Source organism: Lates calcarifer, linkage group LG17 (assembly GCF_001640805.2).
Source record: "Lates calcarifer isolate ASB-BC8 linkage group LG17, TLL_Latcal_v3, whole genome shotgun sequence".
Lineage (NCBI taxonomy): Eukaryota > Metazoa > Chordata > Actinopteri > Centropomidae > Lates > Lates calcarifer.
Window position 1 is genome coordinate 24329738 of NC_066849.1, and position 72089 is coordinate 24401826.

Genomic DNA, 72089 nt, shown 5'->3' on the forward strand with positions numbered 1-72089 from the left:
AATGTGTTAAATTTTGATGAAGATTTGAATTGGACTTAAGTTATCTGGCTAAAATATAATTTAACAGTAAAAAGTAGGCTTAGCATATAAAAATACAAATCAACATTTACAGTACAATTAATATTCTGTTCACAAGCATTTAGGCTGTGTCTCAAATCACTCCCTCACCTTTCATTCAATGTGAGCAGTAAACTGAGATCTTGGACACTAACTAATCATTTTTGCAGCATCACTGTCAGCTGCTGAGCACTGAATTGTGGGATTGTACACAACTTGTTCAATTGTGGGACCTTTGAATTCTGAGTGTGTAAATGTTTCCACTATACAGTTCTTTCAGACACTCAAATAAAATAGAGGTGGGTAAATAGAGTGCACGATACAGTAAGTAGGCAGTGATTTTGGACACAGCCTTGGTTTTAGTTGAACATTCTGTTGCTAGTGGCAACTACTACAGAAATGTTCTCTGACAGGCAACTTTTATTCACTTCCCATTTGGCTTTGTTGGACCATTATCTGATAATACTTTTTTTTCTTAAAATATAACTTGTGATTGTTGGTTTGTGATTTGTTCATTTAGTTTTCTTGTAGCCAGTTCACTGCTCACCATGCTAACCAGCTGTCTGAGGCTAATGTGTTGCTAATACAACATTCAGAATAACTGTCCATTTACTGTTGGGCAATCTGTAATTGTATTTTGCTCTTATGAAATCAAAAGTCATCAGACAATTATATAATCTCATGAGCAAAATATGTCGACAAAATGTGTCGACATTGTTTTAAGATGTTAGCCATCATACTAATTCATAGGTTGCAAACGCACTCCCCTTTTGCACTTGCCCCCACAAACCAGAGCCCTCTTGATCTTTGCCTCTTCCCACAACTGAGCGAAGGTTGTGAGGTGAGGGTGACATGTACTATAACACAGACACACACACAAGGACTTTTCTCATTTCTGCTCTGAATTTGAACCCTCCTCCCACCACACTCACCTCGCCATCTCCCAGGGCTCCCAGCCTCTTGTTCTCCATCTTCCTCCCTCCCACCTCCACCCTCCCTTTGTCCATTCTTCTCCCTGGATCTGTGAGGACCTCTGCCTCTGAAGTCCCCCGAGACCCGCCCAAACGCTTGCTCATTCCTCATCTAGTTCTCCCCACCTCGTAGCAAGTCACTACTGATATCACTTGTTCTCCTAGTCATGGATCTATTTCGGCTCTCTGAGGAACAGACCAGGGGAGAGGGAGCCTTTAAAATTTGTAATTGCACTGGAAGGTGACCATTCACTGAGCAATCCTTGGGCTCCTCGGTAAAGACATGGAAATATGGTGCATGTCATTCGTGATAGTACTTGTATGGCAGCAACACGGCGCCCTCAAGAAACAGTCAAGGAGCAGAAGTGTCAGTGATTGGAGTGCTGAGAGTATTATAAAGGTGTCAGACAGTTAACATGAGGCCTGAACCTATCTGCTGCTACCGCAGATAGGGTCATATTGTCTGCTGCTCATTTGACAAGTATACAAGTCTGATGTCCTTCAGAGTAATTGCATATCCTTAAAAGAAATAAAATATTGCCAGTGACTGATTTGACAATTGTGAAATGTTGAAAGTCAAAGTGCCTTTTTCCATCAGCAGTAATAGCCTATTGTTGTTACTGCTATTGTTATGGTCTGGTGTAATCACTGTGTGACTACAAAATAAAGTCTAAAACAGTGAGGAGGAGGAGGAAGAGGGCTAAGAATTACAAAAAGAGGAAAGTCTAATCTCTGTCTCTCTCCCTCTCTCTGTCTCCCCTGTGGTTTTGTTTGTTATCACTGTGCTGATGATACAAACACCATTTGTGATAAGTACATATGAGGTTAATGTATCATGAAAAGTATTGGATTCAGCGTTTCTCATAATCCTTGATCTGATTTTATGGATGAACAGATTAATATACATTACCAAAAGGGGGAAGGATTTTCCTCTCGTCCATGCAAGAATCTAATAACTATAAATGTACCATGGTGACTTTTTGGATGTTTGCTAAGCTGAGTGCACTGGGCCATCTAATAACATTGGGGAATTCATTAAGAGGAAAACTATAAATTGTCTGGTTGTGTCATGTGAATGCTTGACATATTTCTGAACAAAATAGAATTCTGGCTCACTAGAATACAAGTGTATGCACAAACTACATTAAAATAGAATGCAGGGAATTATTCATTATGTGTAAAATCCTCCCAAAAAACAAATGTCTCTGACTTAATCCACCTTCATTTTGCCTTTCTGAAATCTTTAAGATGTGAACATAGATCAGTGAGAAATAATTGTAGTCCTTAAAGAACTGTACTGTACTGTCAGTATCTACAGTATAAAAATATACTATGCTATATATAGTACTGTATACCAATACTACTTTATACACTGTTTTGAAGGATAAAATTATACTTTTTACCTCACATTTATTTCCATACTGACTATGATGAAGGTGCACAGCAATGCAACAACTAATAAAAAATTAGCATGATTATATATTAGAGAAAATATGAGATAGAATAAGCAGTGGCTCATTGTCCTTCATGCTAGGAAGTAAAAAAAGTAATCTATCTATCAGTCCCCACAAAATTCATTTAGAAAAGTAGTTCACATGCAGTTCACAAAAGTGACAACAATAAATGTATAAAAAACTGTTCAACAAGATATCGCTAAAAAAAAAAAAAAAAAAAAAAAAAAAAAAAAAAGTGCCATATTTTCTTCGATGTTAAAACACAGCTGCTGTGGAACCGTACCAGCAGTAGTTGCTACTGGCAACAGAGTGCAGCAGATATCAGTTACTAGTCACAGTACTTACTGTTGTAATAGATTAAGACTCCATCAACACTACACTTCATGCAAGATTAGTGGCAAGATTCAATAAGCGCAAAGTCCAGTGACCCAGTTAACTTCCAGCACACTGAAAATCACCCAGGCAGTCATGGAAGTGCACCCGAGCCAGATACTCTAACCACTTACTGCACAAAAAAAGAAAGGAAAAAAAAAACAACTAAAACAAAGAAGGGTCAATGAGGACAGTTAGAGCTCAAAGCTGGCACTGAAAAGCCACACACAGAACTGTAAGTAACGCAGAAGTCAGAAATGTATGCACTGTATGTATGAATTTAGGAATAGTGTATTGTGTGTGGTATGGTGCAGCAAACCAAATAAGCAAAGGAGCCAGGAGCCCAGAGAGAGATGGCCCAGCTAGTCCTGTAGGCGCTGTAGAGCCCCACCCCAGATTTTGAAGGTTCAAGCAAACAACCTTCTTAACTCCAACCAGTAGGAGAAAAAAATACAGCAGAGCAAGACAGACAGGCAGGCAGAGCTGAGGGGTTGTCAAAGGCCTAACAGTGTTTAATTTGCTCCATCTCAACCAGCTACAGCAGTGATATACTACCTACAGTGCAGGTTTGTGTGTCACTAATAATCCAGAGTAAGGTGTTTATTATAACTCCCTTTTTTTTCCCCAAGTAATTATTCTTTATCTGGATCCCTGTTCGTGTCCACAAGGTGGCTGAAAGTCTAATAAAAAATAAAATAAATACATAAAGTAACATTTATATGGGATCAATTAGTCCAGTCAGACTATATATGTGAGTGTGTTGGCTGGTATTACTTTTGTTCAGCATGTACAGGGCAAACCTAGCTACATGTTGTGTTTATATGTAAAGATTCACTCAGTTTTTCTGCAACAATTTGGTGGTGGCAGCTGTAGCTCAGTTGGTGGAGAGCGTCAGCCATTAATCATAGGGTTGGTGGTGAAGGTTCAGTGTCTTGCTCTATCAGCTTGCTCCTTATTTATATGTACACCTAAAAATGTGAGTGGTTTTAGAAAAAAGCCTTGAGGAAAATAATGTTTTGTAAGGGAAGTGACATTTGGATTAAAGCATTGATAAATTTCATTCACAGATTGCCTCCCTGCAGGTTACATTGATGGGGCTACAGTGTCGCGACACACAGCGAGGGTAATGTCCCTGGCCTTGCTTGTACACTGCACGGTCCAATGCACAAATAGACCACCACGGCACACCTCTTAAAAGGCAGCAGGCATCCGAGTGTGTAATGATGCCAGGGGTGTGAGGCACTTTACAAACAACCCATACTTTCACCCACAACTGAGATTAATTGCACTTGATTGACTATATCAGATGTGCTTCTGTTTCCTGCCTTCTCATTTGGAACTCCCCAGAATTTATTGGAAGACCTCCGCTTACTCAATATATATCGAGCCCTTATCACAGAAAGGTCTAATTAAGCTCCATTTCTGTGTGTTTATTTGGCCCTTTTTACATCGCAGACCCACAGGTGGAGTGCGAGAAATCGGTAAATGTGTTGACATGCAGTGTGCTGCCTCTGACATCAAAACACTGCAGAAGGTAACAGAACTAAATCAGTTGTATTGGCATTCCGTACAGTCACAACATTCATAATGACAGAGGAACTGTTTGCATGCACATCATGTACTAATCATGATTGTAGCTGAGTCCCTGGATGTGTGGTAATCCTATATTTAGCTGGACCATGAACAGTCCACTGTGTTAATAATCAAGTATTGTTCTTAAATATGTAACAAATCACAGGCTAGTTAGGGTTAAAAAGTGCACTTGCACATGACAGAATAGGTCATTCCAAAAAAGGTCATCCATCAGAAAATGTAAACAGTTTAAGTGTTTGGTTGGTCTGGTGTGGACAGAATTATTTAAGCTTTGCTTTGAGGCTTGTACAAAACCTTACAATGTCCTGCACTTTCTGCAGATCACAATGAGCTATGATTGTAGTAATGCAACATTTCACATCCTACTCCAGACAAGGACTTTTAAGACTTAACTGAACTCTGGTGACTCAGTGCGATGCAATGCAAACCTGCCATTGATTGGCAAATTGAGGTTACGCATCTTTTGAATCAGGGAGCAAGTGCATGTGGTAGTTTTTGTAACTTTTGCAAACAAAACCACAACAGAAGCACACCTGTGGTACACCTGTGACACTGTGGTAAATGGGATTGAATTAGAAGAAAGAAGTGATGAATAGTGGGTAGGGTCTGGCATCAATCATTGCACAGGTCTGAATGCTTTCACCTCTGAGAGCAGATTGTCTTTGGACCTGGGAGAGAACCACATTGGACAGTGGTACCACCTCTGTTCTTTCTAACAGGGTCCAGGTCTTGTTTACCAGGACCCAGCTGCCTACTGATTATTTTGTGCTCTCCAGGCCTGGAATGTGCACAGCCTGGAGAGAGTCTCAGCTCTTGTGTGTCCTCATTCTGGTGAGATTATTTACCAGGTGCATTTTGGAGAAAAATTCAGTACCTCACAGTTTACATCCATTGCCACTGCTCAGTTTCAATGAAGGAAGTACTGTAGTGTGCTCTTTATGTAGCAAGGTTGAAAGCAAGGCTAAGGAGGTCAGGCACGTAACATATCCAACTTTCATACAGGAGCTCAGATTCACAGACCTGATGTTAACATAAAGTTAGCTGCCAAACTTTAACCATACATCAAACATAGGTTACTCACCATAGTAATAATCCTAATTCCTAAACCATGTTGTATTTCCCATGTGCAGATACTAGCAAAAGCAAGAAAAACAGTGACACTGGAGGTGAACATGTCATATTACCATTCCTGTCTGGTAATATGGTTGCACTATAGAGACTTAAAAGAAACCATTGTTGACTGTTGGTGGCAGGCAAGATGAGAACAATAGTCTCTAGAGTCATGTCACATGTTCTGAAGCATGACCATCATGCATCACCTGGTGATGACTGCAATCCAAGCATTTCTAGAAGTATTAAGTCTACTGAAGCTTTCTATAGAACATATTATTTTATATATTATAGAAACATGATGTATACAGATGACAAATGTTCTGTAAATGTGTGGAGGGCTGCAGTTAAGGATTATCAGTGCATCATGACAGATCTTTCAGTTTAGTCACTTTTTTTTAAATGTCATGGTGCCGCCCTCCCCCATTAGCAGTCATTTCTCTTTCTTCTCCGGTTCTTCCCTCCATCGCTCTGCTCTCAGGCCTGATTGACAGCCTGCTGTGTTCTCTCACCTCCCTCCAGGTGGCCGAGGAGACAGGTGACCCATCTGGCGTGAACCCCCGTATGGACCTGTGACATCTCACAGTGACAATGGGGGGAAAAATATCTGTCCCTCAGACGTAATGACAGGTGTAGAAAAGGGAATAAAAGAAAAAGAATTACAAACTCTTGAGGTCTGAGCAATCTAAGATCGACCAGTCTGATAAACCCTAAGTGATGTAAGTGACTGGCGAACTAATAAAGTCACACAGTTGGCCTTTGTGTTTTGAGAACAGCACCCCGCTGCTGTTGAAAGAATGAATCAATGAATGTGTACAAGCTCAAAATGGGAAAAATTTGATTGGCTGACAAGCTGACAAGGAGAACAAAGCAACATGCTATTACTCTTGAGTAATCAGCTCCAATTTGAAGTCTAATTTTATCCTGCACGGACACAATTTCTGCAGCTTAAATTTATTTGTCTTCTTTGACAATATGAAAAACTGACTTGGTTCTTATTTTTAAAAAATGCATATAAATATTAGGGCTGGGACTTATATATACATATATATTCACTGATTCAGTCATCTGTTTGAATTGAAAAATGTTGCTTCTTGTGTCAAATATTGATGTGATTAATTGCTATTGATTATATACAATAGTTCATTATTTTTTTAATCGAGTCCCACCACTAAAAATGATTTAACTGCCACACATGAACATATAAACAACCGTTAATTAAAAACACATTAGAACTGAGATAGAGACCATTAAAAGTTAATCTGTAATTACTGACAAAAATTACACTGGCACACCACACCTGGCAAAAGTGAAAGTGACATTATGGATTCTAATCAAAGTAATAATTATTTCATCAATTAACTCAACATCTAAGATTGATGCAAGTTAGATAACAGTGTTTCATCGGCCACTGTGTATGAATGTTATACTTCATAGCAAATCATTCGATCATCTTTTTCTGTCTTTCCATAAAAGCTTGCTTATTTGACCAATTTTCACCACAGCCACAGAGAGTACATCAGATAGAGCCATAGCTGAGATCTATTTATAGTCATATTTTATGTGCTTGCTGCACTGTCAGTCCACTCCCAAGAGGAATTGCATGGCAAGTTTCTCCTGCCCTCACACAAGACAGATGCAGGATGGAGAGATGAGTTTACTTGCAGCTGTATGCAACAGCATTTCCCACTTATACATAAGAACTGATGATGAGGTGCATTTAGAAAAAGGTGATTTTCAGTTTCAGCCTAAGATGGATGCTCAGTGTTCCCAAGCCAACACCTCCTACCCTTCGAATCCCCTCTATGATGAATCATTCAGATCTTACACACAAACCTGTATGATGAAATGCACGTGGGTGGGACTGGCCTAGGGTACTAGTGGGTGCTAGAAGGTGTGAGATTGGGGTTTGACGGGCTGACGGTGGGTGAATGTAGATTTTACTGTCTCTTTTTTCTTCGAAGCATATTTTCCAGGAAGCTGCACAATTGCTGGCATGTAGAGATGTTTCTTTTTCGTTGGTATCATCAAAAGTGATGCGGGCAGGGACAGTGACTGATGAGAGAAGAGCTTTGAAGGAATTGAGAACACACTAACAAGGCTCACATTTACCCACTATACACTGAAAGCATGCTGGTGAGTCTGAGAGGCAGAGAAGTGAAAGTGGCTCATCAGTCCATGATCCTCACATAGTCAAAGGATAAAACCTCAAAGTATTACATACAGGGACAGAATCAATACAGTGATAGTTGGAGGACACATCATTTCCTTGTCCCTAAATTTATCCATTTACAGTATACTGAGCTATTCAGCTGTAATATTATTGTCTGTGGCATAAGTGTACAGGGTGGTTACAAATGCCTCTTCTCTACTTTTATTTGATCCTCATTTTTATGTGGGTTTATTTTGTTTAATAAACATTTGTGACTGAGAAGAATTTTGACCACATTTTGACAACAGATTATATTTTGTATTGTACACCTATAGTTTTTTTTTCTTTTTAATTGCATTGTTTTAAACTTCTTTTTGATCAAAAGCATATTTTCCCTTTTAGTCCTCTTGGTGATTGAAACCAGGTGACTGGCAGTGTAATCACCTTAATGAGAAATGTTCTGCAGCTGCTGCTCACTGGACTCTACTAAGTTGGCTAAAGAATGAGGGTTAGTATAAATGTTTGAATAGCAGTTTTTATTTTAGGTTGATCTTCCATACAATACCATACCACCAGACTTTGCAAGTAAACTCAGTGATAAAAGTAATAAAAGTAAATTTGTAGAAAAGTAATTTTTCACTTACCTTTTGTTAATTAAATTTGAGACAAAGCTAATGTTAATGGTGCATTCCAAAATCATTTAAGTTCAGTGTTGAGACAACAGCAGGGTTTTGACACTGGACTGAGCATGGTCCCACTATCTTCAATCTATATCACCACCACATTTTAATACATCAGTCCACGATCTTTCATTTCAGTTACTGTCTTCTCATTTGTTTGTCCTAATTAAAAGAGGGTGTAGAAAACTAACTGGTTAAAATTGTAATTTTGTTACACAGGCCAGACTGGTTTTATGGCTGGTGTAAACTGAAAAAAGGCATGTGATGCCCCCCCACCCACACATCATCAATTCCAAAAAAGCACAAGTACTTATTTGAAGAAAAACGTGGTGTTAAAGCATCATGCTTGGTACATCATTATAAAATGTCACCTGTTAGTTATATCACCTTACTTCAGTGAAGTTTTAAGTGAACATGCTGGTCTGACTACTGACACTGAGTTTGTCATGTATTTTATGCTACTCTTGTTTTTAATAATCCTTCTAATGTTTCACTGTGCTGTACGACATATCGTAGGTTGAGTCAGTAGACAAAAAAAAAGCTCCCACTGTTTGACTTTCCAAGACGCATCTTGTTGAGGATTGTCTCCCTGCTGCAGTGTGTGGCGAGTTCAGCCAGATGAAATCCCTGTCAGCCGTGTCACCTTATTCCCGACCAACCCCAGAATCCCTCTGAATTGTACGAACACAAAGCCGTTATGAATTTGTCACCTCCTGTCATTTTATCTTGGGCTGCAGGCAGTCTTTCCTCACAAAGCAGCACACTGACTGCAAGCTGTGCTCAGACAGGTTTTCCTTTCTGTAGCCTTTCTCCAAAAACTAAAAGAGTGGTTTCAATGTTATCAGAAAATTATTCAGTACAGGACGTAAGACCTTCATATCTCCCAATGTTGAAAGCCACTTTTTCTTCCTAAGTCTGCACCATTTGGGTAAGCCCTCTTGCCCAATTAGCCATCCTTATGCCTTTGTACATGTTGGACAAAAGGAAAGATGAATGTTAAATGGGCTGATTACTTCGTGGTAATTATAGGATTTTCAAAAGCACATCTCATCTCTTCTTTTTTGGACCAAAGCGGCACAGAAAGACAGAGAGAAGACATCGAGAATGGTCATTTAAAGAGTGCAGTGTGGTGTTGGCTTGACTATGACAGCATATAGCTTTGAGAGATCAAGACATAATGAGCTGAGACCCAAAGAGGACACCTCCTAAATGCATTTCTTTTATACACCCCATTACAGTGTCCTTGTTTTTCACAGATTCAATTAAGGCTGCCACATTTTCTGCACATTTTGGCTCAGTAGAGTGGAATATCTCTTACTTGCTGTCACAGATGTTAAAGTGTGAATGGTAAACACAACAGGGAATTTACAGATTTTGGCAAGAGCAATGGTAAATATATAAAATAAACAACACTACAAAAAAGAGTAAAGAAAAAAAGTGTTTGTATAAATTGTGTGAGAATATACCTAGGTCAGCTCAACTGTGTGATAATTTGATTTAACACATTTAGGAATATATGGCATTGAATCATAAAAGCGAAATAAAGGTTATAAACCTGCACTCTTTTTTTTTCTTTTTTTTTAACTAGCCACGTTGACAGTGAAAACAAACTTAAGGCAAAACACAGACACATTATAACTTTTTTGAATATAACAAACTTGTTGGAAAACAGTTGCCTATTTACACATCAAGCAGATTAATTATCGGCTCTGTATGGAGAAATCCCTTATTATTGACACCTGTGGTCATTAATTGAACTGCAGCCTGTGTCCTGTTGCTCACGCACATACTGAAACTCTGTAAGTAGATGCATGTGAGCATCTCTAAAGTTCTTTCTGACCCTGTCAGTCTTTTTATCAGCCCTGACTGTGTGCTTGCTGGAGGTGCATGGGTTGTACTCTGACCATGGAGATAACATAACTGAACAAACTGGCAAAAGTTAGCCAGGTAGCTATAACTTTGCTACCCTGCAGGGATCTGCCGTTGGTTTGCTCGCAGATGAAGTAATTATCAAACAGCACGCTTGCTAATTTACCAGCCAGACCAGTCTCAGGAGTTTGGATGAGACATTATCCACTAAACACGGTAGTTTGCTACCAACCTGTCCACATTAGCAGGCAAGCTAACGTTTGAAAGCATTAGCCAGCTAAAACAGTATCACAGTATCACAATAAATTTCACAGACTTTGGAGTAATTTTAGCTCACCTGCCCAAGAAGAAAGCCAGGTCAGGGTCAGTTTTGATATCCAAAGCTGAGCAAAGGTCCCTCCTTAAATCAAATGCCCTGCTAATGTTGACCCTAGTTTTCTGCCTGTGTTGCTCTAATTCACATTTGGCCAAATGGGCTTTGTGCAATAACATTTTCGCTTTGTTTTTTTTTTTTTTTGTTGTTGTTGTTTTTTTTTTAGTTTTTTTTTCTTTAGCTTTTTTCATGGAGTAGGTGTTGGGGTGTTTCTTGTGCTGGAGTTTGATCATTTCATAATGGTGGCAGACACCATTCCGAAGCTAACGATACACTTCCAGTGCTGTAGGAGTGCAGAGGAGAGATTTTTATCGTGGCAAGGCACTTGGGAGGGAGCATCCTGAAAACTGAGTTCTTTACATAGAAATCAGTCTACAGTGTGTTATAGGCAATGGAGAAAGTCTTGGAATGACTCTTTTTAATGTCTTACAATCTTTTCACACATTGGTAATAATAAAGCAATTGTTACATGTAAATTGCTTTAAATTCTTCCATATAATACCTTTTTAAAATCATTGACAAATGAGATTATCCTGCCAATGGAGGCATCAAATGAGAAATGCTGATATGTGTCCTTGAAAGCAGTTGTAAACTTTTTTTGCTTGTTTGAATTGGAGTATGTGTTGAGATTTAAGTATAGTGTGGACCTGTCTAAAATTGTATCCACAGTGATACTGTTATTGTGCCATTCATTATGAATTATTTATTTTCTATTTGTTCATTTTAATAAATTGTACTAAACCTGGACCTTCAGCAGCCTGTGGAGGTCTGAGATCCTGCTCTATGACTGAAATGAGTTTTAAATGTAATGTGAAAATCAGTCCTGCTCAGTCATTTTAAATGGATAAAAACTTCACCTGCCAGTATGCACAGCTACACTTGGTGTAAATCTGGAGCTGGAGTGGCAGCTGAGATGCTGGGATGTTAGCATCTCTGTCAAAGGCTTAGCAGAACACATGGGTAAAAACTTGTGACTCTGCCAAATGTCTCTGACATACTTAATGCCAGCTGTAGGATGTTACAGTTAATAGAAACAGCTGCTCTCACACTTTTACTAAACTGTTCCATCATGAGTATGATGTGCAATATCAGCACATGTAATATTTCATTTGTAGAGTGGGTAAAAATGTAAAGTACAAACATTTCTGTTGCGACAAAGAAACATCTTAGACTAGTACAAAGCTTGTTGTTACAGATGACTGTAATTATTATTGTTATTATTTTAAAAGACAGGATGATTATATTCATTGAAAAACACTTTGCACCACCATAAGACTGAAAGTGACTTTTTGGAACACATCTGACCACTAAAATCAATTGTTATGGCACCAAAAACATAAAGTGCCACAACTAGCCTTTCAACTTACAGCAGATGTAAGTGAGGATTATGTCAAGAATTCCTCCAAATGCCCATTTAGTGAAGCATCAATCAGGAATCAATGGACATTTTAGGAGCTTAGTATCCTGTTAAAATGTCTTTTTCATTTTTCATTGGTCACAGTTTAGCGTTTCAGGTCTTCCAATGACAACTGAAACTCTGGATAGTTGGCTACTGAATGTCACTTGTGATGTCCTCACCTTCAGAGTAGTATCAGCAGAAGGTAATGTGTGCAGAGGGGACCATCTGGCCTGGCTGACTGGGAGCTGTCAACTGCAGCTCAGGCCAAGTGACCTTGGCAGATACTGGACCTGGAAGTGCCGAGATGGCACTAATGTAACACTCAGGCCCTGGAGATCAGTAACATGGGCAAGAATACTTTTTAACCAGGAGGAAAAATAGTGTTCCAGCAACATGAGAGCTGGTGCAATTACAAAAATCTCTAGAAGGACAAACTGGATATCTACCAAATATCCCCTCAATAAGAGCAGAATTTCAGTTAGAAGAAAGATTGTTTTCAGTTCAGCCATTGTGCATTTAATTAGAAAATGGGCAAACGTGTCAGGGTATTGTAGATTTACACAATATTGCTTTAATGGAGTTTTATGAATTTCAGATCGCCTTCAGTGTACTGTACTGTTTAGAATAAGGTTTGTGAAAATCAAAGACCTTGTGTCCTTCTCAAAGAACTTAACATGTGTGGTTTCATAACTCTTGAATGTCCAGAGGGCTCCCAAAGTAAATGTATTTGTGCCAAGCAGAGAGTCAAGGCCAGGGTGACTATGAAAATGAGATTATTTTAAAGACTTGCACATCAGGCTATTTTTTCTTCAAAGACCATCAGTTTTAAAATTAATGTCTCTGAGGCTTGCATCTGGCCTTCCATGTGCTGCATAATGTTCTTTGTTAGCAAACAGTCCATGACTTCAACCTACCAACTATGAATTTAGAAACTACAAGCCTTCAGCAGAGTCTCTTCTCTGTGAAGCTGTCCAATTCCACCTTCCAAAACACAGGATGCAGAGTTTCAGTGACATTTCTCTCACAGTCTAAAGCCTAAAGAACATCACTGCCCTGCTGATTCATTTCTCAGAGCAAACAATTTACTGTTGTCTGCTGAAGCCAGTCAACTTGAACGATCCTTGTGATTCCCTGAAGGAAACACTCCAGCTGAAATGGAGCATTGTGTTTCATGGACTGTGTCCTAATGACTGATGACATTTTCTCAGACACCTCCAAAGATGACCTCTAGCAAATCTAGGACGCCACTTAAATGCTAACTCTTGCCTCATCATGAATAAAGTCAGCTTGTCTCAGTGTGTCACATTAGCATGTGTCTACATGTTACAAGTTAATAAACGTCTTTCATTGCTCTAGGTTGTCAACAAATTAATTAACATCTGCTATTTTGTTTTATCCCAACTTAAAATTCATCAACTCATTTGGTCAAACGAGGATGAGAAACTTCGTACAAAGAGATATAGAGGATTGTTAGCTGAGCTGATGTGAAACTGTAGAATTTTCATATGAACATGTCCCGCATGATCTGCTCCATTTTAATAAACATGTGTCAAACTACTGATACTATAAAGTGTAGGTAGCATCAATCCGAAATAAGACAAAAGTAAACAAAAAAGAATTTGGTTTACATGAACCCATTTATGACAACTTTTATTTTTTTATTTTTTAAATAGCCATATGTGAGCTTTGTTTTTAAACCTATAATTCATGAAAGAAAATTTAACAAGGAAAAAGAAAGGCAAACACACTCATAGTTAGAGGCTGTCACATTTCCCTGGTGCCCTCACTCTGTAAGAAATAAATGAACTTCCAATTCCGGTGTTGATCACGTTGCTCAGTATGAGCTGCTGTCATGCAGAACAGGCTATATTTATGTACATAAGTGACTTTGTGTTGTAGGGGCTGCCATTTGCAGTATATTATTGTGGTATTCTCAGTGCTGCACCGTGTTTCTTAGCAGTGACCAGTGAATTTAAATGTAAAGTATTAAAAGTATTCAGCAATGAAGACAAGTACAGATAAGTTAAATTTAATTACAGTGCATGGTGCTGTATCCTCCAACACAGGCCTGACATTACATAATGGACTTGTTCATAGGAGCAGCACGGTGCTATTCACCTCTACAAGCTCAGCCTGCACCCTCATTTCACAGACATTTAAAGAGGACAAGCTCATCCATAAAGACAGCTGTCTCACCCGGCAATTAGCATATGTGCATGTCAAGGTCATTTACATATCTCTGTCAGAATACGAAACAATGATGGCCACTTTGCCTTAAAAAGTCATTAACTTCGCACAGGATGCAATTACAATGGATCAATTTTGCACTGGCCTCTGACAGCAAGTGTCTGCTGGTCCTTTGATGGCTGAAGATAGATCTGACTGGGAGGCTAATGGCTCCAGCAGCTCTCACACAGCAGTCAGAGTGTTTACAACAGGAATCCCAGAGGACCCACTAGCATTTGTTTGACTGTTTATCTTAATCAAAAGGTTAATGTAGTGATATTTAAACACAAAGGCGACAAACAGCACACACATCAAGTGTTTGAAACACTTACGTTCCACAAAGAGAAATGAATTCATCTTGGTGGTGATGCAACACAAGTGATATTTTCAATTTATTTTTCATTTGCTGCGGCAGTGAAATTTCTCTTGATGTGTCATTGCAAATCTGAGACTTGACGTGTAGGTCAACGGTCCACTAAGATGTTTTGTTTCAGGACATCCTTGAAATACTGAAATAGCACAGTGACCGTGAGGTAAAGACACTTGGTACTTTAGCACAGTACAAAATTCATCTTCATCTTTTTATAAAATGGTGATCTTCCCTTCCAAGTAATTAGTTGTAAAAATTTAACCAAGTATATAGACAGTACATCATAAAATACCTGGTTATTTTATGAGGCACAAGTTATTTACCTATTGTATTTGTCATTTGTAATAAGGACCTGTTGAACAGTAGAATAGTAATGAAGCTTTGGATGATTACTATTGACAGCTCTTTATACATCTGTCTAAACTGGGTGATTTTAAGAGAGGTCAATTCAAATGCATCATTAATAAAATATATATAATAATGTATACATAATTGTGTTTTTATTACATCAAGGCAACTCAAAAGTACCTCATCCGCTGATATAGGGAAGGTTTTAGGTTGGGCTGACTTGGACTGTCTGTTCATCTGTCACCCCCAGGCTCTGATTTTTAGAAGCTTTACTGTGTGGTTGACATCCCTGATCCCACTTGTGCAGTGTCACAAACAAACCAATATCTACCTCTTGTCCTTTACTGTCTCTTCATGGATTTGTTCTCTATTGTGTTGACAGTGTAAGGATTTCCAGCATATAGAATGATGGATTCCCTTGTAATCCCCTTACAATTACTTATTTGCATAGTTGTTGTTCCGCTTGGCAACATTAATCATTTTGTGTGTGGCGTGAATGAATGTCTCTTGTTTATCATTATTGTTGGTTAATTGCGATAAAGAGACATCTCTTAGGTTGTGTTATTAGAACTGTACTTCATCTTCACCCCAAATTATCATCACCTGGTCCTTCAGGTAAGCTCATTACAACTGCATAAAGCAGCATGAACACACAAATATACTGTGGCGTAATTCAGAGAGTGCTTTTCAAGAGGAGTCATTTCATTAGGATTTCAATTCCCTCACAGCTAAACAAATGAACTGCATTCTCAGATATTAAATTAATTGTTGGCTATGGGAGTGCCGTGCGGGGCAAGCTCTGCTGTCACAGTGAAAATGTAATTTATGCAGTGCAAATGAAGAGGAATTACCATGCCATGATTCTAACACCCAATATTGCAGAACATGTTGCGCTCACAGCAATCTCACTTTTTGAGGAATACCAAGCAACCCATTCAACATAAAATATTCTCTACTATGTGGGACATATTTTGTTGTTTAATTTTTAATGCAAGTTTGTATCCAAATGTTTGATTTCTTATTCATTCGGGGTGTTATCTGGGATCTGAATGTTTGATAGAATTGTATGAATTAGTTTTTAAAATAAAAACATGCTGCATTTATTGGGTAGATGTCACAGATAACATGAATGTATTAACATGTGTTATCATGTATTATCAAGTGTCTATGTCATTTTTTTTTCAAGTTTACCCATTTTTTTTTATGTCTGTATACTTTGTTGTTTGTGTGTTGTTTTTGTAAGATACCAGTTAGCACCCACCAATGCTTGCCTTTTAGTGGTCGATGAATCCACACAACAGTACTCTGAAGATCACTATATGCTAAAGAAAAATTGTAAAATACTGCAAAACTAAGGGAAAAAAATATTAAAATTCTGAAAACAAATAGGTTAAACCACGACTGAATTGGTGCGTATCTCAGAAGGATAATCCTTAAGTTTGCTTCAAATTGTAAGTCAGATATATTACTGATGTTACAATGTAAGTCTGTTGTGTAAGTTTTCTTTATGTCAACAAAATCCAAAGAAAAGAACAAAACCAATAATGTTTTGTGATGTGACAACAATTAAGTTAAAGCTTGGTTTAGTTTAGGCACAATATTGCTAGGTGACATGGTCCCTCATTAGGATGAGTATGGGAACTGTGAGTATTTATAGCAGTGTGTGAAACTGACGCATAATAAATCAAACAGCACACCAAATTATGGCTGAAAATAGTCCTCAACATGTGTGTGTATATATATATATATATATATATATATATATATATATATATATATATCCCCCCTCTCCCCTCAGACCCTAAAGCTTCCTTTTCTGATGACTAAGGTCCGACAGTTTACTTGGCACAGATTTGCAAAAAACTACAGTTTTAATGGAACTGAATATTTGTGACCCTTTCAGTCCTCAGAGGGAAGCACTGCACTTGCAGCTGAGTGCCACAGACCGGCAGTGAAAGTCAAAATGAATTAGGAGATGGACTAATACATTGTTGATTTTGGTCTTTCATGGGATTTGTTAACAAAATATAGAATGTTGCTAACCTTATCCTTTAATTACTTCATTTTAAATGAATGAATTGATGTCTGCCCACTGTCTTTATGTTACAAAGTGTGTCACTGGCCACCCACTTGCAAGCCAGACAGCATAGCACACATCCAGATTTTGAACACCAATTTAATCAACACCACCTGTCATCTGCCCTCACAAGAACCAACTCTTTATGACAAATTGCAGCAGTACACACAATGGCAAACACAGCCAACTTCTTATAATGGAAGCTCTTGGTCTGCAGTAACGTCCTGCCGCCCTGTTGCAGGTTTGCATCCATGCATCTCTTTGGAGAGAAAAATGAGTCCCAAGGGAGCCCACGAGGGACACAAGTGTCAAACAACACACTTAGAATGAGTAATGGAGGACCAGGCCCATAAACGCATCCACTGACCTTTAGGCATTCATACACAATGTGCATAGCAAAAAGGTGGAACAACATGCCAGCATTAATTGCTCCAAAGCAGACATTATTTTATGTGTCAGTGAAAACAGGAGAAAAATATAAAATAAGTACCAGATGATGGATATAAATTAGGGGGAATGGGTGCTTTGGTGTTGGGAGGGAGCTGAAGGGTGGCTGTAGGGGGATGAATGTTGGGCGGTGGGGGGGGGGTTAAATCTGCAGTACAGCTGTAGTTGGGAAACGGCTCCTGACTTGGTTGTTGGCATGCTTTCAGTGTGACAAGGTCAAGTTCTGTTGCCTGGCACTCCTGAAGACACATAGTCTTTGGATTTCTTTTTTTTTTCTTCTTTTCTCAGGCAATGCTGTGCAGATGAAGCAGCTTATATAAATCCTGTGTACAGCCCTTTGTTTCTGACTCAACTACAGCTTTCTTCCAGCTGTCACAGGGGAACGGATTGATTGCGCATTACCTTTGATTCTCTGGTTCTCTTGTCATTTTGATGTCAGATCAAACCCAAGATGGTACACAACAATGACAGTGATCTGCTTTGACCTATCAAAAACTTCAAAAGCCATCTCTGAAGAGGCCCAGTGCCACACACACTGTCATCCAGTTGACCCAGTTCTTCTATGCTCTGGTGGCAAACACCGTGACGGCATAATTCATTCTCAGACGAAAATCTTTTCTTGATCGATGGAGCCATCAACGGTCAAGTTCACTGTTGCAACCTCTGCTCCTGTCGTCTATAATGTTGCTGGTTTGTCCTGTGCTAATTGGCACTTTTCTGTTCATAAATCACTGAAGGAAAAAAATCTCCAAGCAGCCTCATTCTCAGAGGTTTAGCTAGCTGCATCCAGAATGACCTGAACCTTCTCATTAGAGAGGACATACGGTATTCTCCTACAGTTATCTGTGCTGAGTAAACTGTCTGACTTTAGTCATCAGAAAAGGAAGCTTAAGGGTCTTGGCCATTAAAATTGCAACAGAATGTTTTTCATTGTCATTTCCCTGGCCACTCTCTGTCACCTTATTCAGAGATCGGGTATGATCACATACAGAAAATGAAAACAAATCACTGCTCAAAAGAGGAGAATATAAAGGGGTTAATTTATTGTTATACTGATGCAGTGCATGGACATAATTCATTAAGTCAACATCATTGACATCCTCTCAGCCTGTGAACGTAAATGAGCAGTGCCTCAGCACTGAAGGGTTACAGAGAGCCTTTAGAACCAATAAGCCAATGCATGAGTGACCCCATTTTTAACTCTGACACTAGAACATCATTTCAAACTCCTAATGGAAAAAAAACATCAATGCCATATGAAAAGCCTGACACCATCATAAAACTGTAATGACTTACTTTTTTAATTAAATTTGCATTCTGTGGAGGACCTCTTTGCTCTGCAAATGATCATTTTATTTGAGCTGTACTTTGTCTTTTAATTACCATCTTCCTAGAATGACTTGAGACGATTTGCCTGGCGGGGACCTCTGAATGTTAGAGTGGGCTAAGCATTATTTCATTAGTTGTGATAATATTTCTTTAGTCATTGCAATTTATGGACACCAAGTCTCAACACAGCAGGATGGAATTAGAGTGGGTGGCAGCTCTCGCTGGTAGTGGAGGTGGGGTGGTGGTGACACGTTCCTTTTCATAGTAAATAATAAGCTCATTAAATGGCTGAAATGTTTTTAAAAGCTATTATCTGCCCCATTTCACTTTAATTAGCCAACTGTCTCCGAGACCTGCATGCACAGCTTACACAAGATTTACTTTTTTGTCAGACGACAACAGAATGTTGAGTGAAACTAATCCAACATAATGGTAATGCCAGTGGTTTGACAGGTGAAATAAACTAGGGAATTAGTCATCCTGGAGAAAACGCTTAGAGGCAGAGAGATACGACAAATTATGCCTGTGATAAACATGTTTCTGGTGAGATTTGATGCAACTGAGTTTGCTGTTACAACACATTTCCATGAGCTTGAACCGGAGAAAAATGACACAATTGCATACAGCCTTGATTTTCAGAGAGAAAATGAAAAGAAATTAAAGAAATTTAAATAAATAAAGCTGCTTCATTTGTGAAATAACAACAATTTGTCACACAGAAACTGCAGGCAGATGCATATCAAATGCACTAATCGTTCAATTAAAGGATTCAGTAGCAAACAAAGTCTATTAAACATCCTGTACAATAATGCAGTCGGAGTCTGAGCAGGAAAAAAAAACCCTCCAAGCCATTACTTTCATAAATGTCTCAGAAATAGCCTTACAGCTGTGAGCTGAATGTAATTAAGTTGGCCTAATACTTTTCATGTGGTAATTTGCCCAGTTGGAGAAAAGGTAGCCAATGCTGATTGGTTGCTCTGCTTCTCACTAGGGCTCAGGAACAGTCCTCCTAATGAGAGAGCTACAGGGCCATGAAGATTCAATCCTAAAATATTAAATTCATTAAGAATTGGAGGATTTGAAGCCAGGCCCATGCAGGTATAGTCCACCACAGGACAATAAGTCCCAGTCAAAATGTTTGCAAAGGAACAAAAACGGAACATCAGTAAGTGACAAAGTAAGAGACTTTTTCAAACAGCATTTGTGGACAATGAAAATGTCTGCGCTGTGGTTCTATAAGTAGTATCTGTAATGTTTTGTTACATTAAAATAAGCAGGACAAATAACTATGGGGCCAATAACTAATTTTAGTTCCCCCCCTAAAGTTTCAAATAGTTGTTATGCTTTCAATTTAAGATTCTGTTAGCTGAGTAAAACAGTTGGCTACACATAAGAGCTTACATAAAAATAAGTGATCATTACTTAAAGGGAAAAATGTAATTCCTTACATTTTACTTAGATGTGGTCGAGAGTCATGAAATACATTTGCTCTATCAGGTAGTGTCCTCAGATTCCTCAGTATAATAGTTGCATTTCAAGACATTTGAGTATCAGAATGCCATTTCAAATGCCAGTTCATTGTAACAAAAACACAGTACCTATAATACCCTAGAGACACAGGTGATTTTCATGTGAAGACACAAAAACTTCAGCATGAAATACAGATGCTATTAGTAGTTGCAATACAAAAATACCAGCACTGGAGTTTTATTGGTTTCTAATGAAGCCAGCTGAATTCCAAAACACAAATGTAAGCAGGTATGAATAAAACATCTTACACAGCTATACATATAATTCCAGCTGCTGTAGTCCGTATAATGAAGACATTCAATTACACACAGCCAACCACAGGAAATGATTAAAAATGGTTACTGAGGAGCAGGGACAGGGGAATTAACTAAAAGTCTTTAATTACACTTGGTGGACATTAATCACACTGAGAGATGAGGTTCATTTCCCACTCACCTTAATCTTCATCATGGAGGAGATAGTGAAAAGGACTCCTGTCTGGGCCTAGACACACACTCTACAACACATTCATACAGTACTGCCCCAGAGACCAGCTGTGAATATGTCCCAGAATAAACTTTCTTCAGGAACACTGTCTAGTGTTGTTACAGCCAAATAATTTAACACAACCCAAATTACAACTGTCCCTGACTATGATTTGATATAACACCTCAAGAAAGATGTCTTAGAAAAAAAAACCAAACAAACAAAAAAATTATCACTGGCCCCAAATTAATATTTATTGCTGGTAAGTTCTTGTATTTGGTTGCACCTTTTTAGAATAGCAAGCTATCAGACAGAAAGAGACAGTGCTGACTTTCCTTCTGTCTTTGCCTGATTAATTTAATTTTATTTTTTTCTGTTTTAATAATTAATTTGGAGCATATTTTTCACTTTCTGATTGCAAACTAATTACTGATATAAGGGAGCTCTATTTGAAAAAAAAAAAGAATCTTTTTGGGAGCAATGCTGAGCCAATATAATGCATTTGTAAGGGCTCTATGTTATTTTCCCAAAGCATAATGATTATCTCTGGCTGTTCCAGTGGAGCCAGCACACACTATGCTCTGCATGCCAGGGTCAGGTTTCATTCAGCTTAGTAAATGAAGTGAGTGTATTTCCTTTACAATTGTAAAAGAACAGGGCTGTGACAAACACAACCTCAACCCTCCCTACACCAGAAACTGCTCAACACGCACTCACTCAGCGAGTAGGCTTGTGAAAACTTGGAGGCAGGGACGGTGGCTGTGTCTTGCTCCTTCAATGTGCTTCTTTAATTTGATTGTGATATTTGATCACTGACATGCATAGGCTAATCTCACTACACTATAGTAAAACCAGTCCAGTTGGTGGTGATAATGCACCTTGGTTTGCCAACCACCAGTAAACACCAGAGAAGAAGATGATGATCAGTGACACAGTTTGAAGACAAGTAGTTCCAAGCGTGGACCTTAACTAACTTATGCACTGGGTCTACATTATTTATTTTTTGTAGAAATTGTAAATTATATAGTTATAGAGAGTTATATACATCATGCCACTGCTGTCAACACACAAAAAATCTTATGTTAGATTTAGGTTATGTGTGATTTATTTGAGTTAAGGATATTTTTCTCCAACATCATCTTCCTGGTGATTCTGCTGCCAAAAAAAGGGGTCAGAGGGTAAGGGGCAAACTGGAAACTGGGTGCTAAAAGTGTCAAAGGGGTACATGGTGAAAAAGAATTTAATATTATATTGAAATGTATTATATTGCACTCTTGCTGCTATAGTTAGGAATCTGTTAATTAGTTAGAGGAGAAGCAATTTGAGTTCCCTGTCCTTAATCTGGGCATTTTCCTAATCCTTGGGTTAGCCTATACACATACATACCTGGGTGTAGTGATCACACAACACAGAAATACTCTTAATCTATGCAGAGAAATTTTCATACAACTATTCATTGTTCCTGGAAAGCTAGTATTGAACTCAGGTTGAAACCTTCCCCCATTTGGAAAATATTGCCTCCCTAAACAGCAGTGACATCTGGGCATATGTTGAGTTCTACTCTATGGTCTAAGCATCTCATTAATTTACCTGGCATGGACCTCAGAGGAATAATCTTCTGTGGCTGCTGCAAACACTGCCCAGATGACTCCTTATTTTTTTATAGCACACACTATATTACAAGAGCAAATGTGCTGTGAGTTGAAGTCGTCCCTCGAAATGCACCTTCTCACATATCAATTACGTGCTGGGAAACATATCCCAGTTACTGCGCCTTAAGACATATAATTGGATTAACAGGTTGAGTTCAGAGTGAGTGAGAGGAGAGCAAAACTAAGAAACAGAAAACATGTCAGATGTTCATGAAGCACAGGGAACTATTTTAGATTGGATTCTTTTTTCCTGTCACATTTACTTTGTGCATTTGTGCCTTAAGTCTAATTGAAGCTCAAAATAGAAAGAAAGAGATTGAATTGCAGATTAAATCACATCGCAAGGTCATTTGAGCATTGAAGAGATCCACAACTGCAATAGAACTGCAGCCTATGGGCACTGCAAGTTCTTCCTCTCCTCTCAGAAGCAATTACAAAATCCAGTTTTGATTATTTCTCCATGTATTTGGCTGTTTTATTGACCATGAGCTATTTAAATACTGTGATTAAATAATGTTTGTCTAAGTCTGTCACAGTGCACTCTGAAGCACACTCAAGCATTATATGACTTTTTGTAATTTATGGAAGAAATATGGTTTCGCTCCTACAAGACCATCACACATGGATAAACTACTCAATATGGTTTATCAAATAAGAACAATATCTTACTTATATCTCTTTAAATCACGTCTTCATCTACAGATGCAGTCATCAGAGCAGTGTCGCTCATGTTCTTCAAGTCCTGCCAGTTTTGCACTAAACTGATATTTAAATTCTGCTGCAGAGCAGCTGAGAAAAAAGAAGTGGTAATGGATGCAGATGTTCTAATAAATTCAGGAAATGAATTCTGCATATGTTGATGACACGTCTAGTTTAAAGAAAAAAGTTGCTAAAATTGGGAAAATCTTCTGAAACACACTATGCAGGTTCTAAAAATGCAGTGGTGTTTTACATTCCAGTTTGATAATAATACATACATATCAATATCATCTTACTGGAACATGAAGTCTGTGGAGTCCATTGACCTCAAAGAATGCCTAGAGCTGTGCCCACTTACAGGCTGAACAAAGTGCTAATCAGACAGAATGAATAAAAACACCTGCATGGGTTTGCAATAAAGATATTAATAAAGGTGGCTTGAAAGTGAAGCTGTCATGAAATAAAATCAGGGTGGACATGGCTGGCACTGAGGTCAAATAAAACATGTTGGCTCCATCATAACAGCTCAGCTGCTACAGTAAGACTTGCATAATCTGATACTGACTCATTCATGCTTTGCCAGGAGCCTCTAGCTATATGCAAAGATCAGGCCGATGTGTACCATATCATGTAATGTTTTACACTACAGGTGTTTTCATTCATCACCTTGTACTATGTGGCTATATATAGTGTATTTGCATGAGCTAACTATAGCTGTAGATGTGAGTCAGGTTGTCTGGGGTCTTTGCTGGGAAATTTAAAAAGTGCTTTGCAATAGGTCACACACTTTCTAAATGTTTATCAACCTGTTTGATTAATGAGGATAAAAAATCTCTATTTACCAGTTTGTAGAAGTTTTACACAACAGAATTCACCTCTCCAGTCATAGAAAAGTGTAGATCTTTGCTGTGGCCTGCAATGTCAAATCAATAATCAATTTATTTTACTTGTTAACCTCATACAATAGCCCTTATTTAGGAAGTATTAACATCATTGTACAGTAACAAGCCCTTAACTTAAAAGTAATATGTATGAAGTGTAACCACATCCATTCATTTTCTAAACTACCTGTCTTACTCAGGATGAATAAGAGGTAATCATGTTCATATTCTTGTTCATCAGTATGATCATACAGGTCACCAATAGGCCTCATTAACATGACACTTAGAATTCCTTATTTAGCTAACCTACATGTTTTTATAGTGTATATGCACATTTTTGCTTCTTCAGACATAATCCAAGTGAAATGGTGTCAAAACATGGCATGTGTTCTCAGTGTCATTTGATTTTAGTGATTTGGAAGCCCCTGGCAAAGACTGAGCTGAAGCGCTGCAAAAATTTGGGGACACATTTTCATATGAGGAAATCAACTCAGGCTTGAAAAAGTGATTTCAGCAAGGTTGACTTTGCAATATACAGCATGGCACAATTCCCTACGATCACTAATGAGCAATCACAGCAGCTCCTCTCATCCCCTTTTAAAAACAGCAGACAGTTTGCTAATGAGCCAGGGGGAGAGTCCTCTGCTGAGGAGGAAACAGTTTCTGGGAGGCACAAATATACAACACCCCAAATGTTATTATACAGCACCCCAGATATAGTTGCAAGGGAAGATGATTTTAAGCTGAATTTACTTTTTAAAGACATTGGAATTCATGTCAGTGACTAATGATGTGCAGAAAGTTATTTTAGAAAGCTATATCTGCGATGTTGCTGAATAGGACCCAAGTGTTGGAAACACATTACTGTATATTAATTCAGTCCTCAGTCTTTAAAACTACCAGTCCCTGCTAGCAGCATTCCAGTCTGCCAATGCAAATCATAGTAAGCACTCAGGACAGCTCCAGAATCAGCACTTTGGACAACGCTTGTGACAACAATACAAGTACAGCTATAGCAAGTTTGCAACATGTAGTGCAAAACTGTGCTTGATTTGGAAATTTAACATTACTGTACATGTTTAAAATTGATTAGTCAAAGTTTGTCTGTTTGCCAAAGATGAGTTTGTGAGTTTTGCTCAAAGAATAATATGTCCTAAGCTCATGGATGAACCTGTATTTCATTTTGTTTCATTGTATGCACTGAGTCTGTGTGGAGGTTTTCTTTATTTTGGTGTGAAAGTAGAAGAGGGTTGTGTAAGTACTGTACTTTGTTACATCTTGTGGCCTTTTCATAAGTTTAAATGAATAAATGGATGTATTTCAGTCATTTGATCTGAGGGTGATCACAATTTACATCCTACACAGAGACTGCAGATGGAAAACGTTCACTTCACATGTATGATGGCTACAGGTCTTCACTGACTGAGAGGAAATTACTTAATATCTTACTACTTGCTTACTAAGTTGTGGATGACCGATCACTGTTAAGAAACACTCATTTATTTAACTCAACGCAGACCCTTAACCATATTAAAAGTCACATTTAAATATGCATTCAAATCTGGACTAAATGAACATATGTCAAAGAGGGGAAATTCTTAATATATGAAAGAGCATTTTGCGGTTTTGGTCTGTGTGTGCTTCTAAAGCTGAGAAAATTGCTTGTTGCCCTTGCATTTGGGAGGCAAAGTTGACTAAGTAGGTGAACATGCCAAAGAAAAAATAAGTACCTGACTAACTCTATAGTAAGAGAGAAACAAGACATCATATTATTAGCCAACTCATAAAATGCACTTATAACTTTCAGATGCCTTTGAAAATGAATATATTTTGCATCGCATCAGGCAGCCCAGCCAGCTAATCAGTAACAAAGGGCATTCATTTTGAACATGAACTGATCTAAAAACATAATGTATAAATGCCTAAATGCAGTGAAGAAACATGGCTGGTAACAGTGCTGGGAATACAAAGATTGTGGTACTCTAAACCAGCAGCATGAACAGGATGCACATGCAGCTTTAATGGGGAAAGGGTTTTTGGTCTGCCCTGATGAGATAAATATAGGCTTTATGTTTAAATTATGTTATATGATTTCTTGATGCCACTACACTTTAAAATACAAACAAAGACAAAAATGCAAATGTACAGTGCATTTCACATAATGTTGGCACAGGCTCACTTTTCTCATTTATAGTTGCACTTTTATTTGTGGAAAAATGGCTCCATGGATGGAAAGATTTATTGATCATATGGCATCTGGGACATTTCTTTTTCAACCATTTGAAAAACTACATTCTTATGTGAGACCATATGACCACAAAATGTGGTATACTGTAGGCCTACATTTCAACATTCCCAAGTCATGATGCAGAATATGTGCTGACCAGACACAAAAAACCTGTGTGCAAGATTTTAAATAAAATTGTTAATGCGTTATTTGTTTATACCCTGTTATGATGTAGCGTGTTATGTGGCAGAATGCCTCAGTACTGTTTTTAGAGCCTGCTTGATCCTGCCAGGAATAACATTCTGATGTGGAAATACTGAATCCTTTTGTTTTTGGCCCAAAATATGAGATAATGACTCTACAAAATCTGCCTTCAAAAACCCATGAGTCATAACCAGCACACCATGAATTTATGTCACAGAGATTTATGGGACAGCTTCAAAAGGCAAGGGAAGGGGAGTTTATTTATTTAGCACATTTCTACACAAAGGCAGTTGAAAGAGCTTTACGTAAGGAATAAATGATATTAAAGTATGTCATAAAACATTTAAAAACCAAATTTAAAAGAATATGACAAATTCAAGAGAGTTAGAATGAAAGTACAGAACAGCAGAATGTGAGTGGATAAAATACACGTAATGTGAGTCCTCACAGCCCTGGACCCTTCTGCAACTGACCCTATCTGCTGTTTTCACATCTGCACAGTACTGTAACTCTGATGGCACACCACAGAGGATTTTGGAAGTGAGAGGAAAGGTCTAAGCTCATATCCAGCAGCTATCTGGCTGAACTGAGATATGTTTTGCACCACAGAGAGCAGGAGGGCAGCAGCATATATCTTTCTCCTTTCAGGGCTTGTTTGGTAAGAAAAAGGCACAATTTTGCCACTTACCTTGCAACATTCAGTAGTAAGAAGTGGTGCACAGTGAGAGGTAATGGTACACAGCTAAGGAAAAGCAAAAGTGTTGGTACCTAATCCAATGCTGGAGCAACAGCCCAATTAAGATCTGGATCATGTCAGGACTGCTGCTTTTTTAGTTCTTACATAAGACACATATTTGAGCCAAATTCCAGCTGTAAAAACCACAACCTTTTCAGAAGAGAAATCACTAAAATGCTTCTACAGACATCTAATCACTGTTTCAGAGATACAATTTGACAGACGGCAGTTAGTGTGTAATGAGACTCAAGACAGAAGCTCCAAGTAACAGAAACAGATTAGTCATCCAGTATAATGAATGTTTCCTCACAATGTTTGTTTTGTATGCAAACTTTTTTTTTGACCCATGTTTTTTTTTTTTTTTTTTTTTTTTTTGTATAATGTTATGCCCCTTTACATTAAAGTGTTTTAAAGTGTGCTAAAGTAAGAGATTTTCAAATCCTGCACAAAGTGAAGAGCAACTTAACAATCACTGAATATCTTGTTTTCACTAACCAGTGGTTTAACTTTTTTTTCTCTAGTTACTTGCTGCAGTGATATAGATGTGTATACCGATTTCAGCAATGATGCTGGGTGTACTTCAATGTAAAAACTACACTACACTTTTTTTCAAGACTGTAGTTTGCTTTAAAACAAAATTCTGAACCATGTGTACAGACAAAACGTAGCCTTGGTTTGTCTTCCTATACAATTTCACAGTTCATTCTGAGAAGGTGAAAGAGTTCTAGACAGTTCTACACGGTAGTTGAGTTTCAAACCCTTTTATCCACCCAGATTTCCGGTTTGGGGAAGGGCTGATTACAGTGGAACTGAAGCAGCTCTGGCCTGGACTCCAATAAGCTTCCCATCACTGTGGCCGGGCACCAACTTCACACTTGTTTAGAGGGAGAGCTGATAAGAAAGATGACCTCTGTTATCAGGGTAAAATTGAGCAGGACATTTGATAGAGTTTGATCCACATTTTGAATTTATTTTAATTGGTTGATTTCATTCACTTTTAAACATGTAAACAGAATAAATTCAATACGTTGTATATAATAAGTTGTATTTTTGCATTTCTGTTACATTAATACAAATGCTTGTGAAGAGCATAAATCAAATGCCAACAATAAATAGGGCTTAAATTGTACTTTTACCTAATTGAATCTGTAACAGAATGGCTATACATTAACAGTTGTATTTGGGCTGAATATACACAGATAGTTGACTGAAATATACTAGATGCCAAATTCTGACCCTACCATCTGTGCACTTCAGCAAAAATTGAGATTCATCAGATCAAACTATGTTTTTACAGCCCTCAGCTGCCCAGTTTTGCCCACTGCAGCCTCTGATTTCTTGTTCTTAGCTGACAGGAGCACAACCCAGTGTGGTCTTCTGCTGTTGTTGCCCGTTTGTTTCAAGGTTTGTTCTAATGGGTTTTCTGCTCACAACAGTTGTAAAGAGTGGTTATCTGGGTTAATGTAGTCTTTCTGTCAGCTTAAACTAGTCTGAGCATTCTCCTCTGACCTCTCATCAAAAAGGCATTTCTGAACGCAGAACTGTTGCTGGATGTTTTTTCTACCACTCTGAGAAAAATCCAGACTGCTGTGCATGAAAATCCCAGGAGATCCTCAGTTTCAGAAATATTGAAACCAGCCTGTCTGCTGCCAACAATAATACCACAATCAAAGTCACTGAGATTAAATTTTTCCCCACTCTGATATTATCATCATTAACAGAAGCCCCTGACCTTTATCTGTAGGATTTTATACACTGCACTGCTGCCACATGATTGGCAGGTTGGATAATTGCATGAATAAGGAGGTGTACAGGTGTTCCAAATGAAATGCCCAATGGGTCTATATAGCATATATAAAGCAAACAGTGGATTGTTCCTGACTAGCCAAGTCACCAGATCTCAAACCTAATGTTCATGTGTTTCACTGCTGAAGAAATAGACTCAAAATATAAAGCTCCTGATCAAGTACTGATGATTCCTGTAGCAAACGCCTAACAGAGCATCACAATTGTAGATATCAAGTGTTTGCTGATATCTATGAGACTTCAGTCATTAACTGCAAATATTTTGTTAACAAACATGAAATAACATTAAATATGTGATCTCTTTTGTTCTGTTTGTGGGAAAATTGTGTGTAAAAGAGCTACAGTTCCTAGACCTGTTGTGTCTGTAAACACTTTCAAATTACAGTTTGAACTTTTTTTTGTACCTGATACAGTAATCACTCATGATTCATGACCTCCTGTAGATGATACAGAGGTTTAATTTATCATGTATCATCAGCTCGCTCCTTTAATGACAACATGCTGTGTGACAAAGCAGGACAACTTATAAGAAAATGTGCCTTCTGCTCAGCAATGCATGTCCCACTGCGATACAAAACTAATTACTAAGTAATAACAATCCAGTGTGGTTGCTGCAGACTTTCACACTCATGCATTGGAGAGCTAATTTAATATAATACAATACATACAATGCATAGGGAATTAAAGGTCAGCCAGGTTTCATTTTTAAAACATTTCGGTCTTTCTTGACTTAATAATTAACTTTATGACCTTTAGCATTCCCATTTAAAGGATAACTGGTATCATTTACTTGCAATCACAGTCCAGTCTCATGATTCATACAAATAAATTTGTATATTTGTTCTGTAATCTTGTTTACAGCAGAGAAAAGAAGCTTACTGAACTACCGGTAAAGTAAACTCTAGTCAAAACCAAACAAATGAGTCAAAAATGTGTTTCCATTAATGCAGATTATTATCCCTCTTCTCCAAGAAGTTTTCAGAAAATCTGCTGAATGCTGTTAAAATTCAGCGTTTCATCACAGGTTTGAAGTGGATATTTCAGGTCAGACTTATCAAGCTTAATATTGTGACAGTGATGCTTACCAACGGGATTATTCAATTTAATTTAAATGGATAATATAGAAGAGTTAAATCCCTTCTCCATTATTTATCCCACAGCAATGCTAAGACATTGACAGGAGCTAAAGGAGTCTGGAGATATTCAGAGCTTGCCGTCTGTGTATTTTACATGCTAATTGTCTTGCAGAGGTAGCCTGCATCGCTGAGACGAAACCTGAGCCACTTATAAACGGATATAATTATCAAGAAGGTGCTGCACTGCAAAATCTTTGTCTCTTCAGCGCATAAGCACACAAGTTGTGTTTCATAGTTATGTCTCAAATGCAATAACTCCCTTGATGCACACATAAAAATGGCTGACCTGTCGATTAATCATCAGCATAGAAAACAGCAGGACCTCAGGGATTGTGATGTTATAGATATCAGAGTCTATAAATCTAACAGGGACCTATAACTGGGGGCACTGAGGGAAAGCACATATGATAAATGCTGGAGTCTGTAGTCATCTCTTCTCATAAATACTGCGGTGGGATAAATTAATTGTAGTAGTTAGCAAAATTTGAAAGAAAATAAAAGAATAAAAACAGGAGCTCGTTATGGAGGCGAAACTGAAGGACTTGTTTACTGTGAGACAATGTGCATAAATATGAGGACAAAATGCTGTGTGTGTTTAAAACAGACTTTAATGGGCTATTGCTTAAAACAACATCAATGCCACAACATCTTTCTCAAATAACACTGACAAATGCACAGTGCATTGCTCGAACTGTTCTTGACAACAGCTCAGGGAAATATTAATCATGACCCACTGAACTGACTCAGAGGATTTGCTGCAGTCTCCCTTCAACAGAAAATAGAAATAGATTCATGTGTCCTTCCATATGTGATCCTTTTTATAAATCACAGGAAAGATGTACATACATTTAGCTGATGTCTTTACCAGCTCTCCATCAAACATCTGTCAGAATTCTGTTGTTATAAGTTATATAAGTTGGCAACTTGTGCAAGACATCATGCTGGGTCTGTCTTTGATCCTACAGGCTGTCACATTGCATTCAGGTCTGGTAGAGCAAATGGAAGTGTCCCGCTAGGCATGTCTCATGATGGTACAGCAGGGAAAAGCTGCTTGCTGCTGTCTTTGATGAATCCCACCAAGGTAAGACTTGAACGTGCTGGGCTTCATAGTTTACTGCTGCGCAATGAAGATGCTTCTTGCAATCTTATGCATTTCACAAGAAAAAAAAGTTTTTTAAAAGAGCAAACTGTTGTGGAACTTTTAGATGGGCTCGTTTCTTGTCAGGAGCAGAAAATGTGTTTGTGCATGTGTGTGTGTATTTGAGACCAAAATGAGGTGTTGAACTGAAAGTGCCGCCACCATCGAATGTCACACATTTATAATGAACATATGTTCTGTGTCTACTCTATTCTTGTACCTTGCCAGTGTGAAACATAAACACTAGTTCTGTCAGAAGGGCCCTGTTGGGCGAGTAAGCGGTAGGAGGTGAGAATCCCTGTTGCTGAAGTTAACCACCTCACACGTTCAGTTTTGAGCTTTTTGATTTATACCAGCAGTGCTAAAACTGGGGCCCAAACACATACTATTGGTCTAACGCAGAACATCACATAACTCCAAACATTTGTGACAAATTGTGAAAGGAAGACTAATGAATGGTGCTATATTTACCTGATGGGTCAGGTTGAGTCCTACACTTTATTTCCCTTAAGCACTGACAGAAAGGAGGTAGGAGGTGAGAATCCCTGTTACTGAAGTGAGGTTACAATTTCAACTTGGGAAGACAAGTATATGATATTCTTGGCATTCATGTGGCTTAACACTGCTCTAAGGTGACATCATCCTATAGCAAATGTGGATATTGCTTTTGTGTCTTGTGCAGTTAATAGAACAAAAAAAAAAAAATCTAATGCAATAAAATCAAAACAGGCAACCAATTTCAAAAGGATTTCTCATGACACAAACCTAGTCTAGTTCACCTGAAATATTGGTATGTTTGTTGTTCCCCTCGTGCTATAAGGCAGAGAGGAAAAATAAAGATGTGAAAACATTTTCTAATGGCAGTGGTCTGTGCACCTGTGTTAACCTAATTTGTTGGTCACAAGTTCATGCTATTACTGAAAACATCAGAAAGAGACTGAGGTGAAATATTCTCAGACTTAAATTTTGGCACATTTTGTATGTATCCTACAAGATAACTGCTTAGATTAGTTACAGTCATTTAGCACTTTATTAGGAACACCTGCACACCTGCTTATTCATATATAAATCATGCAGATACAGAAGCTTCAGTAAATGTCCATGACACATCCAAATGTGGAGAAAATGTGCTCTTATTGACTTAATTGGTGCCAGATGGGCTGGTTTGACTATTTCTGAAACTGCAGATCTCCTGGGATTTTTACTCACATCAAAAAAATAAAAAAATAAACAAACAAACATGTAGTAACTGCTGTTCTGCATACAGAAATGCATTGTTGTGACTGTCCAGATTGTTTGGAGCTGTCAGGAAGGCTAGGGTAACTCAGATAACCACTCTTTATAACTGTGGTCAGCAGAAACGCATCAAACCTATGAGGGCTGCCTTGAGTCAATAGACCAGGCTGCTGGTGGTGTAATGATGTGAGTAATGTTTTCTTAGCGCACTTTGGGCCCCTTACTACTCATCAATCATCACATCTGAATGTTGGTGCCTATGTGCATCCCCTTTATGGCAATGATTTACCAATCTTCTAATGGCAACTTCCAACATGATAATGCATTAAGTTCCAAAGTAAATGATGTAAAAGTAAAAGATGTAGTGGAATAGGAGATTGGCAGCATGAATGTGTAACTGACAAACTGGCAGTGATTATGTGATGCAGTCCTGTCAACATGGACCAAAATACCACATGAATATATCCAACATTTTGTGGCAATCCATGCCACAAAGAATTGAGGCTGCCTGGAGAGTAAAGGGAGGCCCTGCCCAGTATTAGTATGGTCTTCCTAAAGTGCTAGATGAGTGTATTTCAGAATAAATTACAGCGACTGTTGATAATGTTAAACGTGTAGATGTGTGGCACACATGATGGGTTTGGAGTTTTGGCCACTGGAAGGACAGGTGGCTAGAACACTGGCTGGGTACCAATGCTCACACTAAGTGTTTGCAAAGTGCCTTCTTGTGTGATATATCCGGTAACTGCCAGAAGTGCCTGTTGAGACTGCAGGCATGTGGAAGTTATTCAGAGCACAGTGGTACATAATGGTACTATCTTGTCAATTGAGTGAATACACGGCTCAGCTGATCTCAGATGCTTTGCTAGTTTTATGCCCACATAAAGTACAAATAAGTAAGATCCACCAGCTTTACAATTGCAGTCAGATGCAAGTGAGAATTAGTGAGTAATTAGTGACCGTAGAAGAACAAGTGCCCTCTCTATATGACAAGGACATAACCACATATTATTACTTGATATATTTTATTATTGATAGTCCTGGCTGATAAATTTATTCTAGGTACAAAGTTCTCAGACATGAGGACAAGGATGTGATATTCAAGGTTCACATTGTGTCAGATGCACAATTTTATTACTAGTCTCATCAAGTGGGATTTTTCAGATTTTAGTATGAAAAATGATCATCTGTGGAAGTTCTTTCACAGTTGTGTCATGTTTGGTTGTGAATATTCACCTTGAATTGTCATAAACCTTGAACGTGTCATAAACCTTAACTTCTTTATGTCTGCTTATTAATGTTGATCATAAAACTAGCTTACGGGGCATTACCACAAACAATGCCCCTTCTGGTGTTACTAATATTATCTAGTGAACTATAGTAAATTGTAAGATACATTTAGCTCTAGGACAGGTGTGATGCAAGTTTAGGGTTCTGTCCACACATGTTGCTGATTTTCAAATGCAAGATACACTTGCCTTTGACCCAGTGGGGTGTAAAAAGTGTCAACCTGCTTACATGCCTAAATCTGGATAGTCTCCCCTTTTCAAACCTTAACCAGTCCTCTAACCTTACCTATTTTAACCTAAACCATAACCTTCCTAACCTCACCTTAACCACACAGTGTTGTCATATACAACTGATTTTTCAACAGTAACTGATACTGATTGGGGCATTAGATCAAAAATTCCCTCCATGTGTTGTTCTAGAAGGCATAGACAATGCACATGCCCTCTCACTATAGTGCAACAAGCTTGTGCATGTTTGAACACCCAAAGCATACAGATGGACACTGGGGAAAGGAAATACAGCATGCTGCAATACTGTTCTAGGAATTTTCAGAGGACAATTTGAAACATTTTGCACAATGAAAACCTGATACCCAGCACAAAAATAGAGCCCATTATACAATGAAATTTAGCAATTAGCGAGAGATAGAATGGGCAATTTAGACACATTGAACATCACCACACCTTCTACAGGAAGTTCTAATGAAGCAATGTCTGGTATAATTTTCTGGATTCCTTTCTGTGAATATACAAAACTCTTCTATAGCATTAACATAACTTTGATCTCTTCAACAGCGTATCATGTTTGAAGGTATATGAAGATTTTTAAAATTTCAAACAAGTGGCAATACACGGAAGGCTATAAAATTTCCTTTTTCCATCTGGTCTTTTTTAATGAGCTTGGGACCAGTGCCTAAATCAAAGGAGTCAATGAATAGCAAATTGGAGCAGTTCTCAGCGGCATCACTCCCTCTGAACCTGCAGGAACCTTTCAGTGATAATCAAGGTATTGGATAAGGTAATTGCTGTATTAGCTGCTACTTCCCGCTGAGCTGCTAATTATTTATCCAGCTTGGGAGCAGGTGAACTTTAACATTGGATATCTATAATCTGTCTTGTTCTCCAAAAAGGGCAAAAATTATAGGGTAACTTGTTGTGAAACCATGATTGCAATTACAGACCATTCTTTCTGGTAAAGTCTACACTCACTGTGACCTTAGTGGAAATAATAAGATGAGGAAAAGAAAGGTCTTAGCATTTCAAAGGTTTGTCTTAGAAAGTGTGGTGCAATATGAGAGGCTTTTTTTCCCCTCCTGAAATAAAGCCCTCATCTCTGACACATGATGGCTCATTAAATCAGTCTACAGATGCAGCTTTATGGCCTGCAGGCAGGCTCAGGAGGCGAGGGCTTCACTACCTTCTATTTGTATCAACATACTGTACACAGCAGTGACCAGCAGAATCTTCCACAAGCTGAGCTCAGATTCTTCTTCTGCTGACAATGTGAGCTGAATATTTTTGCAAATACATGAAAATGATCCAGTCATGTAATCTAGTTGCTTCACATGAAACAAAGTGGTTTAAAAAGCCAATAAAAATGATAATAGATCGATTTTCACATCATCATGCACTGTAATCTTTCAGAGCTGAATTGAAGACCAGTTATCTTGAGGCATAAGCTTCTAGAAATCAGAATCCAATTCATTCTCTCCATAGACCATGTTAGGTGACTTGCAGTTAGAGAACTTAGATGTAGATGTATCCATCATTTGTACTAAAATGAGTAACAAGTAACTTTGGAAGAAACCCACTCTATTTAGCTAACTCAAACTGCTCAAGCCTAATATTGGCTTAGGCTAAACTTCAGAAAGCAGTTTTTCACAGAACTATGTGGTTTTTGTGTGGTCTTGACACAAAGGATTCACTTCATAGCTGTGAAAACAGTAGAATTGATTACATTACAGATTACAGATAGACTTCAAAAAATCCAAATCTACTGTGTGCTTTGAATGAATTTAGCACAATGGTGCAGCATCTTACTCCCAACAACATATTATTCTAAATTTGCTCCAGCACTGATTGACACCTTTGAATGGCAGCCAAGATTCATGGGCAATGATATGCCATACCAAACTGACACACACACACACATACACAAAGAAAAAAATAAATTAAAAAAAAATAAACTAAAACGTAAGAGAGAGTCATAACAATTATTAAGATATGGGAAATTACAGTTAAAAAAAAAAACTTATGGAACCACTGGCACCTCCCTCTCTCTCACTCTGTAAAGATATGTGATCAAATATGCTAATATATTGTTTTCAAATATGCACATATACCAAGTAACTATTCATCATAGTTACTTCCTGTCATGGAAACAAACACTGAATCGTACGACACATCATGACTGAGCAGTTTTCAATCATCCTCTAATTGTTTAACCAACTAATTAATAAGCCTGTGTGATTACAATTATTATATCTCCATAGAACTAATTTCATCATCAAGCCTATTAAGTTGCATAATCAGACTAACAGAGTGTGAGTAGGGTAGTCACTCTGCATTAGTTCTCACAGAGCTGTATCATTCCGCTGTTGGAGAAAGCAACTCTGTTTCTCAACTGCCCTCATATAGTACAGCAGTACATGTGTACGCAAGAGTTATTACATAATGAGTAACATAAACCACCCTGTACACTTATATTTACAGTATCATAGTCAGTGCCTGTTGTAATTAGTGCAGATGGTATGGAGGTGATAAACAAACCTGAGCTCTGGCACCACAGAAGATAATGCATCAAGCCAGAAACTGGCTGGGAATATCGGCTTCAAAGTTCACAAATAATTAGGTTTCCAGAAATTTCTGCATATGCAGCATTGTCTTTTTATACAAATCTGAATTGGTTTGAATATGTTTTAGTAAATGAGGCTCCTGGGGCAGGAACATCTCAGGCTAACTGACTCTGTCCTTAAAGGTCCTTAATTATCCCACATTCAAAAGTTTATTTTCATATGCTTACAGCCCATTGTGAGGATGATGCTCTCCATGATGCAAATAAGGGTGGTTTAGTTAAAAGGGTATTTATTAAAGTAAACTGAAATCTAATGCTTCACTCACAGCATTGCATCCGTGGTGCACACACACACTCTGTTCTGGATCTCTCACCCACACTTGTCAGTTACAGTGCTGCACCCTGTTATTATATTGCTATTAATACATTTTAATACAGCACTACACTTTACATGAAATGTCATTCACATAAAAATGGGGCAAACAGTGATTGTTTAGTACCCTCCATAATAATTACTGCTTTTTGTTGTTTACTTTCTTATATTTCTTTTTCTACAGTGTATGTTGTCACTGGTGCATTTCACAGTATTACATTATATTATTACGTCAGCCTCACACCAAAAATTAATCGTTACAGTTTATTCATAATTTCAAGGAGATGGTGTGTAGAGATGCATGCACAGACAAGCTTGCTCTTCTAACTTATCAGACTGGGTGAGTTTTTATAGCACCAAAAGGCAGGTGAGGTTATGTTTCCATCAGATATCTCACCTCATTGCTAGCTCTGTATGTAGTCTCTATGTATGTAGTCCTTGTTTGTCATCACATTATTCTGGTCTCTGCAGACCAGAATGGCTGACACCTGGAAATCACTGCTGCTGTTCATGTATAAACTAGAATTACTGCCTTGCAGTTGTATGCCTCTCCCAACCAGTCAAGTTGCAGGAAATACACAATGAAAAAAAAAGTTTTTGCAAGATATTATGACTTCACAGTGAAGTTGACCTTTGTCATAATTAGTGTAATTCTTGAGTTATGCCAAAAATATATTTTGCAAGGTCACAGTGATTTTTTTTTTCCTTTGATCTTTAAAAATCTCCAAAATCTAATCACTACATCCTTGAGTCCAAGTGACTGTTAAACAGTCAAACACCCAATTAGAAGAAATTCCCTCATGGCATTCCTGATATATCATGTTCTGTGACAGATGTGGGGTCACACTGATCCTGACTGACAATCACTGATTTCAGAAATCTAGGTTAGGCCTCAGCCTGGTTAGGGCTTTAGTGATGTCTACATTTAACGTCAGTCAGGCACTAATACTCAAGATATTTGAATTTAATGAGTATATGTAAAAAAAAAAAAACAATAATAATAATCCTGTAGGCTAGTTAACTTGCCACATAATTGTGTTTTTTTTCCTTTTTATATATGAAAAGAGAAGATTTTGACCACAGAGCTCCACTGCTTTACTACAAAGTACACACTACACAGTAAGCCCAGCAGGATAAAATCCAATAAACCCCAGCCGAATTGAGGAGGAAAGTTACAGTGGAGCACAGTTAATTTTTTCTCCTGCACTATTTCAGGACACTGAATAGAGGGCACAGGACTTTCACTTGTCATGATTTATGGCAAAGTAACAGTCTTGTTAAAGTAACTCCAATTACAGATCCCCTTTACCTGGTCAGGCTTACATCCTCACGCCCAGAATTCCTCTGGATACCCATTTGGGTCAGAGAGGCCTCCAATGACCACATATCCAAATCAGAAGGAGACTGGCCGGAGCATGAAAGACTCCCTTCCCCCCATATTTTTGCTCAGAAACACTTTTGAGCACTTCTCACTCTGAACAAATGATACCCAGTGTCCCTCGACGCTTGCAGCTTTTGAGGAATGTGTAAAATGTGTCAAGATCACCTTCTCCACTTTACAGTGACCTCAAAAAGCTTTTTGGGAAGCTGTTATGTTTTTTTTTTTTTTTAAAGGACAAGTTTTGACCTTCACACGACAAAAAATAGTTATTCAAGTGTACAATGCTCATTTCTTTCCCATTATTTACGCACTTATTGTTGACATTCACTTGGATGGGTCATTAAAATGAAAACAAATTGTGCATGGTGTGATGGAAAACTGGACTGATAACACTAAACGAAAATATCACCTTGAATTTGGTCATAAAATCCATAATCTGTCCGAATAAAAAGTAAAGTCATTGACAGCAGTTGTACTCTGTTGCCCCGCAGGCTCAGCATTCGTGGGCCCTCAAACGACTGCAGGATCTCCTGAGTATAATTGTTTCTTTTTTTTTTTTTCCTTTTTTTGTTAAACAGGCAAATAATTATTGTCCCTTTGTTAATGTGCATGCTTTTCATTTTTCTCATTAGTACCTCCATGGCTGTAAGTAATTAAGGATGCTGTAGTTTATGAATATTCCTTCAGCAGTGTCTTAATTTGCACTTTTGGATTCAGAGCCTGAATGGAAGTGGCTGTATATTTTCAAAAAGTTTCAGATACAAGATAATTAAACATATGCATCCCTCATGGTAATGTGCTGAAGTTGCTCTTAAACTGACCCTGGATTGCAGTAATTATGTCATTTTGCCACAAATTTCACATACACTAGAATACTAATAATTTATCATTGGGCCTGGTTCATCTGTCCTTGAATGTTTTGTTTATTGTTTTAAAGGTAATGCAGATACTTCTGAGGACAGTAACACACCAGTTTCACCCCCCACTTCTTCACCAGTTCTCACACACATGCACACACACACAAGTTTGTACTTTGTACTTACATGTAAAGGCCATAGTGCACTTTGTAATCCCTAACTCCAGCCTTAACTATCACTATCCAAAATTTACCCTAATCTAATTCTGACCTTAGGCCTAAAAGTAGGACTTCAGAAGATGTGAGAGTAGGGCAAAAATGTCCTCACATTCTGCAGTGTCCTCACCCTCACAGTTTAACTTCAAATTGAAAGTTACAAGCAAAAATGTCCTAATTTTCTAAAGCCTCATTCCATATTATCCCCACTCTCATAGTCTAAAAGCCAAAGGAGACAGTGGGGGCTGACCAAACAATCCTTTCTTTCCAATAATACTTTTATTCTAAAACTTAAATTCTAAACTATGAATGGGGGTAAACTGGCATCTAAAATGTTTGTCAAGGTCTAAAACTTAAATTGGAAAGTGAGTATCAGCTAAAATGTCCCAACTGTCTAAAAATATCCTGACATTGCACAATGTTCTACCAAGGTCTAAAATTCAATGTGGAAGGTCCAGATGCTTCAACATTTAAATGGAATGAAATGCTGGTTATTGGTTATTTGTTTGGTTTGTTACTATATACTAGATTTCAAAACTGCATTTGTTATCTGTCATGAGGTATATAAATACCTTAGCACGGTTAGTTATTTCGGTGTGTATTTCATTCTATTTGTAAGACTTCTGTACAGTCTCATATATTTTGCCTGTGCCAAGCGAATGCACGTATGTTCTACATTTTGTAACTTCCATCAAATGGTTGCACTTATCAAGATAAAGTGGTCTGTTCCCCCACACTCTGTAGGAGATGTACATCAAGCTGGTGGACATTTAGAAGTACTTTTCTAAAAATAGGGCCTATGCTGGAGATCCATTGGACATGGCTAAGCAATCATTCACATTAAACACTTGTCACACACAGCAGAGGACATCTTTCAGTCTCTTTTTTTAACGGCCACATCCGTAGATCATTGCACTTTTTGTGCGTTCCCCCACAGCTCATGCCCTGACTGAAGAAGCCTTTCACTGAATAATCTGTGCCAGTGAATGCCACTTTTTCATTTATGACTGCAAGAGATCAAACACTCAACCGCAGAGGAGACATCTACCAGTAAGCCACAGGGACTCAAGGAGAAAACCGTGCTGTATGTGCTGCTTTATAAGAATTATCATACACAGATACTGTTACATTGCTATAGGTCATCAGTATATGAATTCAGCAGTTATTTGTATTTAAATGATAAGGCTGGTACTTTTTGAAAAAAAAAAAATATCTATAGTTTTGGAACTGTTTCAGAATTAGTTGGTTTGTCACAATGAAAGAATATGTCACAATAGTCCTGTGAATTTTTCATTTGAATTTAATTCAATCATCAATGGAGTTTTGTGGTAGGGAAGTTTAAACTATATCAAGTTTTAATCTCTACAGGGAAATTGTTGACAATTTCCTGGTGTCTTGTACTTTATTTCTCTGGTGTGCCTACTCTTCTTTTGACATGGCTTGCCAAACATATGTAAGTGATATCCTAGATTTCCCAGAACACCTTTGAATAACCCCAAAGAACAGGCTAGGCCATCTGGGTTTTATAATAGATAGGAAATGTACCACATTGGTAGAAAATGTGAGAGTTCTAGTGATAGAAAAAGGTTTTTTTTTCTTCCATGAGAAGAAAACTCCCGAATCCACCTCAGGCTGCAACATATTCTGTTCTATCGAGACTATGAGTAGAGTATCCTCTGCCCCTCAACAGTACTGACTGACACTAAAGCTAGATAGTTACTGCTGATGTTTTGAATATTTTTTGGTATGTGGGAAGAAAGAGATTTACATATGTTGTAAATATATTAAGAAACTAAAGCACCCACAACTCTTTAACAATTTGCATAACTTAGATCTCAATGAGTAATTGGCATAAAACTGATAAAAAATCTGTCAGGAAAATTGAAATTCTATGGACACCATCATCCCCATGTTACCAGGTGATACAGAGAACGGCACAGCAATTTTTTGAGGTTTTTAAAGGAATTTGTAAATAATGTATCAATCCATATGTCCATACATACAAACCCAGTGTGTCATCAAGAGGGTACCTTCTAAGGGTGTTAAACATGTAAGACTCATCCTGTTACATAAGCATTTTCTACATTATGGCTGTAATGTTTGAAAGAACTCATTAAATGTGCTGGTATTGTGTTGGCAGCACTTCCCAGCAGGGGTTAATGATTATCAGAGTCATTGTTTTCCAAGCATAGCCAAGAACCTCTGTCCAACGATTACCTCGGGACCCAGCTCAGTGACCTCGAAAGTGAGCAGAACGTGTGAGTGTTTTTGTGTACATAACACATCTGCACTAGGATTGTGCTTGCGTTGTAGCAGTCTTATTTTTATCTCTTTTCATCCTGTTTTATTTAACAACCATAATTGTCTCATCATTGGTGTATCTTGTTGTTTAATGAACTGATCTAAATGATAATGGCAATGTAATGACATCCCTCAATAAATATTTAATCTAACCACAACATGCTCCGTCACCTTGAGAGGGCCTGGCACAGAAAATGAGAACCCTTTCAATTAAGGCTGGCCTGGATGAAGCTAGTTCTTGTGTACTCATTGATTCTGCTATATATTAATTAGCAGTGTTGCTGCATTGTGAGACTTTGTTGACGTCTGCGTAGGCTTGCCTTCAGGATTGCTGTACGCGTTGTTAGCTCTAATGGTCACATTAGTCATTTTGCAATGATGGTTGCTGTGTAATAATTACAGTCATTATGCTTTTACACTGTGAAGCTGCAACTTTGAAGGTCACTGAAAATTAGGTCCCTTCCAGCCACACCATACAGCTATGAGGCATAGCTTTCTTGCTCTAGGTTCAGCTTTTTACAACAAAATAATATTCATGTTCCAAGGGTGATTGGATCTGATGTGATGCAGTACATTAGATGCTATCATGTCTGGAGTCAATAGGCTAGACTTGTGGGAATCTATAAGTCTGTGTCCTAGCTACAAATGAAAAAGGGACATCTTCTGGAGCAGCATCACTGACCTTGAATAGGGGAGCAACATTGTGGGCATTGTGATAGTCTCCAGAGCATTTCCTGTGGAGGATATGGGAGGCAACGATTTCTCTTTTGCTGAACTGAAAAGAAAAAAAGGTCACTTGAGTCCATGAGCTTAAACAAACTTTGTGACCCCCAAAATTTTAATGTTCCATTCATAGTCAGTGGTGCACATCCAGAAGTGAACAGCAATGCATTAGAGAGTTTTGGCTCTCTGGTTTCTTGAGTTAAGGCTGTTCAAGGAACAGGAAAAAAGAAAAGACATTGAGAGGATGACAAAATGTTCTGTGTCAAAAAAGATGTGTAAATATAGATTGCTATCTTTCTTTCTGTTCAGACACTTTCAAAGGTGTTTTGATACAATTTCTTTCAGTGTTATATTGTGCTTGTTTGGACTGACATTGGATTAGTTGAACCCCTGCATGCTAACTCATACTTCAAAAACATCCATTATTTGATATAATTTGTTGCTATAAATCTAGAGAATCTAAATTGATGTTTAATTGTTGGATTTTTAAATTCGTTTGGAATCCTTTTATACCTCATTTATTGTGCATATCTGCCTTTAATGTCACAAATGTACATGATATTATCCATGTAAGGTCATGCCTAACCTGCATGAGGACATAGATGATGTCATGGTTAAGTCTTTTTTCCCTTTTGGCTTTAAAATTATTGTTGGGTGAATAACTTTTTAATTATGCTCTTGAGAAATGTGTGAGATGCTGTTTTGGGGCCACATAGGTACATTAGTGTGGTAAATTGCTATGAATTTGTCCCGTCCAGGATTAATTACAATCTTTATTCTCTATGAACTGAGACAATTTGTAATTAACATTTGACCCATGTGCTCCTCGGCCTTTCAGTGTAACAACTAATTCATGCAAGCTTGTCCCATGTAACCTCATTAGATCATTATGTATGTGTGTGTGTAAACGTAGGTGTAATTGCTGAATGAAAAGGTCGGTAATCAAGCTTTACAGCCAATCTCCCAACTTTATACTCAAATGACACTGAGGCTGCAGTATGTCATGGGAACATCTGGTTCAATGCTCCTCAACATTTTAGTTCCTCCAGATAATGCATGGTTCATAGTGAAATGAAAACAAATGTTGATACAGCTTGGTTTTTATTTTTCGCAACTCTGACATTATTTATACTGATTATAACACTATACTCACCAAAATGATGTGCTAAGAGCTCAAACATGTCAGCATTGCTACAAATATGATGCAACAAATACAAGCTGTTAGACAAGCACAAGCATGTGATGGTAACAAAGTGATGGTTTTGAGAAATAAGCTACCACTTTATCTGTAGGAAATCAAAGACATAATGTACTACGTTCCATCAGTTGTTAACATGTTAACTTACTGCTTCTTCTGATTTAAACATGTTATATCTTACTTTTAATATGCCAGTTTGAAGTTCTGTCACATGTACATATGTTCTTCTTTGTACTGTATTATGTGGGAAAATAAGGTGATAATGACCTTGGGTTTAATTTCTGATCAGAGGATACAGTTCACACACTGACCGAAGAAACATCAATAATGTGCTGATTCTCTGTTGGTCAATGGAGGTGTATCATCTGATGCCAGTGTTCTGTCTTCCTCAGTTTTTCCCAGAAACTGTCAAGCTGAGCAGGTGTATTAGATGTGTGAAATAAAGGAATTCAAAGTCCCCTATAAACAAACTATCTTGTCCATTATTGCTTTTATGTCAATGTCTCATATAACCTGAAAAGTACAATAAATAAGATTTTTTATTGTCTCCCAGAAAAAAAAAAAAATCATGATGATATATGTTCAGAGGATTCATAAGGTTGTTGATCAATACCAATGAGTTAAGAATTACTGAGCCGGCTCGTGAGATTTATGGCTTTCACAAAAAGCTTTCTGGCCCGTACTCATGCCATGTCCAGACTAATGGAGGATAAAAATGCTGTTTACATGTCAAATAAGTTTGCATCCACACAAGTGTTTTCAGGTTGTTGATACTAAAACTAAAAAACAAAAAAGGATAAATCTCTGTTTGTTCTTCCTTCTCTTTCAGCTGGCAAAATAAATTATATATAACAGCCATCACCTTTGTCTATCAATATAATAAACACTACAGCCATTTTCACTGACACAGTGATGACTACACTAAGATAATACAGCCATTTATTCATAGGAAACACATGCTGCCTTTTAGCCAAGGATAACAGTATTTCCTGGGCCATTATACGGAGACACTCAATCACATACTTGATTTATACTGATAAAAGTGTTAGTATTGACAACATATGTTCTCTTAAGTGCTGCTGGTACATAATTGATATACAAGCTCTCTTAAGGCAAAAACTTATATACATTCACGAAATATAAATTCCTTATATACATTCTTCTTAGTGTGGGTGCTGTTTCAGTGTAACAGAAAATGAGATCCTTTGGAATTTCAAGACACACATGGATAAATACTCAAATGCATGCACAGAAACTCTGCAAGCATGCACACACACATTGGTATCTATTGGCATTTTTAGCTGCTTAATGATGCACAGATGCTGCTGTGAGACGGCAAACATTTTTGTTCTCAGGCAAAAACCGAGGGGAAAAAATCATTATTATCTGATTTTAAATTGTGATATTCAGTTGGTGCGTACAGTGTGATAAATGTTTCTCCAATCTGATAGAGTCCAGTGTTACAGAAGTATTTATAGTGATCTTTGAGATGCTACTTTGCAGCCTTGTGTCAGTTTGCATTACATTTAAGGCACATAGAACACTATTCTATACTAAACTATACAGCTTGCAGATCTCTCTTATAGAAAGATGATGTAATTATTTATTTCATTTACGCTATGAAACTCCCTTTTAAAGTGTCCTTTAATCCCTGTAAAGCTATTATAAACCGAAAGACCCATGGCAATCCTGAAGGGACTGCATGATGACAAAAGTGGTTTCATGTTTTTAACAAGCAGATGAACACAGTTTGACCACAGGCATCATATACACTTCTAATTAAAGACCAAAAGGAAATGTTTGATCTTATGCCACCAAGCAAGAAGAAGCTACACCCTTTCAGGAACACACACAACATGTGATGTAGTTATATCTTAAAAGACAACATCACATCAGAAAGTGACTTGTTTTCATGTCAGTTTCATTAATGCAGAGTGTTTGTCTCTTACTTGATATGCTGTTTAGTTTTAAAGCACCATGCAAACTAAACTGGGCAGGATTCCCCTGAGGGCAACAAAGCTGTCTTAAATAGCATGCTCAGCGCTCATTACTGATGGGGATGAATCTTTGTGACATGAACCATCTGGAAAGAATAACTTTAGATAACAAAAAAAGTATATACTGCATATATGGTTGAAACACATCATAATATCCCTTGTATTTTTGCTTCACTAGAGTCCAACATTGTTGTGACTGAAGAGGTAGCAGCAGAACATATTTGTATTTCAAAGCTGCACAGTGTGCCTGGCAGTTGACTGTAGTCAAACAGAATTATAGTAAACCTTCAAAGACAAAGAGACATCTGTTAGCAAAAGCACTTTACTTTAGGGTGAATCACATTAATAATTTTGAGTCTAAAAATAAATAAATAAATAAACTCTAAATGTAAATGGTATTCAATACTGTTCACAGCTGAAGTAAGGACTATGCCATTAAAGGATGACACATTAACAGCTGCAGCTGAGACGAAAGACTAACCAACTCTGACTGATGGAAACATGCAGTTACTAATGGACTCAGAAATGGACTTGGAGAGGTTAGTGTTTATTGTCAACACAGCCATCACACTTGTCAGTGATACCTGATAATGAGAGAGCGGTCAGAGAAAAACTGTGCTGTGCAACATTCCAACATTCACTTTTCATGAGGCACTAACTGAATATTTAAATGCTCTTACATCTTTCTATTTACCAAAAATAATCACACTCGAAGAATTGTTTGTCACTGGGTCCTACTTAAATTCTCAGACCAAAACATATGAGACCTTATCAAACATAACACACAGTCATTTCAAATCATAGTGCATTGTTCTATATTAACAGTTATATAGTGTTCATGGTAGATTGTTTTCAGAATTCAAGTACTGTTACTGTTCCTGTCTGGGTCCCCCATGCTGGAGAAAGCTCCATTTATTTTGTGTTTGTGTTGTATATTGATGCAGTGCTGGTTTAACAGTTGCAGAGCTGTATGCATTGCTGCAGTGCCCCTCTCTGGGACAACACAGTATTCACTGTTATTATGACAAGAGACTATCAGTGTAGAGAAATATCTCAACACTGCTGCAAAGGAATGTTAAAAACAGTTAATTGTTAAAAACAGCCAACAGCCCATTAAACACATGTAAATACAGCTGCATTGAATTGTTAATTGTTAATAATACTTATACTAATATAAAGTCAATGTAGGGTTTGGTGAGTTTTCTGTAACCTTAAAGTCTCATGAAACACTGATCTTGCCTCTTCCTTTCTCTCCTACTCATCTGTGTAGTTACACAATGCTAAAGGAGCAGGTGACATTTATTATTTATATTCTAGAGGATGTACGGTGGAGCAACATCTGGCCACATCAACACTTATAATTCATCTGGACACTGATTAGGAAGCGCACTATCTAGCGTCAGCAAGCTAGCAAGCTAATTCCACCAAGAGCAAACTGCTTGACAAATTGAAACTATGTTAAACAATTAATTAACAGAGAATAAACAGGTGTTTGTTGACAAAAAAGAGATGACACTTGTCCACACGTACACACACTGTTCTCATTCTGCATGCACAGCACATTCACACAAGCACACGAACCTGGATGCAACTGAGCATACACAAGTGCATGCACGTTCTGGGATGTGCACACACCATCTATTATGGAAGCTGAAAAGACAACTTGTAACATGCTAGTGTCACCACATACTCACAGCTTCTACTTACAACCCACACAACAATAAAAAAGACAATGATGCGACAGGCCTCATGCTGTGTCTTTGGCGGCCTACTTACAATTAGCCAACTGGCAGATCAGCAAACCAGTTTTTTCAGAACTGGGCTCCTCTGTATTATCACCAAAGACAGAGTGTGATGGCATCTGACAAAACAGGCAGTGAGACCAGACTCATATTTTCAAACGGTTGCTGTAATTAAAGGCAAAATCTGCCATCAGCTGTGTGTTCACTCCAAATTTCTCCTGAAGTGCAAAGGAGTTGGATAAAAAAAGACTCATTTTCTATTGTGCTTCAGTCCCATTCTCCCTTTCTTTTCCCTCCTTTCATCCGTTCTTATTGTCATGGTAAAGGAGCGAACAAAACACAGTGCAGCTAAAAAAAAAACAAACAAAGAAGCCAAGCCCTGGTGCTCTTGGCTTGCCTGCGGATCTCCATCCATCTAAAGTTGACTTCATGTTGGGCCGCCCTTGAACAGAGCATAAGGTGCAATCAGTCCAGCCCACCGGTGTGTTTATTATTATCTTTGATATGGAATGTAATTAATGGGCGAGTGCATTGCGACCTTCTAGGACTTGTAATAAAAGCCTCTCTGCAGGAGGTCTAAGACGTGAGGTTTTATGCAAGATTAAACAGATTTTGATGTCATGGCAGCTAATGAGGGTGACACTGGCTGCATACTTTTAAGGGGAAGCCAACGCTGAGTCTATTCTTATCACTAAAATGACCATTGATCTCCCCTGTTGTCTCTGTTCAAAGAAAATCAATCTGCCACAATTGGACACAATGTTGCAGTCTATTCCCAAATGCACTTTATTTCTACCACACATTGTATGAAATCTGGAATAGAAAGTCAAGCAGGTCACATGAAGAAGCCCAAGGATTTGAAAAGTGGCAGATCTTCATAAAGCTTGTGATTAAGCCACAAGCGCTTCAACAATTTCTACCCAGAGAAAAAAGACCTTTCAATCTTCATCTTTTCAATCAGTAAATGGCTGTGTATACATGTGAGGGCTCAGGCGCTGATTGAAGGTTGAAACATGTGGCTTAACAGCCACAAGACCTGAGAGAGAAAAAAGTCCACCCTCTTGAAAGGGTTTTTGAATGTGAGTAAACTCATCTTTATTCCACAGTACATTATCAGGGTGGCTTCAGTGAAAACCACTGCTCTAAATACGAATACAACCTCCATAACCTGCCATTTCAGCTGTGTGGTTGACAGTGTCACCTGCATTTTCTCATTATGACGAATAAACAGACCCGCTGAGAGCTAACAATGTCTCCTCTCAATGCACAAGGCTCCTGGGTGCCAAAACACTGGTAAAGGGCCTCAATGTGCTGAATGAGATACAGCACTCACTTTGGCAGCCATCCTGTCTGCAACAAGGGTCCAATTCCCTGCACTTCTCACTATAGCATACCTGTCCTGTATGCATTCCGCATTTATGTTAAATATTTTACTGACTGGCTGACTGCAGTGCTAAAGTTGTAACTAAAGGAATCGCCTATAGTTAGTGACACGGGAGCTGCCAAAAAGCAAAGACTCCCTCCGGTAAAAGCAGCCTGACTACCAGCCTGTCAGAGCCAGCAGATGACATATCGCAGCAGGGAAAGGTGTGAGATGCTGGGCCTTGTGAGCCGGAAGATCTGGAGTTGACCCAAGTTAGATGGCTCATCCCAGAGTGGGAGGAAGGTTGGTTTACACACTGTCAGGTAGCATGACTTTACCTGACATGCCTGAAACTAATGGGACCACCCTAAAATAAAAGCTAAATTTGGATAGCTCTGGGTTCAAAATATTGTGATTCATCTGTAGAAAACCAATATTTTTTGTGTACATTTTGTCATTTTGAGGTCTGCAGAATGTGGATTGAATCTGAAATAAAAATGGAGATATAGAAGCATCAACTAAGGTTAAGATTTAAAGTTCAAAGTTAAGCTTTGAGCTGACCATTGCAAGGACATTTTCACCTACACGAGGGGTGCTATTGGTGGATTATCCTGTCCACAATTCACTGAGGAGAATGTTAAACCAGGCTGGCACAGTGCAGCAGGATTCGTGAGGCAGTGAGAAATGGTCCTGCATGACAGCAAGTGTGGAAGGACACCTGTCAAAGTTGTATGCTACAGGGAATATACAGCTATTGATTTTGCCAGCACACTCGGTGAGGGAGCTTTGTTGCATGGAGGGCAGTCAAAGGCATGGAATGATACACCCACCGTTAGCTTGGGACTCCCCTGAGGATTGACCAGGACTGCAGGAGGACAACACAGTGGACTAAGGCCTGGTGGAGTCATGTGCAAAAGACTAAGTGGGGGTCAAAGTAAATAGAAAGTGAGGTTTCATTGTAATGTCAAAACTGTTAATGTGTTCTCTTTTTAACAGTTTACTTTCAAATTAAAACATCTAATTTGATAGAAAGGACATTGCTTTTGTTGCACTGGTATCAAGAGAAAGAGAACAAAAAATATGGTTAACAATACACACACCATGCAGAGTCAGAAACAAGATGCATACCAGACTTTTAAATGATCATTTTAACATTTTAATCAGTACCTCTAAAAAATGTAAAACTGTTGATACAGACTGAGTGCTGCAGACCGAGAATCCACTGTGCTTCCTCCTTTAATTGCTGTGGGTTAAACTCTTGAATCTACTTAACCATCTGTCAGGTTTCATGAGGGCTGGCACTGACATTTAAAAACACCCAGTTTACTTTACCACATACACAAGGGTGCTGTCCCTTGTGCTGTCAAGCTAGGCTGAGCGGATATGTGAAAAGCTGCTGGTGTGTTTTTAAGACAAAAGGTTAAGCAACTGGGGACACGATAGGAGTATGAAGGCATTAGAAGTATTGTTGACTGGTCATTTTTTTCTCATTGTTATTTCATTTGGTAATCTGAATTATGCAAGTGCAGAGTTTTAAAAGTTTCTCTGTGCAAGACAAGCATGCATCACAACTAGTCTGGAAGGCAATCTTGGTCCAATATGAAACACAAATGTCATGTGGAAACTTGAATCTTCCAGTGCAAGTACCCTGAGAATGGACTTTTCAGACATCTTTTGTTCAGCACATAAACTTATAGAAAAAACTGTATTTGCATATTCATAGATTCTGGATTTTCCAGGGCAGTAGAAGGAGTAATGTAATTTTAAGGATTCTTTAAAGTAGGCAATTTAACTAGTTTTGAAAAAAACTTAAATTTGAAATTTAAATGGTAATAATGCATTTTTACATGTTTTAGGTAAAAAAAAAAAGGGAAAATTTTGATCTTGGTCTCAATGGAATTACTGACAATTTATGTGTGAGATCAGACCAAAAGATATGGTGCAGGTTGGAAAATACAGCCTCTTCAGTAGAAGATCACACGCACTTAACACCCCCCCTCTCTTTCTCTCTCTCACACACACACATATGCACATTCACCTTGCTGATCATGTGGCAGTGGGTGTCATTACTCTCAGCATCTCAAGATGCCCTCGGGTCAGCTGCAACAATCTGTTTATGTCTCTGGACTCTGGACATGTGTGTGTGTAAGTGTGTGTGCTGGTGTGTGAGAAAGAGTGAGTGATGGAGGGAGGCTCAGAGACAGTGAGTAATGGAAGGGGGAGAGAGAGGGAGAGAATAATGAAAACTGTCAGTCCAATGAGGGTACCACATGACTCTCCTAACACTCTGTCCTGATTCTAACACTTCTAACACTTACTCTGACTGTGACATTCAAGTATTCAGCTCTCAAAATTATAGAGTGCAGAGCTCTAAATATTTAGTCCGACTGTTAAGTAATTCCTGTCAATCTTTCTACCCACAGAAAACCTGTCTTGTAAATATGCTTTTGCATTCTATTATTCTCTCTCTCCCTCTCTCTCTTTCTCTTAACATTTTTGGCTAAATCAAATTGTTGATAAATTCTCTAACCACTGTGGTCTATGTTCTCAGTTAGTACCAAAGACATAACCAGCATTGTTCACATTCATATTCATTTAATGACTAATTAATGACTACAGAACCTCACAGGTTTAATCTTGTTGCTTTGTGTTGTTTTTCCTTATTTTTATCACTTTGGTTGTCACTGGTTAATTGTTTGTTTAATGTGCTTCTATAATTGAAACTGGGTTCAAAACACTAAAAAATATGAAAATGTTGGACACTGGCCCATAGTAAGTTGAGATCTCTGCTGAGATCATCTGTTATCAGTTTTTTACACACCTGCAAAACTGCTGTGTCACCTCATCTGCAAGGGCAATTTGGGGGAAAACCTGTCATTTGGATATGCAGTGCATGTACAGTACTGTAAGAATCATCAATTCTGCAATGGAGTCTGGTGTTGTTTGTGTGCTTTTCTCATTTGACCTAAGGGTGGCAGTGTTGATTTACCATTTAGCTGCTCACCGCTCAAATCCTGCACCCCTAATCTGACAGTGGTGTAATCCATAAATGAGAGATCACATTGGCATACAGTGAGGTCATAATTCACCCATCGAGCCAAGATACACAAAATCATCTATTTAAAGAAAACTACCACTACTACTTAAAATTAATTGCTTCAAAAAATGCAAAGTAAAATCATACAAAAACACTTAATTATCCTAAAACAAGACAAAGGGGCTATTTTTTCTTTCCTTTTAATGATGTGGGTCAATGCTATAAGAGCATCAAGTACCTCTCCCAATAAGGCATCATTTCACTCTTCTGGATAATTGCATAGTTTTGTGGAGAGATATATAGTGGTACTCAGGCAGTGGAAGAGGCTCTTGAAGCAGCTCAAGCCAGCACACAGTAGGGGGCAAACCAGAGCCTGGAATAAATTGCTGCTCTTGGAAAGACTATACTGTAAGAAAACTCTCTGTTTGAGTATATTATGTGTACCACATGAATACATGCGTATTTGTTGAGTGAAGTGAAGGGAGATAATGTGCTCTCAGAGCTGCCCCACTAAACCCAGTCCAATCAGCTCTGCTCTTCATTCTGAATTAACCAATACCTTTAACGAGCCATTGAGTTTTGATCAAACTTTTATACCTCGCCTGATTTACAAATCTCTGGTCAGGTTCCACTGAGGCTCCAACAAGAAAGAGGGCTGTAAGCGTCATGCCGTCATTTACACATTAAAAAGCCTTGCCGCTTCACAAATCAAATTTTCATAGAACATCACCTTTAGGAAGGGAGAGATTTCTGGCACCATGTTTTCTCTGTGCCTGTGTGTGAGAATCTTCCTGCCGAGTGATTTTCAAATTTTCGGTGTCACATCTGTGACTCTGTACTTTGCCAGTAAATGATGAATTGAATTTTGCATGAGCACGCTTATGTAAGTTGTAGCTGGGGAGTGAGTGAAGCAGATAGAAAGTTAAGGGGATATTTTTCTTTTTAAAAAAAGTAAAAATTAATTAAAAAGATATCATCTCTCTACAAGCCTCAATGGAAATGCTGAAGCTAATTCAAACACCTTCCAAGTGTTGACCTAAAATTCAGCTCATAATAACAAACTATGATGAAATTTCTAACCAAAATATGAAATCAAGCTCATGAAGACTTGTTCATCTTGAAAGATTTGGAAAAAAGCAATGCCAGAGACTTACAGTATTCTACACAATCTGCTGATCCAGCTGGTGACTCTCCTACAAGTTCATAACAAATGATCATATGACTTTTTGACTTTGTCAAAGTAAAATGACTAAACTAACTTTGACTCAGAGTCATGAATAGACGAGACATGAATACTGCACAGCAATGCACCGAACAAGGGCACCAATAAAAGCTGCACGGCCCATCTGCTACAATGACGTATGGTGAGCCAGGACACAACATAAGCTCTCTGATTGTCTTGGTGTCTCACTGCTCTCCTATCTTCCTCCTTTGTAATGGTAATCAAAGATTCATTCTGAAGAGACACTAGCAACTTTCAGCATATTGTGTGAAAAGTGGAATTTCAAAGGACTTGTACAGAGCAGCTGTAATGAGTCCAAAGTTGGAGATGAGTATTGTAGAACAATGTCTTTTTGCTATCTCTTTCTCTCTTCTCCTCTCTGTCATAGCACCCTGCTTAATCACCCTTCAACCCGGCAGACCTGCCATCCCCACTGCACACCTCTCCAGGCTGCCAGCTTTCATGGCCCCCACCTCTCCTTATTCACTCTTTGATGTATTCTCCAGAAATCGGCATGCCTTGAGTGCAGGAGAGCAGTGTGACAGAGCCTTCCACTCCTCCTTCACTGTCTTCTCTGTGATTAATTCACAAGTCCAAAACAGTAACTTCCTTTGACACTAATTTCCTATGTAACATGACATCTCTGTAGTTGGCAGGACTGGGTAGGTCCAAGGATGCCTGAATGCTGAATTCTTTCCTGTAATAAATCATTAGTCACTAGGGACCTATGTGCCCTAAATGACTTAAACAAATGAACTTGTCTGCTTTAATAAGACCTTCCATTACCTGAACATGTTCTGTTCAAAGACAAAGGGGAAAAAAGTAATATAGTAAGGGAGTATTACATCTAGAGAAATGGGTGTATAGAAAATAATGATAAAAATAAGTTTTAAAGTGTACATGAAATTATAATTTTCCTCTCAAAGTAGTCATGGTCATATTTGTAGAAACAGTGTGTAAATGTCAGACCTCTGTGTGGGCATTTCCTATCACAGGACCTGGCCCTGCTGGGAGATGTGCCTCTGTGGTGTGCTTACTGGCTAGTTTAATGTTAGTGCTCAAGCGTTACTTTTTGTTCATGTTATATGACGATTAAGTGTTTTTGTCAAGCCTCTGCACATTCAGCACTGTTTGTCCCACATTATAGAAGGGAGCCCGGTGCAGATAGAAACTACAAACTCCATAAACTACTCTTTTATTATGACTTGTTATTTTTAAAATACGCTTTTCCTAGAGTGTAACATGTTCAAAGTTCAAGTGGTATAGAGATTCTATGTAGGCCCTTATTCCTTTGGTTTGTCAGTAGAAATGATGTCCTTTATGAATTGGTTCAGTGCCAGGCTCTGGCATTGAAGATGTTCAAGAAGAATCATATCCTTTCAAAATAAAGAGTACATGAAAACAAGGACTCAGAAAATAGTCAGTAATGTAGACTGTTTATACAAATAAAAAACATTTAGACATTTTAACCACAGAGAAACAGAAACAAAGTAAAAAAAAAAAAAAGGGGGGGGGGGGGGGGGGGTTGTTCTATAATGGCTCATGTGGTAATATTCTGCATTATCCCCATTTCCACAGTAATAATTCCAAGAGCACAGCAACTGAGTCTTGTAAACTAACAGCTGTGCTGAGTTTCTCTTTCAGTAGAGTGTTTATTTAATAACATTTACACGCTTTTGGGTTAAACCACTGGAAATTTTAGGTTTGCCCCTTTGGGTGTGTATCTGAGAGCAGTGTTACTCCTAAAGTGGAGGAACATGCTGCTCTACAGTAATGTTAAATTAAATATTTAAGAATATTTGTTGTCACACTAAGGAGGAAAATAAGGCCTCGGTTTAAAAAAAGTATCCTTCACCCTTTAATAAACATCAGAGTTATGACATTAAAAGTAAAACTGATCCTTCAGGAACACACCAGCTTACCTGTGAAATATTTAATGACACACAGCTACAAATGAAGTAAAAAGGAAAAGTTATAGATATATTGATAAAGGACTTGCCAGCTAATTAAATTAAGTATGCACTGAAAATTAGATGCTACTCACTGCTAATGAACTTAATAAATAATACTTTAGAGGCTCAACTCTTTGACATCTGTTCCTTGACATATAGTGATGAAGTCAAAATACTTAATCATGCCTAGAACTTTTTAAAGTACAAGAACAGAAATAATAACTCTCCTTCCACTCATTTCAGCCAAACGACTGCAGTACTATAAATGTACAAGATGTGAGGAATATGTTCTTTCCTCTGTGATTTGAACAGAAACAGCTTAGTAGAACTGACCAAAAATGAAACTGTTATGAATGTATGTGTCTAAATATGATAATTATGAATCTAAACTGAAATATGAACTAGTAAAACAGATGATACTAATATATTCATGATGAAGAACAACTTTTACTTATCTAAGTGATGCTGAAATGGTTACTTAATAAATACTTAAAAATTGATTGTGCAAAACACTGCTTATTAATAGAGCAGACGTATGTCGCTTATATTTTGTACATTAAGTTTAGACCAGTATTTAGTTTAAGCAGTGTACCCTTCTTAAACTGAACTGTGTAATATTCAGAGAAGCTTTATTGTCATGTCTAATGCCAATGATGGATACTGCTGCTGTTTCAATTATTTGTGGGATACGTCTTTCAAACTCCATCTACGTTTATTTGAGTATTTTACACTAATTGTATACAAATAAGCATGGCAAAGCCCCAACAAGAACCATTCAGTTGTAAAGTATAGTGTGAATGGCACCACAAACCAACCATGACTCCCAGAAATGACTAATTATTTATATACAACTAATTTTCAACAGTAAATACATTTTGAAAGAAAGTAATTCTGGCCTGATTAAATTAGGACACGTTGTTAATTTATGTATTTGACAAGTTGCAAATATGTTGATACTGAACAAATCAGTAAAATAGTCAGACAACATATTTGTTTTCTGCCAAAATCTAAATCTTGCAGTACAATGTCCACCTATATTGACTACAGCATTGTAGTGCTTCATTCAAAAAAAGTCACCTCTGAACATAACAGCTCATCAGCATAATCCAGTCAGTGATTACATTGGCACCACATCAGAATTGGGAACATAGTTAAGTAGTATATGAACATCATTTCTAGGGCACAGGGTTCCACAAACCTTTCAGTTCAAAATGTTCCAATCAAAAAGCCATCGCATCTCTTAAAAATACTGCAAGCATGGCTGACTTTGCTGCAAATAGCTCCACTCAAAGTAATTCTGTCTCAAATAGTGCAGGACAAGAAAAATAATCTTACCAGGCATTACACTACACATAACAACATACAGGAGACCAATTCAAAGATAGAAATGTCTGGTGTATCGTACTAGAGATATGCTGTAAGTGATAAGATTAACAGTGCATGAAGCCACTGAAATTTAAAAATGTGAGTTAAGGCTGGGTGGTGAGTGGTCTCCTTAAAGCTTTTGTTTGAAGGAAGCCTTTCAATTATTCATAATATAACCCTATTAAAGTATAAAATGATCTAAGAAAATAGAACAGGTCATGTTTCCCTTTGGAGATGTTTTTAATTAAGTAATGACCATGAGTTAATGGCCTAGTAGGATTCTACCTTCTCTAGCTTAGGGCTGACATTTGCCTCACTGGCTTTTAAACTTTTTAATTAATTGATTTATTTATTTTTAAAAAAATTTTGATTCCTAATTGCCCAGGTCATCGTAACTATGGTGACAGTGAAGGGACATCATCAGATTTTCAGGACAGAGTGATCCCTAAGAAATGTGAACATGGCAGAACCGCTATGTTTAATGGAGAGAGTGAATGATAGAGGAAGTAAATGTGAGTGTTTTGTGTGTAAAATGGAACAGCACAACACTGTGTTGTTTGCAAACATGGGAATGAAAAGAAAAACACAACAAAGAGCAGAGAGCAGGGGAAAAAAGGGTCAGTGGATGAAAGTTACTGTTGAATGACATCAGCTCTCTGCTCTCTTTCAATGGGCTCCAATTAAACCTGGAGCCAAGTGCTGCACTTCTCCTGCCCTGGCAGTTGTACAGGCATTGCCACAAGCAGAAAGATCCAACTTTATCTGCTTTAATCCCTAAATTACATTCAACATAAAGTTCTGCTATAAAAAGTGCATGAACAACTCAGGGATGGAAGAGACCTCATAAATGAATTCTGCTGCTCTACCACAAAACCACTGCCAACTAGCTGAAGGTGTCTGTGAGGTAGAAGAAGGTCCCACAACATTTTTTTTACAGATACTTCTGGCAGACATTGTTTGATTGACATAATTTGCATTTGTTTTTCCTGCCAGGAGTTCACTTATAAATATATATATTTTTCTTTTTGAGGTGAAACAAGGATGAGTGTGGAATATTGATGATGCAGAAAAACCTGCTTGATTTTATTTTATTATGACTCTTGCTTCTGGGCAAAACTTGTGGTAAGCGTGGATGAGATGGTGGATGCTGTGATTGGGGTGGTGGGTGTCAAAAGAGAATTTGAAATGCCCTGTAGCCAGTAATCAGTCATCAGCATATCAGGACACTTCATTTACCAGAAGGTATGGATTCTGCTCATCCTGTTTTATGGAGGTTTATACCACAAACAGCTTATTGTATCTGCGAGTTAATCAGTCAATCTATACATTTTGTGTTATTCCACCGTGTAGTGCTGAACTCTTTTTTGCTCAATTTAAAGGCATTATTAAAAGGGATTATTAGATGTTGGGATGTCACAGCTAATAATTGGCTCAAGCCATGAATGTGAAATTCATTAAGCCAGTCCTCCACAACTCTTCTAAATGCAGATCTTTGATAAAGCCACAGGGCATATCAGACATAATTAAACTGATAATTGTGATCGCAAGAACCCTCTTTGTGCTGAAACTGTACAGCAGAAACATTGGACATTCTTGCTGGTCTATTTACAGGTAAATTACATTCATCAGTTTAATTGTATTTGATGAAATTTAAAAATATCACTCTGGTCAGTCTCTGTTGACTTAAACATATTCAGGACAGTCAAAACTAATTTTAAGCATGAGGAACATCATAGAATCTGCTTGACTACACCTTCCCCTAGCAACCTCTTATAAACTGTAATGGCCACATGGAAAAATTGAAAACTTTAGGAATGTTGCAGCCTCCTTACTGGTCTTTGTGGAGCAGAGGCCTCCGTGAATGTTTAAGACGTTGTCTTTTTTGCCAATACACCAACTTTTCACCTCAGCCAAGCATAAAGACTTTACATATTTTCCCTTTTTCAGTTCTTGTCAAATTTTTTATTCACAAAGTGAACACTTACATGAGAACAATTGGATGGAGGCACACTTACCATTTACACAGATAAAGTTCCAAAAGGCAGTTACTGTCTTTTCATTATAATGAGATTTCCCTGTTGCTATTGATTTTAAATGATATGCAATAATAGAGTTATATTTTGATATATTTAGATAGTGTAGACATTACCATCTCTCCAGACATCATCACTATCTGGCACCATCTGAACAGTTCCTCCAGTGTTTGCAGTCTCTGGTCTCAGTAGAGCAGCTAATACATGCTTGTTTGGGGGGTTTGGGAGCTGCTGTCAATCCAATGGCATCAAACCACTAGTGACACTATGACAAGTGATCACTGGGAAATGCAGTGCAGCACACAAACACAGTGACAACATTATCAGTAGAGATGCCAGCAAAATAAAGAAAAACAAAAATATAATTGATCATCACCTGAAGGAAAGTCATTTGTCACTGTGTTGGAAAGTGCTGAGGTACAGCTAAGTACAGCATTTTTCTTACCGATTATTGATATCAGTTTAATATTGTTCACTGTCATGAGGTAGTCTGAGCTTAGCCCAGCATGGTCTTTGCACAAATACCATTTTGCTGTGGGAGAGAACCCATGCTGACAAAATCATGCAAAGTAATGAGACTGTGATAATGAGACATCAAAAACTTCTGTGCATCAAAGACTAAACCTGATTGCAAAATAATATTATCTAATACCTTTTATATTCGATAGTATGCACTTAAAAGTATATTGCTTTACTAGGGCATGAGTGATGCCTTTTTCAAAATAGTCTTCAGAGCTTCAAGTGAACACGACTCAAGCACTCTTCAGTATTATAAGTTTGGTACAAGACATAAAATAAAGAAATCCAGTGGTTCTTGTTAATGATCATTCATTTTACTAATATCCCTTAAACCAATACATCCACCATTATCACTGTGCAATAGAGATCATTTGAAGCAGTGTCAACTGTTGTTACAACAATGCTTTTGAACGTTTAAGCTGTGACATTTTTTGGCAAGAAATGCCATTATCAGCTCCAATGAAGGCTTTACTTGTCAAAATGCATCAGTAATAGTGTGTGCCAAACTGTAACCAATCAGTTTTTTTTTTCTCTCAAATGTATTACCTCACTCTCTTTGAAGTACTCACATTAGATTTGTATTTCCAACTTGCCTGTTTGCCAAAATGTCAGTGAGTCCCTCAAACTGTTCTCCAATAATGGAAGTCAGTACCATGATTGCATGGAGAAAAGCTGAGTGGTTAAAGCCACTTATTCCAGTGCTCCTGTCTGTGAGCACATTTACAGTATTTATTCTGTGCTTGGAAAACTTTTTTCGAACTACAGTCAAGACAGCAGGGCATGACAGCAGAAAGAGACAGAAAGCAGAGAGATAGTTCCTAAAGCATGAAGAATCTCTGTAATATCAACTGCTGTGACCAGGAAACCTACCTTATAACTGAGAATCTGTCAAGGAGCACGCTCAAACCACCTCTTACTGGGGATTGCTTGGTTTGACATGATATATACTGTGAAGGGAGAAAGTGAGAGGTAGAGAAAAGCAAGAGATTTAAACAGAGACAGGCAGAGAGACAGAGGGAAAATAAAGTTACTGCAGAGGCAAAAAGCTGGCACAAGGAGTGAAGCGCAGTCAGAGCCAAAGAGCAACATCGAATTGACTGCAAACACGAGACATGAAGGGAGGGCAGAGAAGGAGGAATTGCAGCATTTAATGAAATGAAATTTTGACAGCATTCTTCATTATTGTTAAAAGCCATCCAAATTTTAACTGGTAATCAATTGCACATTACTTCATGGATACAATCTGCTTCGTCCCATACACTGATACTAATTTACACCTGATATTTAAGGAAAATTAAAGAATTTCTTTAACCTGGGTGTTATACTCATATACCTATTCTGACTATGGGTCATGTTAACATGTACCAGACATTTGGGAAACACAGACTCTGAAAAGGTAGAAATAGGCCGCTATTCAGTTAGCTTCAAAACCAAATCAAGGAAGTAAATTTCCAAGGGCACGGTTACATTAGGTCAGACTTGAAGACAAGCATTTGATTTGTGTGGAACTTAAAATTTAAAATTATATCAAGCAACTGCTAGTATGTCACAATACAATATTATTATTATTATTATTATTCAAATAAATGGGATTCTGAGCTTAAAGAACATTTTGAGAGTGAAACAGTGAAATAATTCACATGACTTCCAGGTTGCGTTGCTTCTTGGCAACTTGACAAAGCAGGAAGAGGCAGAAAAAAAATAAGTTGACACCACTTTGGTTTGACCTGGATTGTGCCATGTTTGTTTACTCCTCCAGCTCTGCAAAGCTAATCTGCATATAAAGAGAGAATCAGATCAAATGTGGTCAGATTTGGGATAAGAACACAACACACAGCACAATACTAGATATACAGTGAAAGGCCAGTGATCACGTGTCATTATCTAGATGCTAGATAATGTATTGAGAAAAAGATTCAGTGGTTCCAGGTGTAAACTGGTTGACCACAAAAATGGAAACCTCTGTACATGCAATGAAATGTTGGTCTTGATTGTGGTCATTTTGAAAGCTGTAGTTTGTGATGTTGTTTTACTGGGTTGCGTAACATCCAAAGGCGTTATTATAAATGAGTGGGGGGTTTTTTCTAGATATGTAAAGGAGGTTGTCAAAACATTAGAAACATCTTTCTACATAATTAAATCCATAACAAAGACTGACACTAACCCAAACCATGGAACTGCAGTATTCTCTACAAAAAACTGAAGATTTTAAATAAGGTATTGGTTTCCTGAGGCTTCACAAGGGAAATCTGGTGATGGTGAACAGAGGGCAAACAAACAATCTGTTAAAAATTCACATTACTGACTCAGATGTCAGGCTTGGACACAGATTTATAATTAAAATTAGCTCTTAATCCAACAGTTATGAGTCAACATTATTTTGCTGTAATATGTTGATTGAGTAGAGGCAGGCAAACAGTGGCCTGAAGGCCCATAAATGACCCTCTTTGCCTTTTCCACTTTTCCACTTCACCACTAACACATCTGACCAGAGATTGGTAGACAAGTGGCTGCTCCTGAGAGAGAATGAGTCCTGTGACCCTGGAAGAAGGGTGAACGCTCAGTCTCAATTCACCCGCAGTCTGTTTCAGGCTTATTACACTGTAATCTCCAGAAGTTTCCTCCTGCTGGGAATAGCCTCGCCAGCATTTTTAGCAGCAGTCCCCCATAAAGGAGGAGAGGAAGTTAGACCATCCACTTTAGTGTGATTTATTACCCCCCCACACACTTGAGGTTTGCTCCTGTGTTACATTTGTTTGTCTTTCCTGTATTCTTTCCTCTCTGTTTTGCTTTTGCTTTATCCATCTGAAGTCATGATGAGCAGCTTGCAAGTTTGTTATCAAACTGAATCTGGCAAGGTGGGCTGGGGGGTATGGTTTCTGTTGTGATGTGCTGTACAGATTATGTCGTGTGCCTGTGTGATTGCATGTGTGTGTGTCAGAGACAAGAGATTGAAAGTGAGAGAGTTCAGATCCTGTATACCCAAGACTGCTGCTTTCAAAACACAGGGGGCACAGCAGGACAATTGTTTTCTGTCAAAGGGACAAATACACAATATGCATCTTGAATTTCTGATTATCACTTCCCTGGCAGAGAAAATATGGATGAACTCCCCACGAATACTAATTTGAAACTGTTTCATGGTGGCCCAACTTCATGACTGGAACAGATTCTCTGCTCAAAATAGTCTGGTCAAGGTAAATTATAGAGGATATTGGAATTATGGCAGGTGCCATGACTGTCATTATATTTTCTTCTCACACCCTGAACTCTGCAGCATGAAGATGATTAATGAGTGTTTGCTTATTTATTAACTGGGGTGCATGCGGGAAAGAAAGCAGAGAAATATCCTTGCATTCATAAATAAGTTATGGATACACAGCTATCTAGATGCTTGTAATGTTCAGTGAACTACCTACTGTAGCACTGCTATCAGTCTGTTTATGCATTTTCTATTAGCCTTTACTATTTCATGGATTGTTGATGGCAGTCACACTTACATAATAGAAGTTTAGATTTGCTTCACAGATTGTATCTAGAACTACAAAAAGGAAATGCACATGTCAAATGCTAATGTACTTCTCCCTCTTATCCTTTCTCTTTGGGTGTATACGGATGTTTACATTCTGAGTGACTCTACCATCTGTACATGTGTCAGTGGTAATTAAGCTCATACTGAGGAGCTGTTGAGAGGCTTGTTCTTCCACAATGTTGTATATATCTTAAGTTCTCCACTCATAGTCATCCCCTTAACATGTTGACATAATTATTAATTTACATATGCACTTTAATCCCACTGAAAGGATTTTCTATTGGTCTACAGTATGAGTGGGTGCACCTTCAATTAATAAAAGTGGTGGGGGATGTTGCTGTTTCTTGGTCCAGCAGAAGACGTACCCTTAAGAAAACATAACTAAAAGTCAATTATTCATCTCAACTGTTAAATAATTTACAATATAAAACTGTATTTAAATGAACAATTAGCACATTTTAAACTTGGTTGCTTACTTACCAGGAGCTAGATTGGAAGATAAATTTTGATTTCATCATATGTTCAGTAGAGAGAGTAATCCAGGAAGTCCAGTTGAAACTGTCACAATCACATGTTGTATTTAGTTAATGAGGAAGTTTGTCCACTCCAACTTGGACCACTTGCACAAATACATTGTAGTCTGGTCTGTAGTGTTAGGCCAGTCTTCCTTTTCCTCATAGATGAATCTAATGCAAGTAAGACAGCTTCACAAAAATAGGCTGGCTTGTTTTAAAGTGAAAAGTTAGCTTCCCTACCCCCAGGCTAACTCAGAACTGGGAGACAATCAATGACACCTGCTGGTCAGTGGTACCAAATAACAAAAATGACAACATGGCTCATAACTTTAATGTTTGATAAATATATTGTGGTGTGGGGGATGAGACAAAAGATTAGAACGTTTTAAAAACCATAGCCACCTGCTGGAAAAATACATGACAATTGTTTTTGTTTGGTTTATACCTGTCACTACTGATTTTTCCAAGAAAGCAAACCTTTTTCTGCTGGCATGAAGAGAGCTGAGGGGTTTAATGTAATTGCTCAGTCAGCCAAGTTTCGTAGTTTGTAATAAAAACATTTATTTACGCAGAATTCAGGTCAAATTAGTCCTACTTAAGATAGTCAAGAACTAGACAACTTTTTGCAATTGAACAATTTAATGCTAATTTGAAGTCTGACTTACTTAGATTTAACCTTAAGTAAAAATCTTTGTGAAACTGGCTACATTCAGGCATCACTTGGATTTTGTTCAGATTCATGACAATGCAAAGCCAGTAGCTTTATCTTAGCTGATAAATCCCTCATATCTGATTAACCAAAATGGTTAAGATTTGAGAATGATCATGAAAAATTATAATTATAGCAAAACAATACTGGCAGTTGGTAAGAGACATGAACCCCAATCTCAGGCATCAAAACCAAAGGCAAATAAAGTTAATGAATATTAAATCCTTTGTGCACCCATCTATCTGTCCTGAACTCCTTCTAAAGACTTTTTATGGCAGTTGTCATGGCTCAGCCATGACCTCAGTATTCCTGTGTTTTTTGTGTCTTCTTTTGTGCCTGTGTGTGTGTGTGTGAGAGAGAGAGAGAGTGTGTGTGTGTGCTCATGGGTGTGGCTTACTCACTCCAATCTCCACACCTGCTTTCAATCAACTCATCAACTTTCCTGCTTAAATACTCCAGCTCACCTTCCACTCACTGCCAGATTGTCACAGCTCATGCAGCAGTAGCTTGCTCTTGGCTGTGTAGTTCTCCTGTGTTTCAAGATTACAAGTATCTCTTGTGTGTGGCTCCTGTTAACTGTTGTTTTCTGTGCCTGGGACTTCTGTGCCAGCCCTGTTGCTTTGCTTCTGCCATTCACACTCACCTTAAACTTCACCCTGAGTGTCTACATTTGGCTCCAGTTAAAAACCAAGCCCTAACAACAATATAAGAACTGTATGTAAAAATGGGTTGTTTTAAGCTCTGAACAAATAACATCTGAGTTGCTACTAAAAGTCCTTCACCTTGTCCTACAATGACATTTCTCTATGAGATAACTGGCTGTGCTCCAACTGGTGTTTGGTAGCTCAGTCACCAACATGAGGGGCATGACCAATTTGAGACTATCTATCTTGATAAACAGTGGGTGGACTTTGATGAATATGTATCATCTCTCAGACACGACTTGGCAGACCATGAGAATCACCCAGATTTATACCAGTAAACAACAGCAGAGGCAAGATGCCCTTTACAACAGAAAGTTGAATGGTGGTTCTTTAGATGTTTGTCTTACTGGCTTACAAGGGAGACTGAGGTGGAAGGACACTGACAGATCACCATGAGATCCACCTTTAGAACTATGACAAAACACACACTTGGTTCTTGCATCAGTCACCTGGCCACAACAGTTACTGAAAAAGGCCTTTTTTCACAAAGATCGTCATGGCTCTGTAGCACTGCCAGACTATGAGGCTGAGGACATGATGTGTTTTGTGGATTCCACAACTTTTTAAGTTCTAGTATCAAACTAGACTGTTTCCTGACACAGTTCTTGGCAGGGACAGTTGACCTGGTAGAAGACACAGCCTGCTGCATCCTTCACAGTTCACTCTATCTTCTATTCTCTACCCTTTGTGTAGATAATAAAGATTGGTGCCAAAAAAGCTGGTTGTAAGAGATGCCACATGTCTCTGTAGTTACTTGACTGGGCTGTGTGTCCATTGGGGAAATAAAAGGCTGTGTTGGAGACAAAGAAGGCAATCATTTAACCCAGCTGATGCTCATTAGTCAAAGACCTTTTAATGTGTAAGCTAACTGCTCATTAGACTGCAATGTCTCATTTTCTATTTGTATACATGTAAAATATGCAAAACAGGAACATATAAGATACATTTTCTGTTTCCCTCAGCTTTAGTTCTTTGTTTCAAGTAACACTTTCATGTGTCTGAGATGTTCACAGTCACAATGGGGAATATTACCAGGAGAGTTCAGCACAGGTAACATTTAACAGGTTGCCATGGAATCCTAAGAATCCTGAGGCATATATTTTAATATGTTTAGTGCAGTATGACTATCTAGTAGCTACATGAGTACCTGCTACAGGAAAGCAATTATTGTTGTAGTAAATGGGATTGCACCCTAAATGTTAAATCCACCTGAAAACCTCACTTCTGCACAGAGGAAACACAATTTGATACGCCAATCTTGCAGATAGGGGTGCAGAATGGGAGGGAAACCCTGTATGATTTAGGGGCCCCAGAGGTGGATTATAGATATCTACTGTTCCAATACACCAAATGAGCTGTTGTCAGGGGGCCTAGAATTTGTAACAGCACCATTGCTTGCGGACAGATTTTCCAACCCAAGTGTTAGAAATGGCCTTCCTGTTAAATTTACATTTTTGCTGCAGGACTGTCCACTTTTCCCACCACTTCTCTTCTGCCTCAGTTGCTTATATCTTATATTTTCTTAGGTGGGCTGACCGGCAGGTTTTACTGTACGCTGAGGTGAAAAAATTGCAATCCTGAATTCAGCAAGAGAGTTGCACAAAATGAACCATGTATCTTACTCAGATGTCTTGTGGTTGGCATTGCATTCTGGTCTGTGGAGGCTACTTTCAGTGAAGAAAATGTTCTCTTTTTCTACCTCATCTGTGATGGATTTCTCCCTGAATGACTGCTGAACATGCAAAATGTTTAGTAGAGAGAAGTCATTTTGAGTATGCTCAGACTGTCAAACCCATTTTGCTCATCATCCTTTATTTTACCTGCTGGATAAATATTTCAGTATTGCATCATGTCTACATTTAGACGCTTTGTCACGAAATAGGAAAATGCATTTCCAAATAACAAAATGGACCAAGAAATGCAAGGTAGGATTGGTAAAATCAACAGCATGGCATAATTATAGAGTGTAAGGATTTTGTTCCACATCTTGATGACTATGGAATTTCAACTTTGTTCATTCAGTGTGAGAGTTGTTGAAGTTCACAAATGTTGACTGGACTGTCAGACTACAGGAACTTCAAAGGAAATTGTAGTGATATTGCAAAACAATACCTTACAGCAACAGGGCCTGTGTCATGGCCACTGACTCATTCCAAGTCCAGTACCACAGAGAGAAGCACACTGCCTTGCTGCACTGTTTTCACCACTGTTAGTGATGACTCTGAAGCTAAAACAGCAAAGTTCCAGTTGAAATGAGGGCTATTCTCTCACATTTTGACTCTAGTCCCATACACCATGTACCACTCGAGTATGCATGGCTGATAAGGACTTTTAAATGGCTAAATGGATTACAGTCACCAAGGACACTGTAACCTCAATGAAGGATCAGGAGGAAATTGCTACCACTTTCTGTGTACATGCTGTTACCAGAATTATTACACAATTTATGCTTCAAAGGAATTCAGCTGTAATAGTGCTGTTCTCTAAAGCCCTCTTCATGGACAAGACCATGTCAGCCCGCATGATGAATTTGATGGTAAATACTTCATAGAGCGCTGGGATTCAGGTCACTCATCAAACAGTAATAAGAGATTTTTCCTCACAGATTTTCTTTAAGGAAGTTTTTGGTAGGATAGTGGTCACTCATACTAATTCACCCACTCCTCTATTGATTTTAAAATGAAGTATGTACACAGCAGAAATGCTGTGTACATACTTCAACCAGACTTTCCTGGTTTAACTGACATTGTATTGATTTTTTTGTTTGTTACACAGAGTTCCAAATAAGCAGCAGTTATTTCAACCAACAGAAGAGGAGAGAGAATTAGATATTATGGCTAAAAGAAATTCAAAGTAAGTAAGCTGTACATTGGCCTACAATAAATGACTGAGAGAACTGGACAGCACTCAAGAGTGAGTGTGAAGCAGGGAATTTTTGATAAAAAAGCGAGCATCAGGAACTGTGACTCAAACAAACCTTATCACTTTGGAGGTGTTTAAATATTCTAACCAAGTGATCTCAAAACAGGACACCAGTCTGAGCTCGCAAAATGTCTTATGTAACACACTGGAAAAAGGCAAACATTAGTATGCAGTTATTTCATGTTAGCCCAATAATGAGTTACAGCCATGTTGTGTGTCAGGTCTAATTACAGTAATTTAACAATAAACTGCTTTAATCAAGTGTGCAGTGGGCAACGTCCATCAGCAACAAGTTGTGCTCTCGTGGTTGTTTAGAGAGTGACACATTAATCTAATTAAATGCAACGAGCTTTGTCAGGTATTTTGAAGAGGGCAGACTGCATGTCCCTGAACTGTTGTCGTTTTCCCTTCCCACCATGGAACATATCCCATTTGTCACATACATACCTCTGGGTACGATGAAGAATTCAGCTGTGCATACCATTATCGCCTCTTACTGACAATGCCGTGTCATATGCATGTAATTCACAGAGGTCACCTTTCCAGGCCTCTTGGAGTTATTGCTGGGGGTCATATGGCACGCATGGCTGCCTGAAAGCATGTCAACCAAAAGGGCAAATTATTAAATTTATGTGGTGGGGTTAGGAAAATGACTTTAAAAAACATGGATTTGCTTTTAGTGTAATGCCTGGGGTCATGAACTTTGCCGCCTCAGAATACTTTGAACAAATCAGAGAAAATGCCTGTTAAAGGGAGACAGAAATGTTGCACCTGGTGCTTCCCATTTGAAAAGAGTTCAGTGCTATACACTCCTCAGTGTAATCTGGCAACAGTATCCCACTCTCATAAATCAGGAAAGGGACATTTAAAACTCCATAAATCAATACTTTTCATATTAACAGTGGATCAAATAGCTGTGTCTAATATGACTGGGTCACTCTGGGGAACGCACACAAAATTATCATCTACTCTGCAGCTATATGAAGCTTCTTGGCCTCTTTGAGCTCAGTTTCAAGACATTTGTTGTAGTTCAATCTCACAGACGAGTCCAGTTTTCTGCAAAGAAAGCTCTTATAAATCCTCTGTACACTAACTATACAGCACCAGACAACGTTAGTAACCGATGACGAAAGTAGAAAGTCAGCTGAGGAAAATGTAAAAAGCCATGCAAAAATCTGTGAACTCTGTTTATAAACAGTGCCCATGGTTTCACAATCTTGCCTCTGAACATAATCCAGCCAGTGATTATGTTGCCACCATAACATGATTGGGAATACATTTTAGTAGAACAAGAACAGAATTTCTTGGGGGCAGGTTTGGCAATTAGGCAACTATTTGCTAACACCTTGATAATGTCACACTTTAAGGAAATAAGTTGTGCTTTTAATCTTCTCCAAAAAGAACAATGTACTCAGTTATCTCAGCCTTTTGGAGCGTGCCCAATACAGACTAAAAGCCAGGATGGCTTCTGGTACATATATTTTGACCATTCTGTTTTAAATCTGTCTCTTGTAACTCTCCCAACATTATGCAAATGCCTTGTAAAAACACTAGTGCTCTTTTTGGTTTAGACAGAACTAGCCTGCTCAGTATATTTTTATGGGTACCTAAAGACAGCAGTGGCTGACAGAAGCAACTGGCAAAAGTGCAAAAAGGTGCCTGTGAGTAAGACTATATTTCTGAAGTTCACATTTAAGCTGCCATCACATCTATTAAATACAGTCCATTTGCTTGGGAAACCTTGCAAAAGCAGTCTTCAGCTAAGCAGGGCCTGTCTCCCATTCGTTTTCAGTTGAAAAGCTTTTCCAAATTAAGTCTTGGCTGACCTCTTCTAGCTGTGAAAGACAGTTAATCACATGATTATAATTAATGAAATTATCATGCAATGATAACTGGTAATGATACTCCTTAAATCTTTTACTGTTCTTTTATACATCAGGTGATCATGATGAAGTATATAAAGGTATTCATTAAAAGTCATTAAAAAAGACACAGCCAGGAATCCAATCACTGAGTATGACACACACACACAAGGTAATAATCTGAACACAAGGAGGTGGTGCTGGACAATTATTTTACATTCATTAGTGAACAGACTGTTTGAAGGCCTTCTGGGTTCTTGCTAAATTAGCATTGAACAATGTTGAGATGGAAACATTGCAGGCAGCAAAGATAAAGTGTTTAGCAGGCTTCAGGGCATTTTTATATTGTAATAATTAATGTTCTATGCCACCATAATGTAGGAATGGCAGCAGCTTAATTTAAATCCTTCTCAATTTCTTCCTGACTTAATCTTCATTATTTTCCAATTGCTTGCAACATGTTTACCAATGATTAAAATGTTCCGGAGCAGGGGGAAAGCTTCAAGTAATAGTGATCTCTACATAAGGGACTTTTCTTGTGAAACCCACTTTTGAAAAATACCACAAGTTCATAAATTAAATGAGAAGTCTGGCTCATGTTTTTGTGCACGAGAACTAACTGTCGAGCACTCATTCTCTTAGATTATTCATGAGGCTCCATTAGCACACTGGCAATTTGTAATTCCGTGCGATACAGTTGAGAAGCACTAGGCAGGATTTAGGAGCTGATGGCAACCAACATTAGTCAAATTCTAAATTCTGTAATTCCTCATGGTTATGGGGAAATGGAGTAAAAATGAGCAGGAGGCGCCCTTGGTCTAGTGTAATTAACAACACAATTACTGAAACAATTGATTATTTTTGGAGAGATGGTCATCATTTAAAACTAAGCAGAGGCAGACAGATTAGTGCAGGTTGGAAAAGAATAAAAATTAGTTGACATCTATCAGTGGCTTAAGAGCACAGTCCACAGCAATGAAAGAACATTACTCATTAGAGTGTACAGAACAACCTATATCAATGTGTTCCTGACAATGGTGATATTGTGGGTTTGTGAATAACACATTCACAAGAAAGCATGGAGATAATTTTCTGCAAACGGCAAGGCATAGTGTGACACAAGAAGCTTATGTAATTTGATCACTTCTCAAGGTATTTCATTCTCAAGATGGCACAGGTCAGAGTAAAGGTGTGGTGTTGAAAAAGCTACTTTGGGCAAACTTCACCGCAATTAGAAGATATAGTGAAGGAGATCATTGTTGCACATTCTTCTTTTTTTCTGCAGATTCCTCTTTTTGTATTTCATTTATCCCATAATTGCAAAGGAAAATGTTTGAGTTCTGTATGCTTACAAATGCACACATACACACAATTACACTTAAGTGTTGAATAATATAATTTCCTACTGATTTACCCTTTGAAATGCTGTTTTGGCTGCTTTGTTTGGTCATTTATCAATAAAAGTAGTCATACAATCAGTATGTGTAGAGATGTTTTATGTAGATTAAATTTTAATTTAAATGCAGGAAACACTGACAATTAACATACTGGCTGGCTTTTCATTTTGTGGGACTCTATGTAATTCATAACACAATGTGATTCAACACAATATGATGCAATACAAAATAATATGCAATTCAATTCAGAAAGCAAATCATAAATTAACTTTAAAAAATGTTTACTTGTTTCTCTAGTACTGCAACTCAGTAAGCTTCTCATTTAAGCAGGTTCTTTTTGACTTCTAAAAACACTTGGCACTTTTCACAAGCAAGACTTTTCACAAGTCCTTTGTAGTGCAGAAAAGGTCTCTGACAAAAGATAAAACAACACCAGGCCTGGACTTTGCCTTCCCTGCTCCTGTCTCCAGCTGCTCTTTTATAACCTATCACAGATTTAAAAGTTAACTTAAAGATGCTCACCAGTCTCTTGGTCCGCTGGGGCTAGAACTCAATCTGAGGAGGAGGAGGAAGCAGACATATTCACACAAGCTCCACACTCAACCATGGTGTTAGCAGGGGTAGTAATGAAGATAAGCTGCTTTCACACATGCACTGTAAACCTGAACTTTCCTGGACATTACCCAGCTGAGATTTATGTGTGAACGCAAATGTCTGAATAGGTTGGTCTGGACATTATAGTAGTATAAAGTCTGTGGAATGTAATTGTCCAGAGAATTCACAACAAGGGAATGGGCATGTTGATATCATTTCTATCCTCTCTTCTGCATCCTCTACCCAGGCACCACCCTTCCCTTAAACCAGCCAGGAGATTTCTGGACATTCAAGACCCCATTCTCCAGACGCTGAATAAAGTTCATATGTGAAAATGGCTTTAGTCGTTCTGCCTGTGTGGCCGAGAGACATCTTAATGGGAACTGGCTAATAGTGGAGATGAGTGAGCACGCTTGAGAAACACTTTAGAGAGGAGGAATCAACGTAAATATACAATTATTGGTCAGAAATAATGTAAAAATAAATTTACTCAAACAATTGTTTATAAACAAGTATTTTACCGATGCAGAGATGTAAATTGTATCTGGCAGTTACATCTTGACATTTTATTAAAGTGCACCACTGTGAATCAGTGAATATTCCACACTATAGTACGTGTAATTACAGCTGTGTAGCAGTGTTTTTTCATGCAAGATTTGGATTTAGTGTTGCTTTGTGCAGCCCATGAACAGAATGTTCGTAAAGATGGGTAAAGCAAAGTTATGTTTTAAAACCATACTTGCAAAAAACATACACTTGGTGAGCAAAGCACACAACACTGAGCAATCGACACTGTACATTGTGGGCCACTTTTCCTGTTCATAGTATACACCGTTATTTGTAAAAAACAGTTTTTCATTGCAGCAAAGATAACAGTGTATGAAACAAGGATAAAGGCTGATATTTTAACCAAAATAAAAACAGCCAGTACATATCCTGTTTTTAAACATTGTCAT